The sequence below is a fragment of the Melitaea cinxia genome, chromosome 15 (assembly GCF_905220565.1).
Source record: "Melitaea cinxia chromosome 15, ilMelCinx1.1, whole genome shotgun sequence".
Classification (NCBI taxonomy): Eukaryota; Metazoa; Arthropoda; class Insecta; order Lepidoptera; family Nymphalidae; genus Melitaea; species Melitaea cinxia.
Window position 1 is genome coordinate 13,983,553 of NC_059408.1, and position 72,089 is coordinate 14,055,641.

At 35.9% G+C, this 72,089-nt stretch overlaps 5 protein-coding genes across 5 annotated transcripts in view; 2 read left to right on the forward strand and 3 right to left on the reverse strand.

Moving 5' to 3' along the window:
• LOC123660277 (glutathione S-transferase 2-like) overlaps nucleotides 1–911 on the reverse strand; it is a 5,762-nt gene extending 4,851 nt beyond the window's left edge. Inside the window, exon 1 of the mRNA XM_045595371.1 lies at nucleotides 776–911. The gene's annotated coding sequence lies outside the window, so the exon portion shown is untranslated. The remainder of the gene's footprint in view (nucleotides 1–775) is intronic.
• Nucleotides 912–21,056: 20,145 nt separating this feature from the next.
• Nucleotides 21,057–22,389, reverse strand: LOC123660412 (glutathione S-transferase 2-like). The gene is made up of 2 exons (XM_045595500.1): nucleotides 22,233–22,389; nucleotides 21,057–21,392 (listed from the first exon to the last, which is right to left on the reverse strand). Exons 1-2 carry the CDS (start codon nucleotides 22,290–22,292, stop codon nucleotides 21,204–21,206), a joined length of 249 nt encoding a protein of 82 aa, XP_045451456.1. The 5' UTR covers nucleotides 22,293–22,389; the 3' UTR covers nucleotides 21,057–21,203.
• Nucleotides 22,390–38,118: 15,729 nt separating this feature from the next.
• LOC123660411 (glutathione S-transferase 2-like) lies at nucleotides 38,119–47,717 on the reverse strand. Its single transcript, XM_045595499.1, has 5 exons — nucleotides 47,610–47,717; nucleotides 44,880–45,016; nucleotides 43,595–43,762; nucleotides 43,160–43,302; nucleotides 38,119–38,454 (listed from the first exon to the last, which is right to left on the reverse strand). Exons 2-5 carry the CDS (start codon nucleotides 45,010–45,012, stop codon nucleotides 38,284–38,286), a joined length of 615 nt encoding a protein of 204 aa, XP_045451455.1. The 5' UTR covers nucleotides 45,013–45,016; nucleotides 47,610–47,717; the 3' UTR covers nucleotides 38,119–38,283.
• A 7,862-nt stretch (nucleotides 47,718–55,579) lies between these two features.
• On the forward strand, nucleotides 55,580–60,162 carry LOC123660081 (non-structural maintenance of chromosomes element 3 homolog). Its single transcript, XM_045595189.1, has 5 exons — nucleotides 55,580–56,057; nucleotides 56,841–57,012; nucleotides 57,876–57,991; nucleotides 58,531–58,608; nucleotides 59,995–60,162. The coding sequence occupies exons 1-5, from the start codon at nucleotides 55,884–55,886 to the stop codon at nucleotides 60,094–60,096; spliced, it is 642 nt and encodes a 213-aa protein (XP_045451145.1). The 5' UTR covers nucleotides 55,580–55,883; the 3' UTR covers nucleotides 60,097–60,162.
• Nucleotides 60,163–64,651: 4,489 nt separating this feature from the next.
• The window catches only part of LOC123660082 (mitochondrial 2-oxoglutarate/malate carrier protein), a 19,616-nt gene continuing 12,178 nt past the window's right edge, over nucleotides 64,652–72,089 (forward strand). Inside the window, exons 1-2 of the mRNA XM_045595191.1 lie at nucleotides 64,652–64,857; nucleotides 70,134–70,352. Of these exons, the coding sequence (XP_045451147.1) occupies nucleotides 64,781–64,857; nucleotides 70,134–70,352 (296 nt within the window). The 5' untranslated portion in view covers nucleotides 64,652–64,780. The remainder of the gene's footprint in view (nucleotides 64,858–70,133; nucleotides 70,353–72,089) is intronic.

Below are 72,089 nucleotides of genomic sequence, written 5' to 3' on the forward strand. Positions count from 1 at the left end.
GGTCAGCTAGTACTTTGATAATTAAATATATTATATATAAAAAATCGACATTATCTTCCGACCATACAAAACGTATACGTAAGTGCTGTGTGGCTACGGCACTAAAGAATTTAGCCACCCCCTCTCTTCCCGTGGGTGTCGTAAGAGGCGACTAAGGGATAACAAGGTTCCACGACCACCTTGGAACTTAAGAAGCCGACCGATGGCGGGATAACCATCCAACTGCTGGCTTTGAAATACACAGGCCGAAGACGGGCAGCAGCGTCTTCGGTGCGACAAAGCCAGTACTGCGGTCACCAACCCGCCTGCCCAGCGTGGTGACTATGGGCAAAACACATGAGTTCACGTTATTTTTGGCGTAAACTTGTGGAGGCCTATGTCCAGCAGTGGACTGTATAGGCTGATATGATGAAATTTGATGTATTTGTTTTATTCGTAAGAATGAATGGCTTATGAATAAATAAACGGCTTAAATATTATGACTAAAGACATTTTGGCACTTGGTTTAGTCGCTTTCGTATTAATATTGCCGAAGATATTATATTCTTTACTACCGTAGCCACACAGTAGACTTTAAATTTGCGTCGATGTATTCCCTTATTAATTAGTTTTTTTGTTGACTGTTCAAAGAATTCGGTGAGCGGCGGCGACTCGCCGGCATGCAAATACGTCTTGTTTTTAATGGTTTTTCGTCTAGTATTGAATATATACGATAAAGGTTCAAAAAATTAATGATAATTTAGTAAAATTTCGACAAAATATTGTATCTACTTACTTATTATACAAAATATGGCGTAACTTATGTACAAGATGCTATAAATAGACGCAAACGCGAGCCACCGCAGTGACAGCCGATCACAGACTGAGAACTCTGAGAAGTGAGACGTCTCACGTCAGACGGAAAACGGCGCCAGACACCAACTGGAGACGTCAGAGAAGCAACTCGCTTTTAAAGTTTGAAATCTGATGATCGGTGATGATTATTATTCTTTTAAAACTTACCTACAAAGCCCTTATCACGATGACAATACATTTATATAGATACTAGCTGTGCCCGCGACTTTGTCCGCGTGGAATTAAAAAAAAGTTATTGTTCAGTTCGCAGAGTTAAATAAATTTCTAAAATAAATAATTGTATTTGCTCGCAAACGAAAAAAAACGACTTCAATTACATCGACAAGTAATACAACGTAGGTCGACGAAAAAATAGTCGACTAAATACACATTATTAGATATAACTCGAAAAGCAGTTGTTAGATCTCAAATAAATTTAAATGGGACCAAATTACACACACCACCTTTCGATTAAAAAAAAATGTCGAAATCGATCCACCCAGTCAAAAGTTCTGAAGTAAATACATAAAAAAAATACAGTCGAATTGAGAACCTCCTCCTTTTTTGGAAGTCGGTTAAAAATGGAATATTTTTCTATTCACAGTTCCATCGCTGTCACGCCGCCATATTTCACTATGTCCTAGTTTGACGCAGGACGCGCTGTAATTGGTCGAAGCGTTACCACACGAATTAGTTTAGAATTCAAATTTTTATCGACACTGTTCCATAGTGCCCCGTTTTCCATTGTTCCCCAACTCAGTAGTTGATCCGATGAAGCAAATTAATATAATCGGTGCGGTCGATGCCAGCCTTAATTAAAAAGAAATATTTACACGCGTTAAATATTTTTTTGCTTAGGTAGCAAATAGTACTAAAACAGTACTGAGTAAGTAGCAATATTTCAAATTAAATATTTCACGACACGACATGGGTCTCAGAAAAACAGCTTTTATGAGAGTGGGAGTTAGAGATGATATTGATGCTGCCAGATGATTTTGAGAATGAGAAAGAAAATCGTAATTTCGCTCTTAACCTTAGATAAAAAAAAAAAAAAAAATAATTTTTTTATTGGTAATTGTATATTATTAAAATCATCGACGCCTTCCAAAATGCGACGATGTTCTAAGGTATCGCTCGTCTTGCACTTCACTAGTTTTCTCGCTATTCGCTTCTGACGTCATCAGCGTGTCGTCTATACTTGACAACGGCGTGTAGAGAACGGATTAATGACTACGCGCTAGAGATGCGCCAGATTTGAGATATCAGATTTATTATTTCGATTTGATTGATTTTAGTTAATTTGATTTTTTATTCATTTGCTATTTATGTGTTAGCTGATGATAGTTTTATGTTTTTTACCTTTTTTTTTATTCAAATAACAAATTATTTATAGAAAATATAACACGTTTAAGTTGAATTTTGAATAGCTAATTGCAAAAATGACTTGTAATTATGATTTTTTTAAAGTGCAATAAAGAATATATAAATCATCTATACCATTTTGACTAGCCCGTTGGCGCAGTTTGTAGTGACTACAGGTCAGCAGGTGCTTTCTGCTCCGGAGGTTATGGGTTTGATTCCCACACCGAGTCTGGGTATAATATATATTTATTTATATGTGTATTATTTATATGTATGCTTATAAAAAAAATATAGCTATACCAGTCAGCTGTTACCTATAACACAAGCATTAAGTTGCTTACTTTAGGAACAGATGACCGTGTGTGTATGTTGTAAATATTTATTTATTTATTATTTATTTATACCTCTTGCGTCACATCCCTAGCGGTCAACTATAGACGACTTCGGCGTTCTGGACATATCATTTATGTGGAATAAGAATGCATGTTTTTATTTCAATGTTTGTCAGTACGTGTAGCTCTAAAAGACTTGTTTTTTATACTCAAATGTTGCGGGGATATTCTATTTTCATAAATGTTGAATTAAAATACTAGAAATATTTTTTTAATAATTTTATTTAATATTTTTGTGGTCCGGGTTTTTTGTCACCTATAGACGTAGATATAACTCGAAAAGCAGTTGTTAGATCTCAAATAAATTTAAATAGGACCAAATGACACATTCCATGTAAATGGGAAGGGGCCAGCGTGTCTGAACAGGTTGCATCCCATACCAGCACCCGGCCCATCTTCCATGGAATCAAACTCATACCGTCCGGTCTCTTGCCATCGTCTCTTGCAATACCAGTCGGCTCAAGTAGACTTGGCACGTTGATGGTGGCAAGGGACCGGCGTATGATATCGTTAAGTGCGGCATGTCTCGAGAAGCGGCCTGCACTTTTTAGGCATGACAGACCGTGATGTCCTAGCTTGTCGACATCACTGCCACAGGGACATTTATGAGGAGCACAGACCGGAACCCCAAGCCGTAGACAGGTTGCGATTCGGAGCGTGTCAGGTTCAAAAAATGTTCCTGTATTTGACGATGGGTACGCGTGAAGCCCGTAGCCGGCCTCCTGCGTACCCACGGCCAAAAGTCTAGCTCGTGCCGAATCTATACTACAGGTTAAAAGATTTCATTTCATTCAATTTGCAGTTTATGTTGTCCCAACTCCTCTGTGAATTTGGAGACATTGGAAAATTTTGACTTGGGCATGCAATTAAGAAAGCGTTTCTAGCTTCTTCCAAACCAGCAATCTCAAAGTTTAAAGAGGATGCCGTTAAAATTTTACTTATGAGATTTGCTGAACTATGACAGAAGATAGGAAGACTGGTAAAGCAACACTGGAAATTTTGCGAATCCCTAAACTACCATAACGGATAGGTTGCTTGGGTCCAAGATTGCTCGTTCAGTTGCATATTAAGAATCGATTCTAAGCTAACTTTGATTAAGTCGTCTACTTGTGTTAAGAGATCTGGGTGATTCCAAAAGGAGCAGCAACGGAGCGCATACGTAAATTTTGGGACGAAAAGACAGTATTTTAAGATGCATAGTGTATAATGTGGACTAATTTCAAGGAGACGGTCAACAGAAGTTTGAAATTTAGTGATTGAATTATTAATATATTCTGAAATAGATTCATTGAAAATTGGAGAACCTAAAAGGTAAAGGGAATTACTGTTAACTATTTTAATATTTGGAGCCAAAATATTAAATTTTTGTTTTACGTCATTTAAATTTAAGTCGCAGTTATTTATAAAAAGTTTGCATTTCCTAAAATTAAGTTCCAATCAATGGCTTCAAATTTATTTTTGATTAAAAAAAGGTCCGAAAACACAGTATCCACATCACCTCCTAGGGTTCCGTCGTCCAAATACCAGACGTCGAATTTAGAATTTAGATTTTTAATTGTCGGATTTATAGCCAAACTAAAAATTGCAGGCCCAAGTGGATCACCCTGTTGACAACCTACTTCCGAGGACAGTTCATTAGAACGATATAATAATTTTGTTGGGTCAGCGTAAATGAGAAGAAGATAATTGTATATTTCCGGTATATGCTGTTTTATTTCTGTCAGCAGGGGGTAATCCCTATTTATCGAATTGAAAGCATTTTTGACGTCAATTTTGAGCAACAGGTCAGGCTGGCCGTAAGTTAGGAAAGTGTGGGCATGGACGGCTGCCTCACAGCCTCCTTTTACTCCGAATCCTAACTGTACGGGTTCAAATTCCGAATTTAATTTTGGTAAAATATGTCGAACAGCAATTTTGGAGGCCAGACGTCGAAGTGTTGATCCGTACCAAATACCGATACCGTAAAATAAAATATATCAAACAAAATAATAATAATAATAATGATAATTCAAACTATTAAGGGAATTAAAAAAACGTATGTCTTTATTTATTTTTGTCGACAGTATAAAATTACATAAATAATTTAAAAAAAGTTTACTAGTAATATTTTAGTTTTACAAACGTCATATTATACAGTCGTGTGACTATTATTACGTCACTTCCGTTATATATTTTTCTTACGGTTTTAATATCACATTTATTTAGTTCGCTCGCCCAGCTAAATGTCAAGACTAGGGACACGATATCGAATCCGATACTTTACTCATATCGCTACCTTTTGATTCGATACTAGTATTCAGAAATTCGATACTTCCTTTCGATACTTAGTACTAATATCAGTACTTAGCATCAAGTATCGATTCCATAAAAAGAAAAAATAAACGAGCAACTAACTCGTAAATACCAATTTAACGCCTCTGCTTAATAGGTTTTCTGAACTGAACGTAATTTAATAAAACATAAAAATAAATAAACGCACTTCACTACTGCCAATATGACGGCAAACGATGAAACGGAATGGACATGGACCTTTTGGCTGCGCTGTTTACATTCTGTGGTAGACATTTTGTTTTTCGATTGTCATTTGTCAATATATCAGTCATCATCAACATCATCATACTTTCTACTGGATTTGACGATTTTGATAATTCTTCTTTTGTTGGAAAGGGGATATCCCTAGTTTAGTACCATGATAAGGAAACCAGGATATGATGATGGAATCCCTGAGAAATCGAGGGAAACTCTCGAAAATCCGCAATAACTTTTTACTGGATGTACCGATTTAGATAATTTTTAATTTAATCAAAACCTGACGTTTATCATGTGGTCACATTTAAATTTTATCGAGATCTGATAACTACTTTTTGAGTAATCATTGATAACGCGTAGTTATTTGACTAATTGTTCGTCGATCTACGTTGTATTACTTGTCGATGTAATTGAAGTCGATTTTTTTTCGTTTGTCCGCAAACACAATTATTATGTTTATCTCTTCTCCATAATGTGTTTAGTAGAAATAAAACCTTCTAATAAAACGTTCCATAGCTTAATTGGCTAGAGCGCCGACACGGTCAGTCGGAGACGCGGGTTCGAATCCCGCTGGAGCGGTCAATTTTTGATATGATATTCAAAAATGTTTTGAAATAAAACCTTTTTTTGTATCTAAGTTGTTTATTTTTATTTTCATTGTGGTCCATTAATGAATCACAACAGGTCTCATTCATGGTCTGCGCGCCTCTGTTGTGGATGTGAATTAATTTAAAGTAATAGGGAAACTCAAAATTTATTCGATACTTACTCATATCGATACTTGAGTTTCGATGCTATTACTAATTTGATACTTTTATTTCGATACCGATACTACATCGATATCGATACTTATCGTTGCGATATCGTGTCCCTAGTCAAGACTGCCGTAAAGAACTTCGTTCTAAAAACACAATAAAGTAACTTAAAATAAATACTGAAAAAAATAAAATGTCATAGTCAAAATATGACGGCTGCTTGTTTATTTAACGAAAGGTCTTGCAATTAGACGCAGTGTAACAGACCGATGGCGGCCTTAGCAACCGCATCTGAGCCTGCTTGTCACTTTTATATTTATATTTTATTTTCTTAAAAAGTGTTTGCCATATTGGAAAACGTTATAATTATTGGCTTCTATTATATAGTCTTCTAAATTCTATTTTTTTTGTAAGAGTCTTATTTGGTAGACAAACCCTATTTATTTCAATTCGCTTTTCGTTCTTTTTACATTTGGTTTGATTTCTTCTATAAATATTGTGTTTGTTTTTAATTATTAAAATTGATTTTCGATTATGTCAAGAAATAATGTTTGGTTTTCTAATTCAATCAAACATTCCGAATCACTCTTTTGTACACAGACAAATATATAATCTGAAAGTTAGGCCTTTTTATAACACTTTATCAACGTTTTTCAAATAATTTCCAACGTAATTTTCAATTAAACCGTATAAAACTCAGGTATAAAATATATAAAAGCAAATTTATGCAACATTGACAGTTTGACGTCTTGAATTAAAATCCAATATGTTTATTATTATATATTATCTATTAGTACTTTATTCGAATATTCTAATTCGCACACCAATTATTTGTTTACTTCCTAACTTCAGTTTCTATTTCGTGCCCTATACCCAAAGGTTGTCTGGAAGACATCCCCGAGTAGAAAAAAGGTCAGGCTCAACCAGATCATGTATCTGGACCGGATCAGGATAGAATAAGGCATGCCTGATCCGGCAAGCTCTATCAGAACCAGGTCCGGTCCAGACAAGGACAGCCTGATATAAAATATAATCAAGTATGGTAAGGCATAGTGGATCAGGACCAGGTCCGGTCCAGACAAGGATAGCCTGATGTAAAATATAATCAAGTATGGTAAGGCATACTGGATCAGGACCAGGTCCGGTCCAGACAAGGCTAGCCTGATGTAAAATCTTAGCAAGTATGGTAAGGCATACTGGATCAGGACCTGGTCCGGTCCAGATCAGGATGGCCTGAAAGAAATGACGCAAACTGAGCCTGAATCACGCTATTAATGTTTTTAAGCGCACTTAGTATATATACAGTTATCAGGACAATCTAGCAGGGAGTCCATTTCTACACAGTGGAGCAGTCGTAAGTAATAGGAAATAGTAGTTAGTAGTTAATCATTAGAAGTTAATAAATAAAATTTAATTAATAATAATAATTAATTAATAACATAAAAATAAATAAAAATAATTAATATTTAAAGTAAAAACATAAATAAATAATACATTGGAAAAAATAAACGGAAATAAATATTATAATAATTATGTTAATACATATTTATATCAATTCGCTTTTTTTTTTAAACAATTTTTTCAAAAATATACATTCGTGTTTTTTAAAAGGACCGAACCGAACCCGCTAATCAGGATGAGATGAGATTTCCTGATCAGTTCCAGACCAGGAAATCTCATCTCATCCTGATCAGGTCCAGACCAATCATCTGCGTTACATGCCTTATCTAGTCCTGATCAGGCATGCCTGGTCCGGTCCTTCTAAGGAAGACGAAAAAATTTCTACTCGGGTCGCTCTTTCGGCGATAAGACCGCCTTTGTATATCTTTCATTTTATGTTTTTTTAGTGGTTTTAATGGTGTACAATAAAGAGTATTATTATTTTTATTATTATTATTACTCCTTATTATATCAGCTATCTGCTAGTGACAGTCCCGCCAAAATCAGTCTAGCCGTTTAAGAGATTAGCCGCAACAAACAGACAGACAGTCAAAAATTGTAAAAAAAATAGTATGGTATATGTGCAGTTTAGTATACATCTATATGCATTTAGTAAAAAGTGGTTATTTTAATATAACCAACAGACACTCCAATTTTATTTATTTGTATAGATGTGAAATTCGTAACTTATACATAAAATATCTAAGCAACGTGGAAAGGAATAAAATAACTTCGTCTAAACGCTTCAGCAGCTTAGGTATATTTCAATGAAAGACCAAAATTATGGTGTAAAATATGTATCATCATCATCATCACAGCAGCCTTTCGCAGTCCACTGTCCACTACTGGACATAGGCCTCCACAAGTTGACGCCAAAAATGGCGGGAACTCATGTGTTTTGCCCATAGTCACCACGCTGGGGAGGTGGGTTGGTGACCGCAGGGCTGGCTTTGTCGCACCGTGTCGTTCTGTAAAATGTTTATGGATAAGATTATTGAAGTAAAACTTTTATATGCACGCTTGACTTAGGGAAAAAGATGATGAATACGTGACGAGGGCGTTACGAAAAGTGTAATCGGGCGAGGTGCACGGAAGTTGAGAGAGAGAGAAGTTAGTGGAGATAGAAAGAGACAGTCCGCGTAAAGAGGCTTCTAATTAATGTGCATAGGCTATCGAGAAAAAAGAAAAACACACATTATAAATAAAATGTAATATCCCGAATTTTTTCGCATTCTTTGGTAATTAGAACTTATAAAAAAGGTCGCTCTTAATAAACGGATATTTTAAAACTGTAATTGGAGACGAAAATATGTATTAGTTAATAGTCCAGTATGATATTCATCATTAATTGATTTTAAAATGTTTCATACTTAAATTGCTACCCACTGTTTTGGCTCATAAATTACATTACTACGTAAATAATTTGGTTCATCAATGACATTATTACTCGTATGTAACTATTTTGTTGCAAGTCTAACGAAAACTGCAGAACCTATAAGGCTGTCTTTGATGTTTTTTTCAATGAAATCACGCGTTTAACGAAAAATAAATACACGTGATATCTTATTCCTTTCTCGAAATATTTCGTGATTTTTTTTTTTTTCGAACCCCTCTCAATCCTTTTTAGCCGAACCCCAAGAGTAGTCTTAGTGGCTGTTGAGTGTGAGACGTTTACAACGTGGATTTAAAAAAAAAACAGCGAGAGTTAATAACACATCTCTTGATTATTTTATAATTAATTAAATAATATTGGTTGGTAACGAGTCAGATAAAAATGTAGTTACTCAATATGACAAAGCAAATATTAACTTATTAAAAATTTAATTTACATTGATCGATAACGGCCTCGCCTACTGATGTTAAACGATATGACAGCGATTAGCTCATGGCCATGAGATATATTATTGGACAACATTTATTCTTTTAAAACTTACTTACGAATGCCTTATCACAATGACAAGACATTTATATAAATACTAACTGTACCCGCGACTTTATCCGCGTGGGATTAAAAAAAAGTTATTGTTCAGTTCGCAGAGTTATAAAATACATAAAATTCTAAAATAAAAGTAGCCTAAGTTACTCCTTATTACATCTGCCAGTGAAAGTCCCGTCAAAATCGGTCTAGCCATTTCAGAGATTAGCCGGAACAGACAGACAGACAGACAGACAAAAATTATAAAAAATGTTATTTTAATATATCTAGTAAAAAGCGTTTATTTTAATGTTACAAACAGACACTCCAATTTTATTTATTTGTATAAAGATGTATCGGAGAAATTTATACGCGCATAGCTTCGCGACGATTATTCAGAATGAATAAATCTTTTTATTTTGGACATTATTGTAAAAGATAAGGTTCGTATAAAATAAAATCTGAAAAAAATATATTCGAAAACTATTATTCGAAAACTATTCGATTATATTTAAAACTCTCGAAAATCCGCAATAACTTTTACTAGGTGTACCGATTTTGATAAATTTTAATTTTATCGAAAGCTGATGTTTATCAGGCATTTAAATTTATCGAGATCTGATAACTACTTTTTGAGTAATCTTTGATAACGCGTAGTAACTTAACTATTTTTTCGTCGATCTACGCTGTATTACTCGTCGATGTAATTGAAGTCGTTTTTTTTTCGTTTGCGAACAAACACAATTATTTTGGACATTATTGTAAATGAAAAGGTTCGTATAAAATAAAATCTAAAAAAAATATATTCACGAAAAAGTTATGGTGGTAAGAAGGCCGCTGAATCAGCTGGTATAAAATAAGTATAAGCAAAATCTAATATAAAAAAATCATTGTTTGTATTTCTTGTAAGTTAAATATTTTATTTTAATAGAATTGTAATATAGAAGCGATTGAAATCACACTTTTTATCACAGTAAAATTAATAAAATTAATCTATTTTATTACATTTTTGATACTTTTTACGAACGATAGTTTAACGTGACAACGTCATAACAAAACATCTCCTCGGACACATAGGCCAGTTGAGTGCGCACAAGCCGACTAGAAAAAAGGTAAGGCTCAACCAGATCATGTATCTGGACCGGATCAGGCATGCAGGATTGAGGCATGCCAGTTCCGGCAAGCTCTATCAGGACCAGGTCTGGTCCAGACAAGGATAGCCTGATGTAAAATATAATCAAGTGTGGTAATGCATACTGAATCAGAAACCTGGTCCGGTCCAGATCAGGATAGCCTGATATAATATATATTCAAATTTGGTAAGGCATACTGGATCACAACCCGGTCCGGTCCAGATCAGGATACCCTGATGTAAAATATATTCAAGTATGGTAAGGCATACTGGATCAGGACCTGGTCCGGTCCAGATCAGGATAGCCTGATGTAAAATATAATCAAGTATGGTAAGGCATACTGAATCAGAACCCGGTCCGGTCCAGATCAGGAGAGCCTGATGTAAAATATATTCAAGTATGGTAAGGCATACTGGATCAGGACCCGGTCCGGTCCAGATCAGGATACCCTGATGTAAAATATATTCAAGTATGGTAAGGCATACTGGATCAGGACCCGGTCCGGTCCAGATCAGAATAGCCTGATGTAAAATATAATCAAGTATGGTAAGGCATACTTGATCAGGACCCGGTCCGGTCCGGATCAGGATAGCCTGAAAGAAATTACGCGAACTGAGCCTGAATCGCGCTATTAATGTTTTAAGCGCACTTAGTATATATATATACATACATACAATTATCAGAACAGTCTAGCAGGGAGTCCATTTCTACACAGTGGAGCAGTCGTAAGTAATAGGAAATAGTTAATTATTAGAAGTTAATAAATAAAATTTAATTAATAATAATAATTAATTAATAACAAAATAAATAAAAATAATTAATATTTAAAGTAAAAACAGGAGGATCAGGTCCAGACATATTTTCTGCGTTACATACCTTATCCGGTCCAGATCAGGCATGCCCGGTCCGGTCCTTCTAAGGAACACGAATAAATTTCTACTCGGAATAAGAGAGATAAAGCTAGCGCGTAATCTGCGCATGCCTGCAGTTTCGGACTTACTCTTTCATCTTCTAATGGGAAACTATTACATGTCCGCAAATAATTAATAGAAAAATCGTACTAAAAAATAAATGTTGTTTAAAAAAACCTAAAAACAAACCACGCTTTTATAGCTAATCAAACTAAAAAGTAGAAAATATTTTTTAATTACAAAGATTTTATATTACAGTACTAGAAGATCGAACAAGCGTGCGGTGCTTGATATATTATTTGTAACAATTATTCTATTTGCAACTATCTATGTGCGGAGAGTTTTAAAAACATGGTTAAATGTTATTAAATTTAGTAAAATGCACCCCACGTTTTCCCCAAATATAGATCTATCTATAGATCTATCTAGATCCAGATAACCCAGTTAAAACAGATAAAAATTGTATGAAAATTTTGGAAAGCCTGTTTCAAACACGCAACAGTTTACAATAACTTCCCATACAATCATCGTTTTTATTTGCATCTGGAACTTTCAGCAGGGGAAAAAAGACTTTAAGAAAATTCTTTAGTTTAGTAGTAGTTACATTTTCTTGTTTGTATGTAGTATGTTTATACATTTTGCTAATTTACTCAGTCTTGTCAAATAAAGTGTCAGGTCACTGGTTACAAGCAATGCCGTCAAAAAATTTTGGGACACTTTTAGACAGTGAAAGTTTTAGAATTGCTCTCGGTCTCCGGTTGGGAGCTCCACTGTGCTTTGAACACAGATGTCCGTGCGGAAAAGAGGTCGATTCTTTCGGACTACACGGCCTTTCCTGTAACAAGAGTTCAGGTAGGTTTTCTCGCCACGGTTCCCTAAACGATACCATAAAAAGAGCTCTTGCCACCATGCCCTGGGAAAGGGGACGGGCGCTTTTGTGGGACGCAACCTGCGTTGACACACGTGCTCCGTCTCATGTCAGGGAAACAGCCTTAAAAGCGGGAGCCGCAGCGGAAAAAGCTGAAACGACTAAACGGCACAAATATTCGTCACTAATTCCAAATTACATCTTTGTGCCGTTTGCAGTCGAAACACTTGGACCTTGGAGTAGCAGTGCTAAAAATTTTTTAAATGAGATAACACCTCGCCTTGTTGCCTCCACTGGTGACAAGAGGGCTGGTGCATTTTTTGCCCAGAGAATCGGCATAGCGATTCAACGGGGAAATGCTGCCAGCATTCTTGCCACAATTCCACGCGGACATAATTTATACCAAAACTATCTGTAAATATTTATTTCTTAAGTTGTGAATTGTAAATATGTATAATATTTTGATACATGATAAGGAAACCAGGATCTCATGACGGGATCCCAGAGAAATCGAGGGAAACTCTCGAAAATCCGCAATAACTTTTTACTGGGTGTACCGATTTTGATAATTTTTCAATTTAATCAAAAGCTGATGTTTATCATGTAGTCACATATAAATTTTATCGAGATCTGATGACTACTTTTTGAGTAATCTTTGATAACACGTAGTTACTTGACTACTTTTTCGTCGATCTACGTTGTATTACTCGTCGATGTAATTGAAGTCGGTTTTTTTTCGTTTGTGAGCAAACACAATTATAATACTAGCTTCTGCCCGCGACTTTGTCCGCGTGCAACAGGAACAATTCAGTCAAAGATGATTTTTGCGAAACTGTTTCAACAGGGCACGCAGCGGAAGCTCTCAAAAGGAAGAAGAAAACCCCGATTTTGAAACATTCTTCATTAGTGCTCCGCTCCCATTAGTCTTAGCGTGATGATATATCTAGCTTTAGCCTTCCTCGAAAAATGGGTTATCTAACACTGAAAGAATTTTTCAAATCGGACAAGTAATTTCTGAGATTAGCGCGTTCAAACAAGCAAACTAAATCTTCAGCTTTATAATATTAGTATAGATTAGGTTATTAGATAATTAGTTGAAATGAAATGTTTATATATATTTAAAACATTTTTAACAACTTTAGGGTTGAAATTGTTGAAATGCCCGTGGGATGCTTACAAGCAAATGACATGATAGTAATAAGATTAATAACATCGTTATATGTCGAATGCAAGTACAATCTATCTATTTTTACTTGCGTGTCACAAAAATGATAGTATAATCCAGAGTGGACGGTTACTCAGAGCAACTACTACAGTTTTATTACTAAAGGAATAATTATAAGATATCCTTTGAGTGTCCTCGAGGATAAGGAATTTAAGAAAAGATCTCTTCCAATCTCTCTTCTCCGATTCTCGTATACCTTCTTAAAATATGAATTTATATTTTTATCATATATAAAATTCTGGTGTCACAGTGTTTGTTGCCAGTCGTTTCGAAGGAGTACCTCCGAAACAGCTGGACCGATACTTATGAAATTTTGTGTGGATATCGGGTAAGTGTGAGAATTGGCCCTAAGTTATAATGGGGGGGGGGGTTAAGGGGCCTAACAATATATATGGCAAAACAACAGCTAGTAACGTATATATATATATATATTTTTTTTTTTTATGTCACTAGGTCGGCAAACAAGCGTACGGCTCACCTGATGGTAAGCGATTACCGTAGCTTATAGACGCCTGCAACACCAGAAGCATCGCAAGCGCGTTGCCGACCCAATCCCCAATCCCCCCAGGAGCTCTGGTCACCTTACTCACCAACAGGAACACAATACTGCTTGAAAACAGTATTATTTTGCTGTGATCTTCTGTAAGGTCGAGGTACTACCCCAGTCGGGCTGCTCCATATTTTGAGCAGGAAATTCCTGCTGTGCCCTACCTCAGTTAATTAATTAATATATTCATCATCTCGAATACTGTTCGTAATCCACGTTTTGGTCGATCTCAAATTCTTCTTCTATGTTTTAGCACCATTGATTTCGAACTTCTTGCCGAGGTAACGGGCGATTGCCACACTCTGAGCGTACTTTTTGCCATCGATGTCGAACACTGGCATCTGGCCGAAGGGCATTGCTGCAAAACACAAACATTGACTAGACTTTCAGTGTCTTGAATATTGTCGATCTGATCTACCGGCATGAACTTTAATGAGCTATTAGACTTTTCTCTGTGACCAGGCTTTAAGAAATAAACAAATTTTTGTTACCTTTTGTTTAATTTATTTGGCTTAATTTGTTAAATTGTAATAATATCTTTGTTTTATAATATATCAGATATAATAGGTCAGTATAGAGATAATAGGTCAGATTTTAGAATTTTACATGGCTTACATATATATAATTTAATATACATAATTTAATATTTTGCATAATTTTATATTATGAAGTTTGTTGTTTAATTTTTTGCCTTGTATGTTTGATTTTTGCCCCTTTTGTACACATACAAACGAAGCTTTAAGCCCGTTTTTGTACAAAAAAAAATTTGTTGAAAGAACACGCTACACAGTTTTGAATACTACCAACTCAGTATTTTTATTTTTCTGTGGCAGTTAGATGAAATTTCAAACAAATCGCTAAATCCTTTCGCCGGCGTTGATCAAACCAGACCAATTAAGTCGTATCAATTCAGCCTTCATTGCCAATTGGTATCGCGATGTTCGTACACCGAATTATTCTATTACGTACGCTATTTGCAAGCAATTGTTGTGTAGTTCATACACAATATATAGTTTATCAGAATAAAGGGTCACGTTTGATCTATTTCATCTTGTGAATATAACATTCAATTAAATGAGTTGTTTTTGATCACGATTCACCCTGTAACATCCCACTGCTGGACGTAGGGTCCATATAAGAGAAGGATTGGAGCTTAATCCACCACGCTGCTCAACTGCGAGTGGTGTGAGATTGAATTTTTTTATTAAAATGAGAAAAATATTAATATATTTTGAATTAGACACTCTATTGAGAATTAGATTTTGACTAGCCCGTTGGCGCAGTTTGTAATGACCCTGCTTTCTGCTCCGGGGGTTGCGGATTCGTTTCCCACCCCGAGTCTGGGTGTAATATTTATTTTTATATGTATTTTTTATATGTTTATCGAAAAAAAAAGGGTAGCTATACGAGTCGGCTGTTACCTATAACACAAGCATTAAGGTGCTTTAGGAACTTTAGGAACAGATGACCGTGTGTGTATATTGTTATTATTATGTATTATTATTTAATATTATTGATTATTACAAGTCATGTTACATAAATGATTTATAATGTTATATAAATGTAGGTAACGATAAGATAATTAAAACACGTAGGTAAGTGTCGGACGCACGTAACATCAAAATTTACATCATTATTCATAACGAAAATAAAACAGCTAAACTTAAGGTCAATTACGATAGTATCGTGTGCTTATCCTTCAAACTACTCTGATTAGTGATTACAGTCATGTCGAGTCCTATGAACCCATGACTGCTTAAGAAAGCTAGGTGACGTGGTTCGACGCTGATAGTGTTATTATATTCTATTGTTTCATATCCCTATTAGTCATTTTTCCATTTTTTTCTGGGATAGCTAGCTAAAGCCAGGTTATATAAATATATTTTTTATTTTATTTTATTTGGGAAACAAACAATTATCATAACACTCTTCAATAAAAAACAATACAAGAACACACAAATCAATCAAGTTTCCACAGAAAATTATAACAAACACTTGACAATTCATGATAAAAACAAAAACTAAAAATAAAGTAAACACAGTAATTAAACAGTAACAACACACATTTTTGGTATTATCATTTTTACTTAAAAGACTTTTAGAATCAACAAGACTGGACAATTTTCTAAAGAAATAATTGGTACCTTAAGCTTCTGCGCACATTAAATGGGGTGATACTCGCCAGTACTTTATTGCTCGAATGGTCGGAATTGGCAATTCTAAATCGCAAATGTTTTAAAAAATTTAATTGGATTTTTCGATTTTATTTATATATATAAACCGATTTTATTTATATATATATAACCCGACTTACAACAAATATGTTGTAAGTCGGGTTCCAAACTGTAGATCCATATTCCAAAAGGGCCTTACGTAAGCATTAAAAATAAAGGTAAAGCAAATTTTAAACTCTTTAGTAGATCTTAGGATAAATCCAAGCATCTTATAAGCTTTAGATGTTACATAATCAATATGATAAGCATTACTTAACTTTTGATCTAAGAAGACACCTAAATCTCTTATCTCAGAAACTCTTGCTAAAACGGTGTTCTGTAATTTGTAGTCAAATTGTATAGCTCCCCTCTTCCTCGTAAATGCTACTGCGCTGCATTTTTTAAATTAATTTTAAGAGGTTATATTTAACTCTCAAAGCTATCAAGATCATCCTGAAGTGAAACGCAGTCGTGAGGTATTTTAAAAATTTTCATATCACCCGCATATAATATACTGCAATTACGAATGTATTTTGTCACGTCACTGATAAAGATATTAAATAATAATGGTCCGAGATGAGAGCCCCGGGGTACTCCAGAGGTAACGTGCACAAATGACGAACAAAAACCCTTAACAGCAACAGCCTGAGTACAGTCCCTTAAATAAAATTCAAGCCAACGAAGCAAATCACCGTGTATACCTATTGCATTAAGTTTTTTGACTAACAGGTTATGAGAGATCTTATCAAAGGCCTTTGAAAAGTCCGTATGAACGACATCAACCTGACCAACCCTATCCATTCTTGTTGTAAGTTCATGAGTCAATTCACAAAGTTTTGTTTCGGTCGATCTACCATCGTTAAATCCATGTTGCTGGTCAATGATCAAGGGCCTTACCACGGGATATAATTGATCATAAATATTTTTTTCAAATAATTTTGCAATAGTATTTAGTTTGGATATAGGTCTATAATTATGTATCTTGTGCCTATCTTCCGTCTTGTAAATTGGTACTACGAACGATTGTTTCCATATTTTAGGAACTTTTCCAGTACGAAGAGATAAGTTAAATAAAATAAATAGAGGGACATCCAAATTACTGTAGCAAGACTTAAGCAAAATGGTAGGAATACTATCAGGACCGCCCCCTTTACATATATCCAAACCTTTCAAGTAGTTTCTGACTTATTTAGTAGAAAGATCGACCGAACCTATAGAAACAGCCTGAGAGTTATAACAGCGACCTTACAGCAATGATTCACTGTCACTATATTATTGTGAATTAGATTCAAAGGCTGACTGAAAATATGAATTAAAAAGCTGACAAATTTCGCAACCGTTAGAAGATTGAATTTCATTAAAATCATTATATCCGGAATGTCAGTAGAGGCTTTCTTGTATTTAATAATTTTTTTTTGGTATCGCAGGGAAACCCATTTACGAGTGATATCCAGGACGCCCGAGTAGGCAGTCCTAGACCGTATGTAGGCTTCAACACTTGGGTGTGCAATACCGACCAAACCCCTGCGGGAGGGAGCCTTCAGCCGCTTTAATTGGAGGGTCCTGGATCTGCAGGCAACAGGACCCCTCCAGCGACAGGCTGGCCTCGGCGAAAAGGCCAGACTTCTTCTCCATGGGGACTGTCCGGCTCACCTCTGAACAAACCCGACGACGCCATGTCTAGTAGGACCGGGTTCCTATCCCGGCCCGACACGAGCATAGGGGCGTTACTGGAGGCGCATTAAATAGCGCCTCCTACGCATCCCCGTTCATCATCTGCGGACGGCCTCGTAGGTGGCCTCCTCTATCATCCGCTCGTCATTCTCCTTCTCGGACATTACTGCCTCGGAGATGGAGACCATTGAGCGGCTCCATACAATGGCGGGTATTACAGTTAACAACGTTAATCACCAAATCAAGAAATCTATCATTAATATTACGAACATTATTAAATTGACTAAATCCAGTAAATTGAAGAAAACTATATAGGTACTAGACTGAGGCATCGTTAGTATTTACTTTTAAAATTTGATTACTAGACGAGTCAGAGTGGCTCCATCTAGCAGCACTAATATTAAAATCACCTAGAATTAAAAAGTGATTGCAAGGTTTATTTAAATAATAATTTGAAATAGATTCAAAAAAGTCGACCAAAACGTCAGACTGGTATAGACAATGTGGAAAATAGCAACAAAATAAATGCAACACAGCTGAATTTGGTCGCACATTAATCTGTAATAAATAATAATCTTTCGATTGTTTTGGTGGAAAGGTATTCAATCAGAGCGTCAGAACTTATGCGGATTAAACTCTAGGGCAATTTTTGTGAAAATAATAAACTTAATCGGTTTGACTGCTTTCCAATCTTCTTCTTCTACTCGATGATCTTGGAACTCCAATCCCTCGTAGGCAAGAAAAAGACGAATTTTCTCGCTCAACGCTTTCGAGTTAAAATAATGCACCGCAATATTTGGCATTTTACTGAAATATGGCAAGATTAAACTAATTATCGTAATGGTTAGTTAATTATTTAGACATAGGGGACTACAAGCTATAAAACAAATGTTTCAAACTATAAACAAAGCTATAAATTTGGCTCGATATAATTGTGTTCGCTCGTTAACGATAAAAACCGACTTCCAAGTAAACATCAACAAGTAACGTGGGTAGTCGAAAATAATAAAAAAAATAAATACGCATTATTAGGGACTCACAGTTATGCAATGATAAATATTTATGTCGAGTAGGTAGGTACCCTATTGCTGCTAATAGGGTACCTACTTAAATATTAAACTCTGTCCTAGATAAAAACACACAAACAAAATGGCATCACTGATGTCTACTACCAAATATAGCTAACCGTTAATTACAACAATCAAGTTATGTAACTAAACATTTTTTGTCTTTATTCTTTATTATTTAGATTCCTACAATAAAAAAATACAACTGCTATTCCCTGCTAACCTTACCCTTTAATTTAAAGTTAAACGACCCAAATCAACACTTTATTCTTACTCGATCACTAGTAAAACGAACCAAAAATTAAAGGTTCGTCTTTGCCGAATTTCCCCGATTTAATATATAACCAACAGAAGATAATACGTTTTTATCAAAATATTACTTTCAGAAGATAATAAGTTTTATCAAAATGTTACTACCTGGCTGTTTGTCCTTTTTTCGCGCGGATTTAATAAATATGATAAGCATTTGTAGCGTTTTTTATGAGAAAAAACAACATATACAAATCGATAACGTCCTTCGGTCACCCAAAGTTTCCGTTTAGTCGTTTAGCGGATTGCTGATAATGTTATCTGATGTCATATTTTTTTCTACGTAAAAATTTTCTTTTGGACGCACAATAAAGAGTAGGTATTTATATTGCATTGTACAAACAAATTTAAGTATTAAAAATAGATGTATGTATGACGAATATACTAATAGAATGAGTGAAACTGTTAACCTTGACTTATCGTATATTGTGAGCATTATGACAACTCGACGCCATCAAATTACATGGGATTAAATATATGATAGGTTTGTGTGCTTAGGTATCATGTGTTTGCTCATCTAGGTATGTGTGTCGCGCTCCGAATAGCGCTTATCTCCATCCCGACGACGAGATGTTCTAAGCCTATGTGGGCGCTCCCTAAGAGTTACCTTCTTTCGTCCGATCACAATGGTATTTTGAGATTCAGCGCCTAGTGTCTACGTATTGTCGGCTTGCACCGCCCCTCGTGCTCGCCTTGCACAGTCCCTCGCAGAACACCAAATAATAGGCATGTGTATCAATGCATGTGTGATCCCCATTCATAAGAAATATCTGTATAGGTCTTATAAATTTTTGTCATTGTCGGGGCGTTTGCGCTTTCGTTGTGTATGTTTTTGAATAAAGATTTTCATAACATTTTGAATATCATATCAAAAATTGACCGCTCCAGCGGGGTTCGAACCCGCGTCTCCGACGTACCGTGTCGGCGCTCTAGCCAATTAAGCTATGGAACGATACACCCGCTCGAGCGAAATTTTCGATATGATACTTTTTAATTTCGGTTTAAGCGAACCGTGGCGCCGTCTATAGTGAGCTCTTTACAGAAACCCGTAACTATTCAAAGTTTCATATTACAATGAAAATCTTTGACAGGAGACGACACCGTGCTATTTTTGGCGTGGCCACCGTGGCGCCACGGTTCGCTTAAACCGAAATTAAAAAGTATCATATCGAAAATTTCGCTCGAGCGGGTGTATCGTTCCATAGCTTAATTGGCTAGAGCGCCGACACGGTACGTCGGAGACGCGGGTTCGAACCCCGCTGGAGCGGTCAATTTTTGATATGATATTCAAAATGTTTAGAATTCCTAATGTGGGTAACACAAAAATAAAAAAATAAAAAAAATCTTAGATATTAAAAATAGCACGGTGTCGTCTCCTGTCAAAGATTTTCATTGTAATATGAAACTTTGAATAGTTACGGGTTTCTGTAAAGAGCTCACTATAGACGGCGCCACGGTTCGCTTAAACCGAAATTAAAAAGTATCATATCGAAAATTTCGCTCGAGCGGGTGTATCGTTCCATAGCTTAATTGGCTAGAGCGCCGACACGGTACGTCGGAGACGCGGGTTCGAACCCCGCTGGAGCGGTCAATTTTTGATATGATATTCAAAATGTTTAGAATTCCTAATGTGGGTAACACAAAAATAAAAAAAAATCTTAGATATTAAAGATTTTCATCCTACTGAGGACCTTTAAGTCTAAAAACTTATGATGAATATGTTAATGTTTCTTAAATCTTCAAAAAAGTCGTTCTTTTATTTAATATTATTGCTTCTTATTGGTGTGTTGCTAGGACAACGTTGCCGCATCATTATCACATTTATAATAACGTAATAAATTAAAATGAAACAACAATCGTTTTTATTTTAGGCTTTATTTTTTAAAACATTTAATTAACAAACGTCACAAATTTACTTTTACTTACGAATATATAAACATCTAATATATTTCATATTGTGCAACAATTTTCAACAAACTGTGACAATCTTTGAAACAAATCAAAAACCACTCGCAGATCAAAGTGATGACTAATGACTGTTATGGTGTTTACATTTCTGTTCTGCAGCATTATCGCTGTAAGTTTTTACTTGAGGGATGGAGTAAACATTGTCGATCACTTGCTGGAAGCTCGGGTACTTTTTGTCCAGATCAGGAATACGGAGCATAAACTTTAGGTAACTGTTCATACTGGCGAACATGAAATCGACCCAAGTGAGCTGTGTAAAAATATTTCGAATTAAAATAAGCAACTTATTCGAAATACTCATTGTACCTATAGTATAAATACTAAGAAGCTATCATTACAACTGTAGGCAGAGGTACTTATCTATAATATAAAAATGAGTCGCTGAATGTGTTGCTAAGCGCAAAACTCGAGAACGGTTGGACCGATTTCGCTAATTCTTTTTTTAAAATATTCCTTGAAGTACGAGGATGGTTCTTACGGAGAGAAAAATTCTAAAAAAAAAAAAATTATTTCCTGAAAAAGTCTAAAAACAACACTTTTCTATACTCCCATACAAAAGATTTGTGATAATACTTAAAAGTCAATTTGAACTTTAATACCATACGATAAAGTTTGTGTTAGGCGATACGAAGTTCGCCGGGTCCGCTAGTTAATTATAAAAACTAATTAGAAAAGCCGATTACTCAAGTTGACACGATTCTATTTTTAGTTTACATTTAAAAACATGTATAATTTTTTTTACACAAATGACGAATCCGTTCCATGTTTTTGTTCTGTTTACTGTCGCTTAGCAACTGAGTGAATATTAGTCGTTATAAAATCGATTGATAAAACTCACTGAATCCTCGTAATGTAACACAAACATTTCGATCTAACGTTAATGGGGACAAAGTAAAATAAAATAACCTTTAAAAATATTTTATGAATTAAATATACAAGTAAAGTATGTCTTTAACATGATTATGTCGATAAAAAAATCATAAATTAAATGTTAATTATAAAAACAACTTGATGCAAGTTTTTTGAAGTATCATATTTTAGAAGTATTGTTTTTCGACTGTGTCATGCATATACGTATTCAACTACGCACCTTTCCTGCAGCGATATGTCCATTGTTCTTCTTGATAATCTCATCCAGTTTGTCCAACATTACTGGATACACGTTCTTTGAGTAATCTTCGTGTTTCTTTTCCTTTACCTCTGCGTCGGCCTCGTACTGTACCGATGCCGCTTCTGTTTACAATAAATAATGTTTTATATGGGGGAAATTAAAAATGTCACCATCCGTCGGCTTTTTTAACCGATTTCCAAAAAAGGAGGAGGTTCTCAATTCGACTGAATTTTTTTATGTATGTTACATCAGAACTTTTGACCGTGTGGACCGATTTCGACAATTTTTTTTTAATCGAAAGGGAATCGAATTTAAATGGGACCAATTGACACACACCAACCGCGAACACCGTGTGTCAATTGGTCCCATTTAAATTTATTTGAGATCTAACTTTACTTGACGCTTTTTTCGTCGACCTACGTTGTATTATACCGCATAACTTTCTACTGGATGTACCGATTTTGATAATTCTTTTTTTATTGGATCTGATGATGGGATCTCAGAGAAATCGAGGGAAACTCTTGAAAATCCGTAATAACTTTTTACCTGGTGTACCGATTTTAATAATTTTTAATTTAATCGAAAGCTGATGTTTCTCATGTGGTCACATATAAATTTTATTGAGATCTGATAACTACTTTTTGATATCTTAAAAGGCCGACCGGTGGCGGGATAACCATCCAACTGCTGGCTTTAAAATACACAGGCCGAAGACGGGCAGCAGCATCTTCGGTGCGACAAAGCCAGCCCTGCGGTCACCAACCCGCCTGCCCAGCGTGGTGACTATGGGCAAAACACATGAGTTCACGTTATTTTTGGCGTAAACTTGTGGAGGCCTATGTCCAGCAGTGGACTGTATAGGCTGTAATGATGAACTACTTTTTGAGTAATCTTTGATAACGCGTAGTTACTTGACTATTTTTTCGTCGATCTACGTTGTATTACTCGTCGATGTAATTGAAGTCGGTTTTTTTTTAGTTTGCGAGCAAACACAATTATTTTTTATTAAGTTTCAAGGTAGTAGTGGAACTGTGCTATCCCTTAGTCGCCTCTTACGACACCCATGGGAAGAGAGGGGGTGGCTTTATTCTTTAATGTGTAACAAAATTTTTTTGTATTTTTACCTACATAATATGTTGATAGTTTCTCATATATGTGACTGTGTGTTTTCAATGAGAAAATAAATATTCTTTAAACCTTACTATTTTTATTACAAGTCTTATGAAAGTTCCAGAACCTATAAGGCTGTCTTTGATGTTTTTTCACTGAAATCACGCGTTTAACGAAAAATAAATACACGTGATATCTTATTACAGTCTTTCTCGTGATATTTCGTGATTTTTTTTTTCGAACCCCTCTCAATCCTTTTGAGCCTTAATGTTTCTGAACCCCAAGAGTAGTTGGCTGTTGAGTGTCAGACGTTTACAATATGGATTAAAAAAAACAGGGGGAGTTGATAACACATCTCTTGATTATTTTGTAATTAATTAAATAATATTGGTAACGAGTCAGATAAAAATGTAGTTACTCAATATGACAAAGCAAATATTAACTTATTGTAATTTTTTTTTTTTTTTATTTATACAAAATATTATACATATTTACAATTCATAACTTAAGAACTAAATATTTCCAGATAGTTTTGGTATAAATCATGTCCGCGTGGAATTGTGCCAAGAATGCTGGCAGCATTTCCCCGTTGAATCGCTATGCCGATTCTCTGGGCAAAAAATGCACCAGCCCTCTTGTCACCAGTGGAGGCAATAAGGCGAGGTGTTATCTCATTTAAAATTTTTTTAGCACTGCTACTCCAAGGTCCAAGTGTTTCGACTGCAAACGGCACAAAGATGTAATTTGGAATTAGTGACGAATATTTGTGCCGTTTAGTCGTTTCAGCTTTTTCCGCTGCGGCTCCCGCTTTTAAGGCTGTTTCCCTGACATGAGACGGAGCAAGTGTGTCAACGCAGGTTGCGTCCCACAAAAGCGCCCGTCCCCTTTCCCAGGGAACCAACGTCAATCCATCAGGTCTCTTGCCATCATTGCGACTAATTCCAGTTGGCTCGATAAGAGCAGGAACGTCGATGGTGGCAAGAGCTCTTTTTATGGTATCGTTTAGGGAACCGTGGCGGGAAAACCTACCTGAACTCTTGTTACAGGAAAGGCCGTGTAGTCCGAAAGAATCGACCTCTTTTCCGCACGGACATCTGTGTTCAAAGCACAGTGGAGCTCCCAACCGGAGACCGAGAGCAATTCTAAAACTTTCATTGTCTAAAAGTGTCCCAAGATTTTTTGACGCCATTGCGTGTGACCAGTGACCTGACTCTTTATTTGACACAGCTAGAAGCCTGGCACGGTTTTTGTCACTTGTAAGATTTTGCGTCAAACTTATATGAGTATTGTGAACTATTGGTATATCCCAAAGTTTTTGTTTTGTAACGTCCTTCGGGATATCGCCATTAGGACACATTAACTTCCAGTTTTCTATTGCATCTGTAACATCTGTAATTTGGACTGAATTAGATTTTAAGATGTCAGAACATAAACCCTTGATACTATGCACAGAAGCAAGAAACGCAGGAAGAGCGACACTAGAAATTTTTCTCACGCCGATGCCACCATCTCTAATTGGTAAAGTAGCTTGGGTCCATGAATTTTCATCAAAAGATAAATTTAGAATTTTTTCTAATGAATTTTTTAAAGTGGCATCAAGTTTTTCGGTCATTCCAGGAAATTTCCAAATTGGGCTTGCGCGTAAAATATACATTAATTTTGGGACAAATAGACAATATTTTAATATAGTGTAGGCAATATGAGAATTTAGAGTGCCCAATTTGTCAGTGTTTTCAACAAATATTTTAATTTTATTATCCAAAATTGGCTGTATGCCTTCATCAAAAAGCGGTGCACCTAGAAGACAAAGTGTACTTCTTTGAAGTATTTTTAAATTAGGAGCAATTATATTAAATAATTCCGTTGCCAAATTAATTTTGGAAAGTGATAGAATATCTGTGAAGAAAATTTCACATTTTGAAAAATTTAATTTGAGACCAATTTTATCAAACTCGTTTTTAATTTTAATTAAGTCTTCAACGACATCGTCCACTTTACCTCCTATGGTTCCATCATCTAGGTACCATATGTTCAATTTTGATTTTAAATTTGAGATACATTTGTGGATACCTAGACTAAAAAGAGCCGGACCTAGTGGGTCTCCTTGCTGAACGCCGACATTAGAAAAAATTGTATTTTCGCCAAAAAGTAGTTTAGATGGTGAACTGTAACATTGCCAAACATAAGGATAAATTTCAGGAAGATGTAATGAAACTTCGTTAAGCAAGGTTGCTCTGTCTAAGGAATTAAAAGCATTCTTTACATCAACTTTCAGCAGAACTTCAGCCTCATTACTTTTTAAAAAAGTACGAGCTGCGTGAACTGCTGCTTCACAGCCTCCTTTGCTTCCAAAGCCCAATTGTATTGGTTGAAATTTTGTTTTTAGGCTGGAGACTATGTATCTACATGCCAATTTAGACGCCAGACGGCGAAATGTGGTCCCAATAGCAATCGGACGGATACTACCGTCTTTTTTGTTAAAGGCACATAGTCTTGCACCGTAAATATGAGACAAAAAAGATGAAGATACCTTGCCAGATAACATGAAATTACAAATATTGGTTATGTCATTCAAGAGAGCCCTGCCAGCGTCACCGGCTGAGACACTCACAAGATCTTTAAGATGTTGTGGTGTGATACCGTCTATGCCGCTAGCAGAGCCACTTGTGAACGACATAATTGCAACATAGGTGTCTTCATCTTTAACCTGTAAAACATTATTGAAAATAGGTGGACTTGGGAGCAAGGACGCCGGATTCGGTAAGGGATGCTTTTTACGTAAGGCTTCTAGTGTTTTATTATCAAAAGGTGCGAGGGTATCACTAGAGAAAAGAATGCGAGCTGCATTCTTAAGATCTCCATCCATTGCTTTATTTTCAATAATTTTACTAGAATCAGAATATAAATTGTAAATTTAATTTTGCATTGATCGATAACAGCCTCACCTGATGTTAAACGATATGACAGCGATTAGCTCATGGCCATGAGATACATCCTTATCACACAACATTTATTCTTTTAAAACTTACAAATCCCTTATCACAATAACAATACATTTATATAAATACTAGCTGTGCCCGCGACTTTGTCCGCGTGGAATTAGAAAGAAAGAAAGAAAGACATTTATTTGAGACACATACACTGCTTACAGACATACAACAAACACAATGAGACCACAAATACATTAAAAAAGTAAAAAAAAAAGTCAAAATTAACTAAAAATGTAACTAAAAGTTAAATAATTGATTTAAAATAAGAAAAGTAAAATTTTATCAAATAAAAAAAAAATTAAAATAAAAAATAAAGCGAAAAGAGTAATAATAAAAAAAAGCAACAAATACAGCCTCTAAAAAAGATAAAGATGTTTGAACATGAATGTGAAGAAAAGAGTAAAAAATTTAAAAAAAATACAATAAAATTAAAATAGCCGTAAATTTGACACAAAATACATCTACCAAAGTTATTTACACCTGCACAGCAGTGTACCGTCACAAAAAGGATGGCCACTCAGCACTTGTGAAAATACGGGGACCATAGTAAGATCCCTAAATTTCACACGCTGATTTTCAGTAGCCACCTCGGGTACCATGAGAACGACAGCGGCAGCAACCAATAAATAGTATCTAATAATTCAGTAAACCAAACAATACCAAATATTATAAAGTACACATATAATAAATATACATCTATACATAGATACACATATAGATACATCATGTACACCCACACACACATCACACATCACACACTAAACATCCCTTCCAGTCGTTCTTTTATTTTATTAAAAATAAGTAGGTACCGGTGGTACAGTCGTTTATCATTAATCGGCTCTTACAAGTTCTGTACCTGTTCCTTAATTAGGTATTTTTTTGTATATTATTTTAAAATTGACAATCGATGCCAACTCCCTTAGTGGCGGTGGGATATCATTCCAGATTTCGGCCGCAGAGTACCTATTTAAAGCATCCCCGGTAAGCGGCGGAGTGATGTCGGGGTATCAGCATCAAATAGGAGGTCGCTCTAGTATTATACCTCTTATTACAATCCTTTGCCCAGTTTAGTTTCGAAAAAAGATATTTAGGAACTTTACTTTTAACTATACCAAACAGCAACTTAGCGAAATGCAGTTGCCTTCAACATTCCATTCTCAATAGACCCTTTTCATTGAGATATGGTGTTACATGTGTGCGCGGGGGAATGTCAAAACAAAACCGAGCACATGCATTCTGGACACGTTGTACCATGTTTTACATGCGTTTTAATAATCTAGGGCCTGTCACAATGTCAGCATAATTCAACTTTGACAAAACTAGCGCCTCGCATAGCCTTACACGGATTTCAGCCGATACAAAAGGTCTGATGTGATATAAAACCTTCAATCTGTAAAAGCAGTTTCGTACAGTTTTAAGGATTTGCTCTTCGAATCTAAGATGTTGATCCAAATTTATTAAACAAAAAGTAATAAAATAAATAAAATTCTAAATAAAAGTATCCTAAGTTACTCCTTATTTCACCTGCCAGTGAAAGTCCCGTCAAAATCGGTCCAGTCGTTTCAGAGATTAGCCGGAACAAACAAACAGACAGACAAACATACAGACAAACAGACAGACAGACAGGCAAAAATTATAAAAAAATGTCATTTTAATATATTTAGTAAAAAAAGGTTATTTTAATGTTACAAACAGTCACTCCAATTTTATTTATTTGTATAAAGATGTATCGGGGAAATTAATACGCGCATAGCTTCTCGACGATTATTCAAAATTGAATAAATCTTTTTATTTTGGACATTATTGTAAAGGATAAGGTTCGTATAAAATAAAATCTAAAAAATATATATTCACGAAAAAATTATGGTGGTAAGAAGGCCGCTGAATCAGCTGGTATAAAATAAGTATAAGCAAAATCTAATATAAAAAAGACTACTAAAATATGGCATACCTAATAGCTTTTGAACCTTTGGCTCTCCTATAAAACTAAAATTAATAATTAATTCCGCCACCTAGTGTATTTATTAAAAAAAAAAATCATTGTTTGTATTTCTTGTAAGTTAAATATTTTATTTTAATAGAATTGTAGTAAAGAAGTGATTGAAATCACACTTTTTATTTTATTACATTTTTTACTCTTTTTACGGACAATGGTTTAACGTGACAACGTCATAACAAACCGTCATCCTCGGACACATAGGCCAGTCGAGTGGAGAGATAGATGCGGCGCAAGCGCACAATCCCGAGTAGAAGTTTTTTCGTCTTCCTTAGAAGGACCGAACCAGGCATGCCTGATCAGGATGTTGACCTAGATAAGGCATGTAACGCAGATGATTGGTCTGAACCTGATCAGGATGAGATGAGATTTCCTGATCGGGTCCAGATCAGGAAATCTCATCTCATCCTGATCAGCCGGTCCTTTTAAAAAACACGAATGTATATTCTTGAAAACAAATGTTTAACAAAAAAAAAAGCGAATTGATATTATAAATATGTTATTTAACATAATTGTTATGATATTTATTTCCGTTTATTTTTTCCAATGTATTATTTATTTATGTTTTTACTTTAAATATTAATTATTTTTATTTATTTTTATGTTATTAATTAATTATTATTATTAATTAAATTTTATTTATTAACTTCTAATAATTAACTACTAATTAACTGTTTCCTATTACTTACGACTGCTTCGCTGTGTAGAAATGGACTCCCTGCTAGACTGTTCTGATAACTATATATACATATACTAAGTGCGCTTAAAAACATTAATAGTGCGATTCAGGCTCAGTTCGCGTAATTTATCCTGATCTGGACCGGACCGGATCCTGATCCAGTATGCCTTACCATACTTGATTATATTTTACATCAGACTATCCTGATCTGGACCGGACCGGGTCCTGATCCAGTAAGCCTTACCATACTTGATTATATTTTACATCAGGCTATCCTTGTCTGGACCAGACCTGGTCCTGATCCAGTATGCCTTACCATACTTGATTATATTTTACATCAGGCTATCCTTGTCTGGACCAGACCTGGTCCTGATAGAGCTTGCCGAATCTGGCATGCCTCATTCTATCCTGATCTGTAGGCTTACTCTTGACTTCAATCCCAATCTCACAAAAACACAAAATCAATACAGTTCCAGTTCCAATCTGTAATATTTTGGTACTCTTGACCAAATCGAGCTTTCAATTGAATTGAAATTGGAATCGAATTGACGATCGGTTTCCGGTGTAGCCATCATAATAAAAAATAATAAGTAAATAAAATTTAACTCATAAAATTTTAACACGTGGTTCAATAAGTCCCGAGACTAAGTACTAAAAAAAGGTCTTTTTTATAAAATTAATTGTTATTCATCAACATAGTCTCCTCCAAGAGCGATACAGTCCCTCCTACGCTTTTCTAACTTTTCTATCCCATGTGTGTAGAACGATTTATCTTTAGCTTCAAAATAAGCCTCCGTTGCTGCGATAACTTCACTATTTGAGTCAAATTTCTTAAAGCGTTCCGTTTCCTGAAGCGTTTTTTTGAGGTCTGCAAACAGCCAGTAATCGCTGGGGGCCAAGTCTGGCGAATAAGGGGGATGAGGAAGCAATTCGAAGCCCAATTCGTTAATTTTGGCCATCGTTCTCACGGACTTGTGACAAGGCGCGTTGTCCTGGTGAAACACCACTTTCTTTTTGTTCATGTGAGGCCGTTTATCCGCAATTTCGTACTTCAATCGCTCCAATAAGCACATGTAATAGTCACTATTTATATTTTGCCCCTTTTCAAGGTAGTCGATGAAAAGTATTCCATGCGCATCCCAAAATATAGACGCCAATAGAACCTTACCGGCCGATTTCTGAGTCTTTGGACGCTTCGGGCGGCTTTCACCAGCCGCTCTCCACTCCGCTGCCTGCCGATTGGATTCCGGAGTGAAATGGTATATCCAGGTTTCATCTATTGTTACATACCGACGTAAAAAATCCTTTTTATTATGATTCATCAGCGCCAAACATCGCTCTGAATCATTGATACGTTGTTCCTTTTGATTAGTTGTAAGCAAACGCGGCACCCACTTAGAAAAAAGCTTTTTCATGGCCAAATTTTTATGTAAAATAGTGAAAACACTACCAGCTGAAATCTTCACTATTTCGGCTATCTCTCGCACTTTTACCTTCCGATCTTCCAATACGATTTTGAGGACTTGGTTAATATTTTGTTGAGTCACTGCTTCATTTGGACGACCTGAGCGTTCCCCATCATTGGTGTCCATGCGACCGCGTTTGAAGTCAGCATACCACCGACAAATGGTTGCTTTAGAGGGAGCTGATCCTGCATAACATTTTATAAGCCATTGCTGTGCTTCAACGGTATTTTTTCCCATTAAAAAACAATGTTTTATCAACACGCGAAACTCGTTTTTTTTCATTGTATCGAAATTACAACCGTAGCGTCACTTAAATGTTTCAAAATCAATAATTTTATTGTTCCATTTTTAAAAATTTGACACATATTCTTGTATTGATAGCCAGTACTTTTTAAAAATCAAAAGAGTTTTTAATATATGCGCCATTTCCAGGTTAGTCTCGGGACTTATTGAACGATCTAGTATGTTTTTTAAATTATAATGTATCTCCAATAATTAATTATTATCTATTATATTGTAATTCGTTAAATTAAACCTAAAACTGATTTTTTTAAGCATAAAAACGCAAGATATATTATACATTCTGGCATACTGTGTGTTGTTGTTAAAAAAAGCTCACGACTGGCGCAATTTTGAGACTTCTAAATTTCAAATTATCTCGATTACGTATTTTCTTAATTTATATTTATAATTAACTTATCTTCTTTCTTTATTTACTTCTGTAATACATAATTTCTGCAATTTTACCAGTGTTAAGTTTAAATTAGTGAATACAAAAGTGTTAACTTTATTGAAACGAGTAAATTCGATCCCAAACACGATTTCCAAGTCGATAGTCAACGTCAAAATATTGTCAAGAGTGCAAAAAACGCTTAAGATCGAGAAATCCCAATTTCTATTAGTTACATAAAATTCCACTGTAATTGAGTCAAATCATGCGCTAGTGTAGTGTTCAAGAGTACCGATTGACAAGTTCTCGATCCCAGGGATTTTGTCCCTAACTATTCTAACTGTAGACTTCTTCTTTTGGAGTTGGAGAGAATGTAATGAGATATATATAATGTAATGAGAGCATATATGTAATGTAGGTAAACCCCACATCCTTATTAGGACCGCAAGGATTAATAAATAAATAATAATGACGCTGCGTTGGCCAACGGTCACAGTCATAAATTGTACCTGTTGCGCTGGCGGTTGCGGGTTCGATCCCCGCACATGACAAACATTAGTATTGGCCACACAGGTATTTACCGTGGTCTGGGTGTTTGTGCAGTCCTTGTGGGTCTCCCCACCGTGCCTCGGAGAGCACGTTAAGCCGTCGGTCCCGGTTATTATCATGTCCACCTAATAGCGATCGTTACTCATATGAATATACCCGCCAACCCGCATTGGAGCAGCGTGGTGGATTAAGCTCTGATCCTTCTCCTACATGGTGAAAGAGCCTATGCGCAGTAGTGGAATATTACAGGCTGAAGCAGGATTAATAAATTCTTTCGTGGATCCTCTGTAAGTAAGTAAGAAAGTTAAAGCTAGCGCGTGATCTGCGCATGCCTGCAGTTTCGGACTTACTCTTTCGCTCGGTCACTCGGCACAGCACAACGGAGGCAGATACTTTTTCAGGCTAGTTTCATTTTTACCCTGTTGATTCCTTACTTGCTGACTAGCTGTTTCCCGCCCGTTTCGCGGGGCGTTAATCCGTGGCTTCGCTCCAAGCGGAATAGTTATTCTTTTATTGTTTATATTAATAACTAGCTGACTCCGCAAACATTGTTTTGCCATATATGTTATTTAGCCCCTTAATCCCCTCCCTTATAACTTAGGAGGATGAAAAATAGATGTTGTTCGATTCACAGACCTACCCAATATGCACACAAAATTTCATGAGAATCGGTCAAGCCGTTTCGGAGGAGTTTAACTACAAACACCGCGACACGAGAATTTTATAAGATGGAAAACTATCAAGTCCACAAATAATTAATTGCCTAATCAAACAAAACAAATAAAAAATAAATTATAGTCTAAAAAAACTAATAAACCACGCTTTTATCGAACTGAATCGAAATTTAATCGAACTAAAAAGTAGAAAATATTTTTTATTTACAAAGAGTTTATATTACAGTAGTAGAAGATCCAAAAATCAATCTTAATTAATGACTTCAAAATAAAATTATAATAAAATTTAAGTAATTAAGAGAATAATTCAATTCAGAGTAAAAAGCGTGGGGTGCTTGATATATTAAATGTAACAAATATTATACTTGCAACTATCTTTGTGCGGAGAGTTTTAAAAACATGGTAAAAAGTTAGGAAAATATAGTAAAATGCAACCCACGTTTTTTACTCTGAATTGAATCATTATCTTAATAACTAGTAATTAAATAGTAATTAATTATGATTGATTGTTCGATTTAAACTCTTTGTAATGACAAATTATTTTCTACTTTTTATTTCGATTAGCATAAAAGCGTGGTTTTTCAAGTTTCTTTAAACTATAATTTTTTGAGTAATCTTTTTACAACTCGAAATTATTTGACAATTTCTCCCTACGTTGTATTACCTGTCGATATAATTGCAGTCAGTTTTTTTTTCGTTTGCCTGCAAACAAATATGTCTTGCGCTGTTGAACATTAATTGAAATACCAGCGTATATGCTTGTTTCATATTATTTTTACGTCGAATAACGATCGCTATATATTTTGGTTCGTATTATGTAAAAAATATGAATTATACCACCTTATCACGGTTTATCAATAAAACAAAATTATTACTATCAATTTTTTGTTGGCACAATGTTGACACATTCTCCCCGTCCTCGCGATAAGAAATTATCAATACGATATTGTTATAAAAATAAGACTGCTGTAGAGTGTTTTAATCTAGATAAGATTCGTGAACGATTAACATTATATACTTAAGCAAATTCAGTCATACAAGTTGTTTTTATAGCCTTTATCAAATGACGGCAGTTCTCTTTCTTCATTCCTTTTTGCGATTCACATACTTTTTGGTGGTGGAACTCCTTTTTTTATCAGTAACATGACGTCGTCCACAGTTGTCACTTGCTTACACTTGATAAAGATTACCCTGCACATAAGTTAGCCAACTTAACCTCATAAAACATGGACAAACGCAGACCAAATTCTCATAACGAGTTATGAGAGTGTGATCAATAAGAATGTGGTCTGCATTTGTCCATGTTTTTACAATGCTTATGATATTTATTTTAATTAAGAATATATAGGATAGAATTTTAGGATTTAGGACCTCTTCGTCTCAATTAAGAAACCACAACTTTTAGATTAACAATTGCGAATAGAAATTCGGTAGAATTTTTCATTTCTTGTTTCTTTATTTTAACCTATTTGACCTTTTTAACTTCGTACCGCCATAAATTTTTTTCGTGAATATATTGTTTTTTTTTTTTCTTTTATGAAAACAATAATAAAACAAAGAATTACCCAATTTTGGTGCAGTCGTACGAAATTCACGCGTGTACATACATCTCAGTGATTTATTTTTATTTACAACTGAAGAACTACATATTGTTACGAACACACAAAGAAACTAGCGCCATCTAGCGGCAACCATTGAAACCACACAAAGACAGCGATAGCATGAAACTCTCTACTCAATACTAGATGGCGTTAGAGGAACTATTGTGGAACTGTATAAAAGTATAGTCTCGAAAACCGGGTACATGCGCGAACTTTCCAGAATGGTCTGGGCCTCGTGTCGGCCGATATAAATAGCCGCAGGTAGGCGAGCGAGTTCAGTCTTCGCGGCCGGCTTGCCTAAGTGCCCGGCCCCTCTCACCGGTGACGCTGTAAAGGCCGCTAGGGCCAACAGCACTCCACAATTCGAAAAAAAAAAAAAAAAAAAAAAAAAAAAAGAGCGAGTTCAGTTCAGTTTGAGCGATCTTCGAGGCGACTTCAAAGTGAAAACTAACGATCAAGAGTGGTACCAGCGAAACCTACGACATTGGCTACGACTGAGGACATCGTTAGTGCTTAGTGATTGAACCTAGTGCTTTGTGTTGGACCTAGTGCTAGTGAATAAAGTCTTGAAAAGAGTCAGCAGGTTTTTCTCTCCAAATCCTTCGAACCCTAACACGTAACAATATTTACAGATAGTTTTTTTTAATATATATAAATGTATATCCACAGGCTTATAATGCCCGTGCTTTTGTTATTCCAATTATTTGTTTGTTAATATCGATAACTTGGTACTTACACATATAACTTTACATTTAGAGGACTAATTGACTTACTAAACTAAGCTTAGTATCTCTAAATCATACGTGAGTACACCGACCAAAAATTTTAAGTTACGCTAACTAAAATTACTTTTATACAGAGTGGGGATGACAATACAACGAAAATTGATAACACAGGTAATACTAGTTTATAGGAGGGTTATTATGTACAATATAGGTACATTTTTTTATCGGAGGTTAAATTTTTGTTAAACCCCACTGTTACAGAGATATCGTAGTGCAAGTTTTGAGGTTACAATTAACCTACCACCTTTAAGGTTAGAGTAACGCTTGGCTCTGGCGCTGCGGGAAGTGCAGCACTTCCGCCCTTGCGTGCGAAAGCGCGCGAACGAATGCGTAGAGGAGCCTTCGGCGACCAGCTTCCGTTGCGGAACGGAGCATGAGTGAGCGAGGGCTGCCCTCCCTTCGCGCCTCCGGCTTAAAAAAAATACTCTAGGGGTAGGGCAGACCAAGACTACCGGACAGTGGGGTGCTCCGATTCGGTTTTGGGTATTTTTCGAATTTTGTATACCTATATTCTAGCACGTAATTTTAAAAGTGTCGATTTGTCAATCGTTAAAGGTCAGTTCGTATCGTATTTTGATCTTGCAGTAAATATCGTTTTTACTTAAATTTGTTCGAAAATAACGCGTGATAGTCGCAGTGCTCCGTAACATGAGTACACTTACCGCAGCACCGGAATTAAGGTAAAGTCAGAAATAACAAAAATTTAACCTCCGATAAAAAAATCTACCTATATTGTACATAATAGCCCAAACTAGTTACGAACAGGCAAGACAGCACAAAAGCGAAAGAAAAAAAAAGGAGATGAACTAAAATTTTAACAGGTTATTTTTTTCTTGCTACTTGATTAAATATTCTCATGTATGTAATGTAAAAAGTGCACTTTCACAAATCACATCATATCTTACAAAAGCAAAAGCATGAGGCATAAATGGATATTAACATATACAAACTAGTTACAAAATTAACTAATACTCTTATCCAAAATCACCCTTATTATGTTGCAAATACATACAATGTACTTTTTCAACAAAATTTTCATTTTTAGCCCATGTATTGATTACAAAATTGAATTACAAAATTCATGAAAACAAAGGATTATAAAATCACTATTTAGGTATGTATTTAGATAGTTTCAAAATTAATCTCAAATAAATAAGTATCTACTTATCTCGAATCCAATTTTAACATTGAGGTGACAACCTTAACGATAATATTTTGGTGGGCAAAGTTGTAATAACTACCTATTTTAGAAAAATTAATTTGACATTGCCCACTGTTTCGTTGCATTGCTTAACTTGCTTGTATTTATTGTTGTTGTTTGAAGAAAAGAGTTGGAAATAAATGAAAGATGTAAGACTAAATTATTTTATATTGCAAAGCTTACAATGGTTTTAGCAAACACTTCGCACGACGAGAAGAAAAATGGGAAAAGGGACTTAAAATGTCAAAATCACTGCCTTTTATAGTGAACACACTGTCACACCACTGTATTGTCTATTGCACTCACAGTTTATACAATCACTTCACATCGATGACCGACGAATTAAGTACGGACCACACGATGTGAACCGTTGCAAAGTTTCCACGCAATAAAAATGTGAGACGTTCCTTAACACCCACCATCATATTTTTGAATTTAAGAGAAATTTCGGATATTCGATCTTTCCTGTATATTTTCTGTATAATCATTCCACAGAGTAATATTATGTTTATGTATGACAATACACTTTGAATTTTTCGTTTGTGCGTTCTTATTATTAGTGAAAATATTATTATATTAGTGATGAATAAGTTTACTGGTGAAATATGTAACGGAAAATAAAAATCATCAATATCAAGAATATCGCTCTAGCGGGTACATCGTTCCATAGCTTAATTGGCTAGAGCGCCGACTTTTGATTTTGTATTCGCTTTGGTGGCTTCACTCGCATGTTCAGCGCGCTCCATCTGCCTTTTGTTTATTAATCTGTGCATAATATGTACGATTTTATTTTTGTGATACCCACACATTAGGAATTCTAAACATTTTTGAATATCATATCAAAAATTGACCGTTCCAGCAGGGATCGAACCTGCGTCTCCGACTGACCGTGTCGGCGCTCTAGCCAATTAAGCTATGGAACGATGGGCTATGATGTACAATTTAGGTAGATTTTTTTATCGGAGGTTAAATTTTTGTTATTTCTAACTTTACCTTAATTCCGGTGCTGCGGTAAGTGTACTCATGCTCCGTACTGCGACTATCACGCGTTATTTTCGAACAAATTTACGTAAAAACGATCTTTACTGCAAGACGTTACGTGTTAGGGTTCGAAGGATTTGGAGAGAAAAACCTGCTGACTCTTTTCAAGACTTTATTCACTAGCACTAGGTCCAACACAAAGCACTAGGTTCAAACACTAAGCACTAACGATGTCCTAAGTCATAGCCAATGTCGTAGGTTTCGCTGGTACCACTCTTGATCACTAGTTTTCACTCTTGAAGTCGCCTCGAAATTGCTCAAATTGAACTGAACTCGCTCGCCTCCCTGCGGCTATTTATATCGGCCGAGACGAGGCCCAGACCATTCTGGAAAGTTCGCGCATGTACCCGGTTTTCGAGACTATACTTCCTATATAGTTCCACAGTAGTTCCTCTAACGCCATCTAGTATTGAATAGAGAGTTTCATGCGGTTTCTGTCTTTGTGTGGTTTCAATGTTTGCCGTTAGATGGCGCTAGTTTCTTTGTGTGTTCGTAACAATCCGATACGAACTGACCTTTAACGACTGACAAATCGACACTTTTAAACAAAATAACGCGTCAGACATAATATTCTAATAATTTTTGCGTACTAGAATATAGGTTAAACATTGCGTGCTAGAATATAGGTTTAGAAATTCGAAAAATACCCAAAACCGAATCGGAGCACCCCAATGTCCACGTGGTCTTGGTCTGCCCTACCCCTAGAGTGTTTTTTTTAAGCCGCGGAGGTGCGGAGGGAGGGCTGCCCTTCCGCCCTTGCGTGCGAAAGCACGCTCACTTCCGCCTTCGCACGCAAGGGCGGAAGGGCTGCATTTCCCGCAGCGCCGGAGCCAAGCGTTCCTCTAACCTTAAAGGTGGTAGGTTAATTTTAACCTCAAAACTTCAACTACGATATCTCTGTAACAGCGCAGTTTAACAAAAATTTAAACTCCGATAAAAAAATCTACCTATATTGTACATAATAACCGAACGATGTACCCGATAGATCGAAATTTTTACGCTTAAACCAAAAATAAAATCATCATATCAAAACCTGATAAAAAACTGATCTGGAACTGATAAACGTTCAAAAACCGAAAAAGATACGATAAAGTAATAAAATGACAAAAAAAAACTAACGTTAATATTTGAAACTTTATTTATAAAATACACAGCTCTGTAAAGCAGAATTAGTAACAATATAAAAACTAAAAAAAAAACTAATCTAAGTCTAGTATAGTCTAAAAGGGCGAAATATTAAACGTTACAGACAGAGATGTTTCAAATGCTTAAATATCGGTCTTCGGCGCTTTTTCCTTATAGGCTGCTATTTTAGGGATGGAGTAAACATTATCGACGACTTGCTGGAAGCTCGGGTATTTCTTCTCCAGATCGGGAATACGAAGCATCCACTTGAGGTAATCGAATGTACCGGCGAACACGAAATCGGCCCATGTGAGCTGTAGAACAGAAAATGGACAAAAATAAAACAAAATTAAATCTATATCTACACAAATAAATAAAATTGGAGTGTCCGTTTGTAATTACCGCTTACTACTACTTTACTAAATACATATTGGATTTATACACGGCACATATACCAATATAATATTTTTTACAATTTTTGTGTCTGTCTCTTTGTTCCGGCTAATCTCTGAAACGGCTGGACCAATTTTGAAGGGACTTTCACTGGCAGATAGCTGATGCAATAGGAAGTAACTTAGGCTTCTTTTGTATTAGAAATTTATTTTATAACTCTGTGAACTGAACAATAACTTTTTTCTTAAATTAATAAAATTAGATTCAAAGTGAAATAGGTACACATTCTTTTATCAATCACTAGCTAAGCCGATTGACAATGTCCTGTCTTGCCAATTGAGTTAAAACAATCTTTATGTTATTCAAAACTTTCAGCGCAATTTTCTTAAATTTTTAGTCTATAAGAAAGTTCTAAAAATATTTGAAAGTCAAATTGATTCAGCGATTTATTTTTAATTCTTTATATAGACAAGTTTCATCACTTCAGCCTATCGCAGTCCACTGCTGGACATAGGCCTCCACAAGTTCGTGCCAAAAATGGCGTGAAATCATGTGTGTTGTCAATAGACACCCCGCTGGGCAGGCGGGTTGGTGACCGCAGGGCTGGCTTTGTCGCACCGAAGACGCTGCTGCCCGTCTTCGGCCTGTGTATTTCAAAGCCAGCAGTTGGATGGTTATCCCACCGTCGGTACTCGGTCGTCTTTTAAGTTCCAAGGTGGTAGTGGAACTGTGTTATCCCTTAGTCGCCTCTTACGACACCCACGGGAAGAGAGGGGGTAGCTATATTTTTACTGCCCTAACCACGCAGCTTATAGTCAAGTTTAACGTATTGTAATTGTAATAATGAGAAACACCATTATTTTTACACAAAAACGTTTTCAATTCAATTTTTCCTTTTCACAGATAAACATTTGAACAAATACTTATTCATAAAGTCAAAATAATATTACAATTCATTATTTTTAAACATTGCATGCAAATTCATTTGACCTTGTATTTCGTGGAATGAATGTTACGTAATATTTAACCAAAACCGATTAGATGATATTACAGCAGACGATGGATATACCTATTAGCTCGCAGTTATCTTCCGTTACTCACAACCTAATTAATTGTACTGCCTGTCTATATTATGTTTTGTATCTATTAAATAGTGAATTTTTATGTATTTAATTGTTTTTTATTTTTTAATATACCGGACGACTTAACTGATTTTATTCATCCTTTTTTTTAACGTTTATAATACTTTATAGAAGGTATTTATATAATAATAAATCATCTAATATATATATAATAATAATAAATCTAATGAGTTTAACCGACTTCAGAAGAGGAGGTTACTCAATTCGACCTTACATATTTTTTTAAGTGTGTTCGCGCATAAGTTCGTCATTTATGAACCGAATTTGCTGATTATTTTTGTTAGAAGTCCCAAGGGTGGTACCATGATAAGGAAACCAGGATCTGATAATGGCATCCCAGATAAATTTAGGGGAACCTTCAAAAATCGTAGTAACGACTAGTGCGTATGTTAATTTTTTTCGTCTACCTACGAGTACGTTGTATTCCGTAGCGTGCATTTCATATAGGCAGAAAGGCACTGCCTACCCTGGCATGTTACTAAAAATGATATATAAAACATTAACATTACAATTATTTTTGATATATTTTTTTGAAAAAGACATAAATTCATAATGCAATTTAAATCCGCTTCAAAAAAACCCGCCGTCATATATGCGATATCAGCGCTTCGTGCGTATCGACGACGGGCCTTATAAGAAACTTCTGCCTATAATCGCATATTAAATGTTAGCAATGACAGTAAGACATTATATAATCCTACAATTTTATAATGTCGCGCGCGTCATATGGAATACGTACAAAGTATTTTGTTTTTAACATTGGTCGGTTTAACAACGAAATTAGGCACTGCCTAAGAATAACCTGTCAAATTAAATTGTCTTGAATTCGATACCGTTTGTACTAATAATTATGATTTTAGACACGGTCGCGTAATTGCAACATTCCACAGAGTAATATTATGACAATTCACTTTTAATTAGTGAAAATATTAATACGACGAAGCGTTTTTATGTTCGCGGATTGAAGGGTAAGGGGTTGGAATAAAAAAACTAAATTATTTTTCCTTTTCAATATATTCACCTGCAAGAAGGACACATTTTTCAGATATTTCAATTAATTTATTTATACCCTCATAAAAAAATGTTTTGTCTTTGTCCTCAAAATACGCTGAAACTCTCTCCTTAACTTCATCATCGGTGGTAAATTTTTTACCCCGCAGCTCTTTTTTCATTTTTGGAAAGAGGTAATAATCACGCGGGGCCAGGTCTGGGCTGTAGGGTGGGTGGTTCAAAATATCGAAGCCCACTTTAAGCAGGGCAGCTAACGCAACGCGGCTCTTGTGGACGGGCGCATTGTCGTGCAAAAGCAGCACACCTTTCGTCAATTTTCCCCATCTTTTCTGTTTAATGGATTCTTTTAATCGCTCTAATATTGAAGCGTAGTATTCTCCGGTTATAGAAACACCTTTATCTTTATAATCGATCAATAATATTCCTTCTGAGTCCCAAAAGACCGTTGCCATAAGTTTCCCAGCTGACTGTGACACTTTAAACTTCTTGGGGGGTGATGTGCCCTTTTTATGCCACTGCATAGAGTCTTGTTTCGACTCAGGTTCATAATGAACACCCAAGTTTCGTCTCCAGTAACAATTCGACTCAATACACCATCCTTGTCTTCATTGCAGAGGTCCAAAAATGCACGTGAACACTACGCGTTGTTGTTTTTGCGGCGGCGTGAGCATTCTCGGTACCAATCTTGCTGACCTTAGTCATGCCAAGATGATCGTGCAGGATTTTAAAAATGGTTGTATCGGATACGCCAACCATTTCTGCGAGTTGTTTCTTCTTTAGTCGAGCATCATTGAGTACAAGTTTTTCGACTTTTTGGATAAGTTCTGGCGTGGTCACCTCGATGCTCCTGCCCGGCCTCGGGTCGTCTTCAAGGGATTCCCTTCCTTTTTTAAACAACTTTTTAACTGAGGTAGGACACAGCAGGAATTCCCTGCTCAGCCCGACTGGGGAAGTACCTCGACCTTACAAAAGATCACAGCAAAATAATACTGTTTTCAAACAGTATTGTGTTCCTGTTGGTGAGTAAGGTGACCAGAGCTACTGGGGGGGATTGGGGATTGGGTCGGCAACGCGCTTGCGATGTTTCTGGTGTTGCAGGCGTCTATAAGCTACGGTAATCGCTTACCATCAGGTGAGCCGTACGATTGTTTGCCGACCTAGTGATATAAAAAAAAAAAAACTGTGCCACTTGTACACCATGGTTTTTCCTGGACAAGAGTCACCGTAAACCGATGACATCTCATCCATTACGACGCAACTGATTTTCCATGCTTGGTAAGGAACGAACTTTATAACGGCACGATTTTTGGATTTTTTCCATATTTCACTTTCCACTCATGATTATGTTGCTTGGTTGGCGATAGCTCAAAGACTAATAGTCTAATAACTATGAAATCTCGTATTAATACTAATTATGAGTCACTAAACACGTTACGATCCTAATGAGCCCAATCACCCCCCTCCAACCCTCTCATTCCGCGAACTTAAAAACGCACCCTCGTATATTAGTGATGAATAAGTTTACTTGTGAAATATGTAACGGATCGTCGACGTTCGATTTTACAGATAAATTAAAAATTGTTCAGGCGTATCGATTTAACACTTAAATAACAATTACGTTATAATTTTTCATTTATTAATAAAGAAACAAGTACTTTCATAAAGAATACAATTTCGTAACTAATTAATAGTGTTATCAATGATTTCCTATGGTTGACACAAACGAAATTATCAGAGTGCCGGCCTTATGAGGTCACGGTGTCTATCCAGTAACTGATTTGTTTGATGTTTCATTTGTATCACTCACTCATGAGTTACCCAAGTCTAATAGGTATCAGTTGGTTGCTGTACGTGTATTTGTATGCCTGCATTATTAGTATAAACGCAGTTAACGTGTCCAATAATTAACTTGTCTGTTCTTGAAATTATCTAAAAGCGTCTATTCCCAACAAAATTAAAATAAATTAGGAAAAAATTGCGAGAAGGTTAGTGCAGTTTGGCTGTTCAAATTTTTTTTTGACTGCCCACCCTGTCTAAAACCTTTATGCACGTTGGTTGTATTACTTGTCGATGTAATTGAAGTCGGTTTTTTTCATTTGCTAGCAAACATAACACGTGTGACAGTTCGCAGGACTAAACAATGTCCGTTGAGCGAGCTAGTCTACTTATATTAATACACAGCTGAGCTTATAAAATGTGTTGCTCAGCGCAAATTAGAAAATGGTTAATAATAATTCAAATTGGGTAATTTTTCTGATACATTAATAGTTATTATATATATATATATATATATATATATATTAGTTCTTAGAGTATGGTAAAAATTAAAAAAAAAATTAAAACTTTAGAATATTCACATATTCTAAAGTTTTAATTTTTCGGTGATATTTACTTCACGTGTTTGACAGTTTTCAGGACAAAACAATGTCTGTAGGATCAGACCGTATAGTGATATTTATGGAGACACTCTTACCTTTCCTGCAGCGATGTGTCCATTGTTCTTCTTGATAATCTCATCGAGTTTGCTCAACATTCCTGGGTACAGGTTCTTTGAGTAATCTTCGTGTTTCTTTTCCTTTACAACCTCGTCAGCCTCGTGATGTACTACTGACGCGGCTGTTTATTAATGAAAATTGTTTGTATCATTTCTTAAAGATATTTTACATTTCGGGATGTCATAAAAAATTTAAAGATTTGCTTTTGTCCATAACTGCTCTAATCAAACTAGAAGGTAATTTAGAATTATTAGCATTAGAATATTAAAACTATACGATCAAGCATTAATTTCCTAAGAGTATAAACATTTTTTTTTAATTTTTGTTTTTATTCTTTATAACAGCCATACAGCCTTAAAGACTAAGTCGGCTAGAGTATAAACATTTTTCCTCAAAAATATATATTATCTTACTTCCACGAATGTCAAGCAGGAACTCCAAGTTCTGGTCGATCTCGAAGTCCTCTTCGATGTCCTTGCCGTTAAGTCCATACTTGCGTCCGAGGTAACGCGAGATGGCCACACTCTGCGCGTATTTCTTGCCATCGATCTCCAGTACCGGCATTTGGCCAAATGGCATCGCTAAATATTTAGCATCAATTAGATTCCTAATAATTCATAAGTGCTTTTCTGACTATCTTACTTTATGACTACCGCTTGAAATGATGAATTAATATAACTTAATTTAAGTATCAGTATGTAGATGAAACAAAATCATTAAGCATGACAAGATTATGTATAATGCGTAACTTTTATCTGTAGAGCAGTATACTCTGAGCGTATTGCTTGCCAGCGATCTCCAGTACCGGCATTTGGCCGAAAGGTGTCGCTAAATATTATAATTAATAAATATCTATTATAAACACACACGATCTGTTCTTAAGGTAAGCAAATTAATGCTTGTGTTATAGGTAACAACAGACTTATAGTTACTTCTTTTACAATACGAATATATCTATTTAAAAAACTCTCCAATTATCAAATCTCTCTGCATTCTAATGTTTTTTTATGGAACTGAAAAATATCAAAATGTTTTAGGACTTCAGAATTAATAGTGATAAAGGACAGCTCTAATTGTTGTTTTTGTTCGCAATATCAATCTAGTTGGAAAAATAAATGGCATAATTCCACGCGGACATGATTTGTACCAAAACTATATGTAAATATTTAGTTCTTAAGTTGTGACTTGTAAGTATGTATAATGTTTAAAGAAATAAAACAATAATAATAAAATCTAAATGGTAGTCTCCATTTACAGTCAACAGATCCCAATGGCCTATTCTACGTCCTGTTTTTAAAGCATATTCGTAATTTATGTGCAAGATAAACCTTATCCGTAACCGGTGAAACCGGAACTAAGTACATATTCCTCAATTAGAAATAATAGCATTGGTTAAAAATACTATATGTTCCGACTTTATACGTGGGACAAGGGGGAGGCGTTAATATTACAATTGAAACAGTAACCTAATCACTTTTGTTATAATATATAAATCTATAATGATATTATGAAGCTGAAGTTTGTGTGTTTGTTTGTGTAAACGCGCTCATTTTAGGAACAACTAGTTCGAATTGAATTTTTGTTTTGTTTTGGAGAGTCCATTTATCAACGACGACTACTTATATAATATTTTAATTAGTTTTTTTTTTTTTTGTACTAAATACCGCAGGGCACCAGTATAATAAAATAAGTACTCACATGGCTTGAAAGCCGGCCACTCTTCATCGGGGATGCGGCGATCTTCGAACTCCTGGCCACCATATGCGAGCAGTAGACGACCACTTTCGCCCAAAGCCTTCACGGGGAAATAGTAGAAAACTACTTTCGGCATTTTGCTATGAAGGAAAAAATTAAAAAGAAATTAAAAAATAAAAAATGACACATTTTTGTTTCCATTTTTATATTAAAGACTAGCCGACCCGCGCCCACTCCGTTGGGCGTTAATTATTTTTGTAATGCGAATCTATAGCAAAGTTTCCATCTCGCTCGTATTTCTCCGACTTGATATACTATTATTTTTTACTGTTTTTTTTTTTGTTCCATAACAATAAAATATAGCCTATCATCATCATCATCATCATTTCAGCCGGTCACAGTCCACTGCTGGACATAGGCCTCCATAAGTTCACGCCAAAAATGGCGTGAACTCGTGTGTTATGCCCATAGTCACCACGCTGGGCAGGCGGGTTGACTATGGGCAACCGTAATTCATTTGTTTTTCATCTTTGCGTCTCTCAGTTTACAAAATGGAAATCTTTTATTAACGAGTACGAGTTCCACCGTGGCACCACTACTGCAGAAACGGCTCGAAGGGTTAATGATAGCTTCGGTGTCGCAAATAAAACACAACTAAAGTTTTTGGTTCCAACGTTTTCGTTCTGGAAATTTCAACCTGCAGAATAAGCCCCGTGGATGGCCGGAGACCAAAGTTGACAATGAAGAATTAAATCTATTTTGAAAGCGGATCCATCACAAACCACGTCAACCACAATGGTGTTTTTTTTTTTTTAGTAAAGGTATCAATGGACTACCTATTAAATGGCAAAAGTACATACATAGAAATGGTACATACTTTGATAATTAAATATATTATGTATAAAAAATCGACTTTATCTTCCGACCATACAAAACGCCAATTTCATATGTAAGGACCTAATATTATAATATTCTGTTAGGTAAAGCTTTAGATTAGGTAAAACCGAATTTCGGGACCGTGGGGGGATGGGGGGGAGAGGGTGGGGAACGCTACCCCTGGTACTACTGTCACACCTCGGAACCCCATGGTTATGGAGATATCCATGGTTAAAGTTTTGAGGTTAGAAGAAGAATTTCGAAAGTTAGAGGAACGCTTGGCTCCGGCGCTGCAGGAAGTGCAGCCCTTCCGCCCTTGCGTGCGAAAGCGCGCGAACGAATGCGTAGAGGACAGTCGGCAACCAGCCTAAGCCGCTCCTCTACGCATTCGTTCGCGCGCTTTCGCACGGCGGGCGAGGGCTGCCCTCCCTCCGCGCCTTCGCGGCACAAAAAAACACTCTAGGGGTAGGACAGACCAAGACCACGTGGACAGTGGGGTGCTCCGATTCGGTTTTGGGTATTTTTCGAATTTCTAAACCTATATTCTAGCACGCAATGTTACTAATTTTATTAAAATATTATGTCTGACGCGTTATTTTGTTTAAAAGTGTCGATTTGTCACACAATGCAAACAGTACGAGCTCAAAGGTATTATAATAGCTTTAAATTCTTCTTCTAACCTCAAAACTTTAACCATGGATATCTCCATAACCATGGGGTTTTGAGGTGTGACAGTGTTACCTTGTATAGATTCCCCTACACCCTCCACCCTCCACACCCAAAAACCCCATAATTCGGTTTTTCTAATTCGGTTTTACCTAATCTAGATCTTAGCCTTCTGTTAATATCTTACATTGATTTTTTCAAACAGTTTTTGTGGTTTTGTGTGATCTACTAATACCCCAAGTTCTGTATATGTATATTACTACCCTTTTTGTATGCGTGAAAATGGCTAAAAAAATGTTAACCTTAAAGAAGTTTTTTTACTATTTTACGAGTAAGCAGTAGATGTATTCTGTTTTGAATAATAATAAAAATATACACGTAGGTATACTATATAAGCTACTAAAAAGTAGAAAAAAATCTGTTAATAATTATAACATCGACAAGTAATACAACGTAGGTAGACGAAACAATGGTCAAGTTAATACGCGTTATCAAAGATTACTCAAAAAGTTGTGATCAGATCTCGATGAAATTTAAACATGACCGCATGATAAACATCAGCTTTCTATTAAATCAAAAATCAACAAAATCGGTACATCCAGTAAAAAGTTATGCGGTATAATACAAGGTAGGTCGCCGAAAAAATAGTCAAGTAAAAACGCATTATTAGATATTACTCGAAATGTTGTTAGATCTCAAATAAATTTAAGTGGGATAAAATGACACATACCACCTTTCGATTAAAAAAAAATGTCGAAATCGGTCCACCCAGCCAAAAGTTCTGAAGTAACATACATAAAAAATATAGTCGAATTGAGAACCTCCTCCTTTTTCAGAAGTCGGTTAAAAATAGAAAACTCGTTTCAATAAAAACAAGGTCTTCGACAATATTAATACCAAAGCAACTAAACCAAGTCCCAAAATTCTTTTAATCATATTTAAACCGTGTATTTATTCATAAGTCATTCATTCTTACAAATAACACAAACACATTAAATTTGCGTCGATGTATTTCCTTATTAACTTCTTATGTTGACTGTTCAAATAATTCGGTGAGCGGCGCCGACTCGCCGGCATGCAAATACGTCTCGTTTTTAATGGTTTTTCGTCTAGTAATGAATATATACGATATAGGTTAAAAAAATTAATGATAATTTAGTAAAATTTCGACAAAATATTGTATCTACTTACTTAATATACAAAATATGGCGTAACTAATGCACAAGATGCTATGAATAGACGCAAACACTAACCACCGTAGTGACAGCTGAACACAGACTGAGAACTCTGAGAAGTGAGACGTCTCACGTCAGACGGGAAACGGCGTCAGACTAGACATCAACTGGAGACATCAGAGAAGCAACTCGCTTTTAAAGTTTTAAATCTGATGTTAAACGATGATGATTGTTTTTTTAAAACTTACCTACAAATCCCTTATCACAATGACAATACATTTATATAAATACTAGCTGTGCCCGCGACTTAGTCCGCGTGAATTTAAAAAAAAAGTAATTGTTCAGTTCGCAGACTTATAAAATAAATAAAATTCTAAAATAAAAGTAGCCTAAGTTAGTCCTTACTAGCCAGCCGTAGATTAGCCGGAACAAACAGACAGACAGACAGACAAAAATTGTACAAAATGCTATTTTGGTATATCTATCGTATATACATCCATAAACATTTTGTAAAGAGCGGTTATTTTAATATTATAAATAGACATTTCTCGCGACTGCGGCCGCGTGGTATTTAACAAAATAGTTATTGTTCAGTTTGCAGAGTAATAAAATATATAAATTTCTAAATTAAAAGCAGCTTAAGTTTCTTCTTATTACATCTGCCAGTGAAAGTCCCGTCAAAATCGGTTTAGCCGTTTCAGAGATTAGCCGAAACAAACAGACAGACAGACAGACAATAATTGTAAAAATGTTATTTTAATATATTTAGTAAAAAGCGGTTATTTTAATGTTACAGACACTCCAATTTTATTTATTTATATAAAGATGTATCGCAGAAATGTATACGCGCATAGCTTCTCGACGATTATTCGAAATTGAATAAATCTTTTTATTTCGGCCATTATTGTAAGGATAAGGTTCGAATAAAATGAAATCTGAAAATATATACATTCAAATATTAACTTATTGTAAATTTAATTTATATTGATCGATAACAGCCTCGCCTGATGTTAAACGATATGACAGCGATTAGCTCATGGCCAAGAGATACCTCCTTATTGCACAACATTTATTCTTTTAAAATTTACAAATCCCTTATCACAATGACAATACATTTATATAAATACTAGCTGTGCCCACGACTATGTCCGCGTGGAATTAAAAAAAAAAGTTATTGTTAACTTCGCAGCAGTGGCGTAGCGTAGTGGCAGGGGAGACCCGCCCCGGGGACTTTTTAGAGGGCGACAAAATTTAAATTTAATTTCAACCATATTTTGTTGCATTATATTTATAGCAACTACAAAATCGAACTGATTGAAAGGAGCACGGAATTTTTAATTACTTATTTTGTGACGGAGTCGGGGAATCCTTTTTCTTTGAATGATATTTTGTAGCGACTGGCAACGTCTTTACTAGTGAAAATTACACGTTTATGTCTAATAATCAGCGAGAATGACTTCTATTATATACAGGATGTAAGGGACAGCTATCCTTTAATTAAAACCATTAATTCGAACTATTATTCTAAGTATCAGACAACAAGAATTTTTATCGCAAAGCCATAGAGAAATAAATCTGAAGGCTTTTTATACCTCTCCGATGAGTGAAAAATCGCTCTTATTCATCTAGAATCGTATTTTGTGGTTAATAATTATTTCTATTGCACTTATTCTAGCCACACAAATATCGTTGTTGACTTTGGAACCACGTAAAAAAGCGACAAGCCAAAAATAAACCTACCAAAAAATTCAAATATTTGGAAATTTTTTGACAAGAAATTCCACTTCTTCTAAACTCAGGATAGTGTTAAGAGAATACTAGCGAAGTTACAAGATAGCTGTCCCTTACACCATGTATACATATTGTTGAATATTGTTTATTTCACGTACGGAGAGGTCCCTTTAAGGCACGTGGATGTACGCGATTCTTTGAAATAGTTTGACAATTCGAAGACATTTTTATTGATGGATCGTCAGTTGTCCATTTTCACATCGTCTCGTATCTTAATTATGTTACGCTTTCCAAATTGTGATTTTTGTGCAAATAAGTACGTGTAGTGGTTGTAAAATAATTCAACAACTTTGTGAAAATTTGAATTCTTCAACTGTGTGAGTATTAAATATTATATTTATGTAATTGTATGTTGGAATCAGGAATGTTTGATGTGTTGTTCAAATTTTAATTCAAAATACAAGGTTTCGTACAAATAGTCTATTCAAAAAGTTCAAAAACGTGTTTAATAGAAATAAAACACCTAAAAATATATGTGATAGCTCATTCTATTCGGAATGCCATCTAGAAAAATGTTTTTTGATGAGACAACGTCTAATAAATCGATGAACGCCGGCGGCATGCACGAAAAAGGATGGCTCATTATAGCAGCCGTTTCAGAGATTAGCCGGAACAAACAGACAGACAGACAGACAGACAAAAATTGTACAAAGTGTTATTTTGGTATATGGGTAATTATGTAAAATCCCGGCGAGAAATTTATGGGGTTGGGGGGAAAGGGGGGGGAGGTAGTGTGGGTTTTTCACCCCCCCGGACCAACTATTTTCGTGTAAGCCCCGTTGTTACAGAGATATCGTGGTTTAAGTTTTGAGGTTCAATTTTTAAATCGGAAAAAATTAGCCTACCACCTTTAAGGTTAGAGTAACGCTTGGCTCCGACGCTGCAGAAGTGCAGCCCTTCCGCCCTTGCGTGCGAAAGCACGCTCACTCATACTCCGTTCCGCAGCGGAGGTGGTTCCTCAGCCGCTCCTCTACGCATTCGTTCGCACGCTTTCCGGCTTAAAAAAAAACACTCTAGGGGTAGGGCAGATTAAGACCACCTGGACAGTGTGGTGCTCCGATTCGGTTTTGGGTATTTTTCGAATTTCTATACCTATATTCTAGCACGCAACGTTACTAATTTTATTAGAATATTATGTTTCATCATCATCATCATTACAGCCTATACAGTCCACTGCTGAATAACGTGAACTCATGTGTTTTGCCCATAGTCACCACGCTGGGCAAGCGGGTTGGTGACCGCAGTACTGGCTTTGTCGCACCGAAGACGCTGCTGCCCGTATTCGGCCTGTGTATTTCAAAGCCAGCAGTTGGGTGGTTATCCCGCCATCGGTCGGCTTCTGAAGTTCCAAGGTGGTTGTGGAACCTTGTTATCCCTTAGTCGCCTCTTTCGACACCCACGGGAAGAGAGGGGGTGGCTATATTCTTTAGTACCGTAGCCACACAATAATATTATGTTTGACTTGACCAAAATTATAAAAAATGTTATTTTTTAATATATTTAGTAAAAAGCGGTTATTGTAATGTTACAAGCAGTCACTCCAATTTTATTTATTTGTATAAAGATGTATCGGAGAAATTTATACGTGCATAGAATCTCGACGTTTATTCGAAATTGAATAAATCTTTTCATTTTGGCCATTATTGTATGGATAAGGTTCGTATAAAATAAAATCTGAAAAAAAAAAAATATATATTCACGAAAAAGTTATGGTGGTAAGAAGGCCGCTGAATCAGCTGGTATTAAATAAGTATAAGCAAAATCGAATATAAAAAAGACTATTCCTAATATACTTAATAGCTTTTTAACTTTTGGCTTTCCTATAAAACTAAAATTAATAATTAATTCCGCCACCTAGTTAATTTATTCAAAAAAAAAAAAAAAAAAAACATTGTTTGTATTTCTTGTAAGTTAAATATTTTAGTGTGAACTCATGTGTGTTGCCCATAGTCACCACGCTGGTCAGGGTTGGTGACCGCAGGGTTGGCTTTGTCAAACCGAAGACGCTGCTGCCAGTCTTCGGCGGGTGTATTTCAAAGCCACCAGTGGGATGGTTCCAAGGTGATAGTGAAACTGTGTTCTCCCTTAGTCGCCTCTTACGATACCCGCGGAGTGGTTATATTCTTTGATGCCGTAACCATACAGCATCATCACAGCATTTATCACAGTAAAATTAATAAAATTTATCTATTTTATTACATTTTTTACACTTTAATTTTATTTTTCTTTTTATTGGCCAATACATATACCAAATACATCATACTTTGCAATTTAAGTATCACGAAAACCTTGCGTGTTTATCTGGGTACAGAGAGTCACTCGGTTAATTGAGTTTGATTTTGTAAAAAATATTTTTAAAACGTGATTTGATTTTCGTGTTACTCTTATAAATTTCTTGCAGTTTTCTGGGCAGTTCGTTAACATATTCAGGTATTAAATAGTCGCCAGTTCTCTTTCCGTACTTATTGTTAGTTTTTGGTAAGTAAGTGATATTTAGGTTTAAAGAATTTATTTCTCATAAAAACATAACGTTCACTTATAATGACATACAATCAATATACTATAGTTTGTAAAAAATTTTACCTCTGGAGCGCCTTATCGAATGCGTGTTCTTTTAATTTTGATTTAAAAATATTCATGCTATCCGAATCTCGAAGATGATTTGGTAAATTATTATAAAGCTGTACTCACTCAAACAATATTGTTTACTTACCATACTTTGTACGTACCCTAGTCAGCATTAATTTATCCTTGTTTCTTAAATTATGTTTAGTTATTTTTTTTTTTAATTTTGATGTTGGAATGTACTGAATTGCTGATAATGTTCTTGATGTAGGTGTAATAGATGTATATCCTGTGATATTTAATAATTTTGTGTCCCGATATAATTTATTGGTTGATGTGAAATAGGGATAGCGAAATAGTACCTACTTTGATAAATTTATTTTGAATTCTTTGTAACGGCATTAAATTTGTTCTAGCGGCACATCCCCACACTTCTGTTAAATATTCAATGTTAGATTTAACTAAGGTGTTATAAATTGTCATTCGCACTTTATTTGGAATGCAGTTTGATACCTTTCTCAATGCACCCAGTATAGGTAGTAGTTTGGTTCTAACATGTTATATGTGTCCCTTCCAAGTCGACCTATCATCTATGATATCCATAATAAGCCCAGGATATTTTTATTTTGCTGAGCATTGTATGATCTTAGTTTTAATTGTAAGGGTGTGAAATGAGGTAGGTATGTGTTTATTTTTCGCACAAAAAATCATATAGGAAGTTTTATTTATATTTATTGTAACCAAATTGTACTGTAACCACTCACTCAGTCTGTCAAGATCATTTTGAACTTTATTTACTTATTAAGTCCCGAATAAAACTACCGTAATATTTAAGGTTTGAATCAAGTTGACGTAAGCATATAGGTCTTAGTTTGTTATAACAAGGTTCTATTATTAAATAATCCAATATCGGCCTCACAATCAAATATATTTTTAATATTTGATTGTGAGGCCGAGGAGTGACCAGGACAGGTCGGATTAGAATAAGGGGATGTAATGAGGAGGGATAAACGTTATATTATAATAATAACTAATTACTAACAAGTGAATTGTAAGTCATAATTAAATAAAATTATTATTATTATGTGACCGGACGCCACTCCACCTGCTCCATGTACAATAGATACACGTATTATAATAAATACTTATATATATAATATAATAGATTTACTTATACTTACATATATAAATATAAGCGGGTGGAGGAATAAGCCTCGGCAGGGAGATCAAACGGCCGGGGGTTAGGGCTGTAGGCTGAGAAACCGGCGGACAATCCTAGCCGAGTCAAGTAAGACCGCCTTCTGCATCCTGGCTGCGAGCGAACCGTCCCGGATCTCCAGTTGCCTCAGATGGTGAGCGAGGCTAACCGGGATCAAACCGTTGGCAGATATTACGATAGGGATTATTTCAGCGGACCCCACACCCCACATGTCAACAATCTCGTGCGCCAGATCCAGATATTTACGTTTTTTCTCAGTCTCGGCTTTCACGAGGTTCTCGTCATGCGGGACGGTGATGTCCACCAAAAATACCCTCGACCGTGCCCTGTCCATCACCACGATATCAGGCTTGTTCGCCAGTATCGTCCTGTCTGTGGCGATAGGCAGGTCCCAGTAGAGCCGGACTCCGTCGCGCTCGAGTACTGGCACCGGTGAGTATTGGTAATACGGCATCCTCTGTTCCAGGAGACCGTACATAAGCGCAAGCTCTTGGTGGAGAATCTTGGCCACTTGGTTGTGTCTGTGCAAGTACTCAGTACTACAACAAAAAATTATTATTATTATTATTATTTTTATATTGGTAAAAGAATGTTGGGGATGAATGTCGAAGGGCGAAGAGCGATCGGTAGACAAAAAAGGGGATATGGATTGTGTGAGTGAGGATATGAAAAAGAAAGGGGTAAGCGCTGAAGTGACGATTATTAGAGGGGAATGGAAGAGGAAATGATGTTGTGCCGACCTAAGGGCAGGAAGATGATTTGATTGTGAGTGTGAAAAGTTTATGTTTTTAAATATAAAAAATTCTGGTTAAACACAGAATTAAAAAGATTTTATATGCAACTAAAAATGCATAAAATAAAATAGTTTGTCTTTTATTGCACTCTTGCACGAAGCGCAAAGAGATCCCCACTTCAACGCAAAACATTTGATATACGTGTCGCATGACTGTTAAAAATATTAAACATATAAGTGTTTATACGCATCATTTATTAATAAATCTATTATATTTCCTAAAAACTGCTGTTTTTTAAAATAAAATAAATAATTTTTTTAAGCTCTACATTAAAAAAAAATTAAAAATAATTTATAGTCTGTTGATCGGATTCATTAGTATTTTGCACGGTCTTATATACGGGTCTTGCAAAGGAATTAGTACGATAGTGTCATAAGTCCCCCACAACCCACTACTGTTGTTGCAAGACCTTCTAGTAGACCGTTAGACCCAGGGCTTGTTACCGTTACCAATTACCATTATAAAGTACCGGTAAATAGCGTTAATTTTAACAGATACCTTTTTTACCGTTAAAACTTTTAACGGTAATTCGGTAACGAAAACATTTTTTAACGTTAAATTTTACCGTTAAATAGGATTTTAACGATACTGATAACGTTACCGCTAATATCACGAACTAACGAAATTTTTATCGATACCTCTATGACGTTGCCGCTCAGAGCAGAAAATTTTCGACTCGACGCGCTGAACTCCCCGCGCCGCTCAATGCGGATTGATAAGAGCGGCAACAGCGTGTGGCATTAGATTTGATTATTATTGTGCGATCAAACAAAAATAAATAAAAGTAGGCACGACCATCAATGAAAAAATACCTGTATAATTTTTTCATCAATAGATTATAATTATTGTACTGGAATTCAGTTGCTAATAAAAACAACTTATTCAGAGATATTAAAATATAATAAATAAAATTGTGTTTACTCGCTAACGAAAGAAAAAACCAACTTCAACTACATTGACGAGTAAAATAACGTTTATAGATGAAAAAGTTGTCATGTAAATGCGCATTATTAGATATAACTCGAAAAGTACTTGATCAAATCTAATTGGGACTATGTAACAAGCACCACCTTTAGGTTAAAAAAAGAATTATCGAAATCGGTCTACCCAATAAAACTAAATTATGAAGTAACACACATTACAAAAAATTCAATCGAATTGAGAATATCTTATTTTTTTCAAATTTGTTAAAAATAATAATACACAACGAACAGCTTATTTTATATTCCGTCATTGTTTTGATCATTGTTTTAAAAATAGATCACATATGTGCACACTAAACAAACATTATATGGCGTATTCTGTAATAATTCAAAAACCAATAAAGAAAATTACAAATCTAATCTGTATCTTTCATACATTATACGAGCGTAATAATTTCATTACCTATAACGTTAACAGTAGCAATTAACAGTAACGGTATAGATAAGTAACGTTAAAAATAACGTTAAATGGGTTTTTACCGGTAAAAAATATAACGGTAAAATGTGTGAAAAATAACGTTATCTAAAGTATCGTTACTCCAAAAATAACGTTATGCCGACCTTGACAAATTAACGATACCGAATTTTTAACGGTATTCCAAGCCCTAAGTTAGACCCTGCTTTTTTGTTTCTCTGACACCTGTCTCTGTGTTTTGTTTTGTTATTATAAATTAGTTGTTGATGATATGTGTCAAACTGACATAACTAAAAGCCAATATGCAAAGGACTAACTAGTTGTTGATGTAAAATAATATTTTGTCAGTCTATAATTAAAAAAGATACTTACATATTTGTACTTACGTAAATATTTTTTTTAAACACTGTATATTTGATTCAATGTATTGTAAGGATGAAATAAATTTATTGTAATAAATCATCCAGAGCAGTTCGAGAGCAAGTTTACGTTTTCAAGTTAGGTTTAACTTTAGTTTTCAACCATGTCTCATTCACCTGTTAATGAATGCGTTAAGTATATTATATGTCGAGACGCACGTAAGGTACCAATAGACCGAAGCGATATAAGGTTACATTTAAAGCATTACTTCTATGAAAAACTTACACCAAACGATCTAAGAAACATAATATCAAAAGCTGACGAAATTTTAAATAAGGTGAGTGATATTGTAGCTTATTGTTTTATTAGAATTAAAGCTATGATATGACTAGTACGACTAACACAACTAACAATCTTACACCTGATGGTAATGGATTACTGTAGCCTATAGACCAGTGATTCTTAACCGGTGTTCTGCAGAACACTAGTTGTCCCTGATAGCACCTGAAGTGGTCCACGAAAGCAGAACGCAGAGTGAGCGAGTGAGTCTCTATAGTCATTAAATAACTAAGTAGATACTCCTTTTTCCATTTTACCCTCAATTAGTTGTCCATGGTGAAACAGATATTTTATCAAATGGTTCACAAACACCTCACTAAAAGGTTAAGAACCAGTTGCTATAGATGCTTGTAACACCAGACGCATCGCAACCGCATTGCCTAACCTCACCAAGAGATCTCACCACCTTACTTACCACACACACACTGCTCGAGAGCAGTGTTATTTATCTGTAGCAGTATTATTTATTTTCTATAAAGTTAAAATATTTCCCCAGTGCTCTAGATTTTGAGCAAGATATTTCTTGCTGTGTGCTACCTGAGAAACTATTTCAAGAGACAACTTTTATCGAATAATCATCATATAACTTATAAAAGCAATAGATAATCCAACAGAAACTAATTTTATTCCTTGTAAATCAAGTCTTATATAATGTAAATTCTTCAGATATAGTTTTTAATTCATCTTTATTTTTATTTAAAAACGAGAATGTTTAGAACAATGAACATGAACTTCGACTATGAAAATATTATAACACTACTGACAATAAACATTGTTTCAGGTATATGGCTACAAATTAGTACCAGTAGGTCCGAATAATGATAAATACATAGTTACACTTAAAAAAGACGAAAAGAATGCTATTTTATCAACATACATTAACCCACAACACAGGAAACTCTTGATTGCAACCCTAACTCACATATTTATGACAGCCCAACCAGTACCAAGTGGTAAGTTCATGTTTCAAAATAGTCACTAAGCAATACACACAGTGACGTAGCGAACTTAACTTCTGCACGGGGCACAATACCTTTTTAGCGGCTCCCTCCCCCATTGGAAAACTATATAATATGTCCAGCAATTTTTAGTTTTGCAGACCATAGGTGCCCCTTTGTGAGTAGCACCCTGGCATGACCTTCCCTTGCCCCTCCTCGCTACACAACTAAATACACAATAATTGTAATGGTCATTAGCTTATATAAATATTCTTTTGATATTTAATATTTGTAATAATTCTTTGAATGCTTGTTCATATTTATTGGTGTATTTTTATATGTACTCTGTTATAAAGTTCAAGTCAACCTTTTGCTCAGTATATTTTGTATAGTTGTACTTTAAAATAAATGGATTGTACATTGCTTGTACAATTTTGTTCAAGTCATAAATCTTATTAGTATATTCTGTGCAAAATAAACTTTTGGCCCTCAGATCACAGAGCATTTGCATATACTGTTATTAAAAAAAAAAACATTAAATAAAAAATAAAATAACGACTCACACTTAATGGCCCCCACTAGGATTTCTACCTGTGTCGGTGGTCCAAAAACACAATACATAAGCACAAATGCCCAGTACAAAGCAAATAACTGTATGGCTAATACAAATGTATGCCATGTGTGGGGAACCTGCAACAGCTTTAAGCCAGTGCTGTGACCGTTCCGACAATGTGTTGTCAAGACATTTAAAACCTAATCTTATTATTTTAATTTTTGTGTATACTTGAATGTATATTACCTATATCACACTTATCTCAATATCTAGGTGTTGATTGATTGTGTAAATGATTAAGTGTAATGTGATTTTTATTTATCAGATGACATGTGGTGGTTTTTGACTACTGCACAGTTGATGACCAGAGAAAATGAAAATGAAGTCAAGAAGCTTCTGATGAGAACTTTTACTCAAGAATTGTATATAAATTATAATAAGGTAATCAATACTATAATATAATATTATATAAAAAAAAGGTTCTCTAGAGTGCCTACTAAGCCTTTCTTAATAAAGTGACGTCAGCAATATGACGTCACGAATTGTATAATGTGACGTCGGAAAGTGTCTTGCGCCGACATATACATATCCAATAAAGATTTTTTATTAATTTTTATTACATAGAGTTTAGTCACAACTGACCATTATTCAGGTGTAGTGTGTAAAGTCGCCTTATACATCGGCTGTTGCGGGGTCGATACCGACCCCAAGTGGGGCTCAGAGCAAATATTTGTTACCATTCCGGGGAAATTTCTACTTACCTGCTGTGGTGCAGTGTATTAGCTCTAACCCTTTCCTTATATGGAGAAAGAGGCCTTTGCCCAGTATTTAAACTTTACAAGCTTATTTAGATCAGTTCATAATAATGTATTTTAAGAAACTGCTTTATTTATATAATTCGAAATCGAAATTAATTTTCTCAGTCCTTCACTCAAATTATGTTATGTCTTTATAATGATTATGTTTTTATCATTTGGCAGAATGATGACAAATTTGAGTGGGGGCAGCGAGCTAAGAAGGAGATACCAAAAATCTTTTTACTAGAAAAAATGGCTCAGGTATATTAACTATGTTGTATTTAATACATTTTTATCCTCCTTCAAAAAAGGAGTACGTTACTCAATTCGACCGTATATATATATTTTTTTATTTATGTATGTTCGGGGATAATTTCGTCTTTTATGAACCGATTTTCATAATTCTTTTTTTGTTGGAAAAGAGATATCCCAAGGGTGGTACCATGATAAAAAAACCAGGACCTGATGATGGAATCCCAGAGGAATCGACAGGAATCCCTGAAAATCGTAGTGACGACCAGTGCGTTTGTTAAATATGGCGCGTGATGTGCCTTGTAAAACCTTCCATGCAGCTCCGTCACCATCCATACGGTTTCCTGTTCAAAGCTGTTCAGTACGACCGGTTTCTGCCATTCTTAGAGCAGGTCTTAGCGCTTAATATGCCTCGAACACTACACTTCCGTGAGATGTACAGTCTCATGGCCAACGATTTTAGGAGATGCACGCGGTGGCGAATCATAATCGTGCGAACTCTTCTGTCCAGCGTGTCGAATTTGGTCTGCTTCATCTGAGTACGCCAAAGGTGTACAAGAGAGTGGCTTAACTCAGCCGTTATAATCTCGGACCACAAGGTCGCTCAACTAATAGCTTTGAAGAACTTTTGTTAGCTGACCAAAAAAGATTTCGCAAACCGCCTCTTTCACATCTATGGATTGTGACATACTCAGATGCCGGTAAGATTGAGCTTCGGAAAGAGTCTTAAGGGATGTTAACTCTAGACGAAGCTGTGCCGATTGCCAGGCTACATGCACGACAGGACTCTTATCCACTTCAAGCTGCATTATGATGAAACCGCTGAACGCAGTGGTGGTTTTCAGCAGTTCCTGCAGCCGTGCGGTATTAGTGCCAGCAACTTGAGGTTGTCCATGTAGAGAAGGTGGGAGACTTAAGTACCTCCTCTCCTATATAGGGATAGAGGATTACGCCCAGCAATGGGATATTACAGGCTGAAGCGTAGCTTCGAAACATTCTCTACCTTACTTGACCATATGTTGCGTCAGAAGGTACGGGGTCAACCACACTCGGTATTTGAGAAGCAGGGCACGATATCGGGTTAACCAGCTTTCTGTAGAACCTTTTCAGATTACCTCAAGAAGACTCAGACTTCAACTCTCTCAGATATCCTGCGAATGCGCATCTCCCATGCAGCGATTCTCTGCTTCAGGCCGTCGGCGCGCGATATGTAGTTACAAATGTCTAAGAAATTTCAAAATTGGTTCAGTTGAATGAGAGATTAGCCCCTATCAACCCTGCACAAATAGTTTACAAATTTTACCTTTTTATAAGTCAATCGAATTTTTTGTTTACTTTTTTTTTGCAAACATAAATGATTATTTTGTATAACTAAGAAAATTAAAAATATTTCAGGCTTTTGATAAGGAGCCTTCACACTGGACAGAACAATACAGAAAGGCGATGGAAGAAGCGAATAGTGACGAAACCCTCATAGATGGCATGGAGATAGAATAAAATTTACACTTGTTACTACTGTTATAAACCAGTTTTTATTAATATTAAATCTCCATAATAATTGCATTTTTTAGATGATTGATTGAAATAATATATATATATATATATATATATATATATATATATATATATATACATCCTGCTAATAATTAGGCGTCCCACATGGGCCGAAATGCATCTAAACTGGCGTCCACCTCCTTTAGACGTCCGCATATCGGACGCCACTTTTTTAATCGATGTCCCATTAGTCCTTTTGGCTCTAGCTACCTGTACAACAAAAATCGCCGGAAGGCAAAAAATCGTTGAGACATTTGCATTTGTATAACTAAAACTTCCGCGAAATTCCGCACCAACGGTGCAGCGCTAGTCTAGCGCGTATATCGACAGAGCGTATACTCTGCTAAAACTCTTCCGATACAACCGATTATTTGACGTCCTATTGCGACGTTGCCAAACTGACTGTATTTGAAGGTTTTGAAATATTCAATTAAGTCAAAACAAATCATTTAAAAACAGTTTGCCGAAGTTGCTACGCACGTGTCGCTGCTTATTTGACGCTCGGTTGCAATATACTGCTTAAGTAGTAAAATAAAATAAAAGTACACTTAAAAGGAAAAAGTGAGGCTTTAACGAATTTACGAATTGAATTTACATATTAAACGGAAAAGTGACACTATTTTGTCATAAAAATAAAAATATTTCTATAAGTTAATATACATTATCTATACTTTTTTGCATGCACATGGAAGCCAGGCTGGGTAGTAAGTCTTTGAATTTGAAAAAATAAAGGTTCTGTTACATTTAATACATTTTTGCAATGATTTTTTATTTGGTTACTGAGCGCCCCTACTGAAGATTTGTGTTTTTTGTTTAGTGACGGTTTGGTCATGGACGTCGAATATGTAGTGGTTCGAATAGTAGGTATACAGGTTTACGACGTCCGTATATAAGGTAAGGGCTACGCAATACGTAACACATATACGGACGTTAGTTTGACGCATACTGTTATTAAGGATACGAAGTTTTTTTTGCAGCTGTTCTGGCTTTTGACCCAATCCAGGCTACACGCAATGCCGTCAAAAAACTTTGGGACACTTTTAGACAATGAAAGTTTTAGAATTGCTCTCGGTCTCCGGTTGGGAGCTCCACTGTGCTTTGAACACAGATCTCCGTGCGGAAAAGAGGTCGATTCTTTCGGACTACACGGCCTTTCCTATAACAAGAGTTCAGGTAGGTTTTCCCGCCACGGTTCCCTAAACGATACCATAAAAAAGCTCTTGCCACCATCGACGTTCCTGCTCTTATCGAGCCTACTGGAATTAGTCGCAATGATGGCAAGAGATCTGATGGATTGACGTTGGTTCCCTGGGAAAGGGGACGGGCGCTTTTGTGGGACGCAACCTGCGTTGACACACTTGCTCCTTCTCATGTCAGGGAAACAGCCTTAAAAGCGGGAGCCACAGCGGAAAAAGCTGAAACGACTAAACGGCACAAGAATTCGTCATTAATTTCAAATTACATCTTTGTGCCATTTGCAGTCGAAACACTTGGACCTTGGAGTAGCAGTGCTAAATTATTTTTTAAATGAGATAACTCCTCGCCTTATTGCCTCCACTGGTGACAAGAGGGCTGGTGCATTTTTTTTTGCCCAAAGAATCGGCATAGCGATTCAACGAGAAAATGCTGTCAGCATTCTTGACACGATTCCACGCGGACATGATTTATAACAAAACTATCTGTAAATATTTAGTTCTTAAGTTGTGAATTGTAAATATGTATAATGTTTAATAAACTATTGTTATCCACTTAAAAAAAAATTAGAAACCTACTTAAAAGATATACTTTATATTTTATAAGTAAATATTGTTTGACGACGTTTAAATTTGCCAGACGACGACTTAGGTAAATCATTCTAGTGAAATAGAGTTAAGTAGTTAGACTATTTAGTCTGTATAAAAAATATTTTAGCCATGAGACATTTTTATATTGAAAATGATAATAATATGTTGTTTGTAAAAGCAGGTGGCACAACTATTTGTGGCTATAAAACTTAATTAACCTACCTATAAGATTCGTCAGCGAAGAAGAAAAAATAATATCCTCGTATTCTTGGATACCCAGTTACCCATGTTCTAAAATTACTTGAAATCCGTTTAGCTGTTTTGGCGTGATGAAGACACAACGACACATACAAACATATAAAAAAAATGTTCGATTCAGTAACCTGTATTCATAGACCGTATCACTTTTTTTAAATATCTTCAATGTACAGAAAGTATCCGTGCCAGGATAAGGGAACATTATTTATTATTATTCTTTGAGTCAAAGAATACTTATAGCAAATGGATACAACGATAAATAATTATTTATTATATTATTATTCTGATGATGTGCTACGTCGTCAATAATTAAAATGTTAAAAGCCTAAATAAAATATATGTTGCAGCTTATTAAGAGAGCTATTATAAGATGAAAAATTGGAGGTGTTCCTATGACCGTTACATGTTAAAATTTCAACGAGCGTAATAGAATTATTTCTTAAGTTAACGATAGATGATCACACCTACTAGAAAACTGGCAACGTCGCATTTCAGCTTACTTCTCACTCATTTCATCATTACTTATATAGGACGCTAAATAATCGGTGCATTAAGTGAGGCTATATGGATATATGGAGGAAGCAATAACATAAGTATCATGAAAGGGGTTCATAAATGGTTGGGCACAACTGTAAGCAGAATATTCTCAAAAAAGAAATTTAAAGAAATTGATATAACCCACGGAATTTAAAATGAAAAAAATAAGCAACATTCGCAGAAAAAACATATAAAATGTAAGCATAACTGAGGGACGTCGTAATAACGCAGTTCGTGCTTGACGCCAAAAATGTATCGGGATGTATATATATATATATATATATATATATTACTAGTTATACCCGTGTGAATATTTCTCACTAAAGACGTATAATTATTTATCACTACCTGCCTATACCTACATTACCTGCGTGAGTTGATTCAAAATTGAACAAAAAATTTAACGTCCGTCAATCGTGTTGACGTTGTTTCGAAATAAAAGAATATTTGCGTTTATTAAACTGACGGCCTGATAAACATCCAACTGCTGGTTTTCAAATACACAGGCCGAAGACAGAAGGCGGGCAGTAGCGCCTTCGGTACGACAAAGCCAGTCCTGCGGTCACCAACCGCCTGCCTAACGTGGTGACTATGGGCAAAACACATGAGTTCACGCCATTTTTGGCGCGAACTTGGGGAGGCCTATGTCCAGCAGTGAACTGTGATAGGCTAAAGTGAAATATTTATTTCCGGTCTGGTTTTCCGTCCTTGTAGGTCTTTCCACCGTGCTTTAGAGAGCACGTTAAGCTGTCGGTCCCAGCTGTTATCATATACACCTGATAACGATTGTTACTCATAGTAAGGAATATATCCGCCAACCCGCAGTATTGTTTGGTGAATTAAGCTCTGATTTTTACTTATGTGTAGCAAAGGCCACCTGTGGGATATTACAGGCTGAATCGTGATCGTGCACTAAGTTTATACCAATATTTAATTATTTATTTATTTAAAGTACAAATAAAATTATTAGCATTCAACGAATTATAAAAGCGACAGTCGAAGGTTGTAAAAAAAGCAAAGATGTGAGAAACAAGAGTGACTTAAAATTAAAGAAGCATCGTTCAGTCGGGGCATCGGGTTGTTTTGCATTCTTCGTGTTGGGTCGTTTTCACACGGTGCCCAGGTGCGATGCCCACGTGAGAAAGTTTTGCAACAAGCTCCGGCTAACGATTCGAGTCGTGGGAATGTTTCGTAGCAAACTCCAGCAAATCCTGGCAAGCATTTCGTAACGAACGGTGTGACAAAAATTATTGTTGATTTATCCGCACACCGGCATAAATATATATGAATAATTAAAAATCATAGGCAGAGAGAAAAATTATTTACTTTTTATTCTGTAAAACAGTGTCAAACGCGACTTTTTCACGTGTTGAACAACCTATCCCACCCCATCCTGCAAAATAATGATATTTGTTTAAAAAAAATACTAATCGATAGATTTTCAATAGCTCAATTCAACAACGTTGTCCTTAAAGATTGCTCACCTTAAATTATTTAATCAAAAATCAGTAAAGTCGTTTGAAAAACTTCATTTATCAATACTTTCAAACTCCTATCTTTCCTATCCTCCTTTCCTCTCTTTCTTATCCTATCTTTTGATGTATATAATATTTTAAATTGCTCAAAGTGTTAAAAAGCTGCTGAAACAGTAGTTGAATTAAGCTATTGAAAAATCTATCGATTAGTATTTTTTAAATTACAAATATCATTATTTTGCAGGATGGGGTGGGGTAGGTTTAAGAACAGTGTTCGATAATTTTGATGGAAAGCATTTCGACGAAGACTTCATTACAATGTGTAATTGGATGGAGCGCAACCATTACTTTTGCCATTGTATGAATGTGGACCACAAAATTTTCTATTTAATCTGTAAAATGCAAGTGTTAAATTATTCTGTCAATGTCAAGTGTCAGTTGTCAAAAACTGTAAATATCAGAATCAGATGTTAGAAATAAGTCCACAGAGAGGTGATTAAAGTCTGATCAATACGTACAGTATTTTGTTTTAAGAGTAGTTCAACTTCGTACAAGTTAACTGTGAACAAAAAGATGGCCACGCAGGTTGCTGTACCAAAGGAGCGTTACATACCGAATGGATTGAAATTCGCGTTTGGAGGTCTTGCCGGGTACATATCCCATATTTTATTTATGTAACCTTGTCCTTTTGACTATCAATGTCATTTTAGTTTTTAAAATAATATCGTAAAATGTGTACCAAATTTTTCACGTTATACTTGTTGAAAGGCTTATTATAAATTAATAAAATGTTTTGTATTAGTAAATGTTAATTATTAATAATTATAGAAATATATTTTACGTTCTTTTTTTCCGCTGTCACCTGTTTTAGTTCTAACAAATGAATTATTATTCTTGGGCTCAATGGCTTTCAGTTGTGCCAGGGAGCACTGTCGATTTCGCCAATATCACGTGGGATATAAAAGATACTAAGGAGAATGATCAGTGTGGTTGAGATTGTAAGCTACGTTGATTATTGCAGACAAAAAAATAGGCTTTTGTTGCTAAACTACAATCCGAAACAACAGAAAATAACATTAAAAGTACATCTAATATTTTAATTATATTATATATTATACACACTAGGAAAAGAAAAACAAGACGTTCACGTAGTCTACCTACAACTTAATTTTGTTAATTTCTATATATTTACACAAAAATGCAAAAAAGTTACTAAACATAAAGATTAAGAAACATTCACTTACAAGTGAAACTATGATTACAGTACAATTGACAGTGATCTGATTAAAAAAGTTTTTGGATACCCGCATGAGTTGAGAACCCGCATAATTCACCACAGACTATTCATCTAATATCTCAATACAGCATTCTCTTAATTAACAGTAACATAAATAAATTACTGTTGTGGTAGGTTATAGATTAAAAAAATAAAGAATTTACACAATGAGTGCAAACGGTAAGAACAGGAGTCCTACATCAATCAATAAATTCTCGAAATGCAACAAAGCAGGAAATCCACCTGATAAGAAATTGTCCATAACTTGCGTTTCTTGTAAAAGTTTTTTGTGTGGTAATTGTCATAATATTTGAACTCAAGACAGTGGCTTGATTCGTTACGTTTTTATGTGCGGATTGTAAGACAACAATGACTCAACTACCAAAGATATTAACAACCTCTCAGAGGAGATTCAGCAGCTGTGTCTCAAGAACTAACCATGCAGAAAAATAGAGTTCACAATATAATTGCACAAGATATACTCAAGTCAACCTTCATTATTTGCTTTATCCTTTTCTTGTTCTTGCTCTGTGGCTACGGTAGTAAGAATATAGCCACCCCCTCTTTTCCCGTGGGTGTCGTAAGAGGCGACTAAGGGATAACACAGCTTCACTACCATCTTGGAACTTAAAAAGCTGACCAATGGCAGGATATCCATCCAACCGCTGGCTTTGAAATACACAGGCCGAAGACGGGCAACAGCGTCTTCGGTGCGACAAAGCTAGGCCTTTGTGGAGGCCTATGTCCAGCAGTAGACTGCGATAGGCTGAAGTGACAATAAAGTATAACTTTCCAATCCAGGATCTATCTAACCTGATCTCACACCGCTACAACAAGAATATCTAAAATATCTACAGGAAGAGATTGATAAGCGTATGTCTAGTGGAGAAAAAGATTTGACAACAAATACATCCAGTCCATCCAGGGTCAGTCCAAGGTTATGAAAACCAAAACTTTATCCAGCTCCTAAAAAAACTGTTAAACCAAACTATTCCGAATACACACAATTTCAACTATTGTTTCAACAACAACCGCTCTGGCGTGGTGGTGCGAGTAGTCACCTAAAACACTGACGGTTTGCGGGTTCGATTCCCGGGTTCTGGTCCTTGTGGGTCTTCCCACGGTGCCTCAGAGAGCTAGTTAAGCTATCGTTCCCGGTTGTTATCATAAATACCTGATAGCGATCGTTACTCATAGTAGAGACCATATCTGCCAACCCTCAGAGGAGCTGCGTAGATTAAGTTCCAATCCTTCTCCTAAATGGAGAAAGAGGCCTATGCCCAGCAGTGAAATGTTAGAAGCTCAATGCGACTAATGCTTCTCTCAAAATTTTGTACAAAAATATTTTAATCACTAACTTCCAAACTAGACCTTTTTATCAACCATGTAAAACCTCCAAAACCTGCTATAGTCTTATCTGAGACTTGGGTTAAACCAAATATTTTGAACTCTATAATTGATTTAGCTACTTTTGACTTATTTAGAGATGATAGAATAGACAGACATAGTAGTGGAGTAGTGATTTACGTTGCAAATAATTTAATTACTTAACTGCAAAACTAAGTCCTCAAACATGCTGCATCCGAATGTTTGTGCATGTGCGTGTTTGCATGTGGGATCGCACAAATTGTCTCTATGAGGCCTTTACAGGGGATACAGTTCAGGAATATAAGAAGATATCGCGTTGTATGAACAAATCGAACTCTCAGCGGAGGCAACCAACTTTAATACTGGGTGACTTGAACTACAGTGGTGTAAAGTGGCATCTAGAAAACTGGATGCCTATTGCCCGATGAAGACAATTTCGTACAATTGTTTAAAAAACACAATCTTAGAACAGCTGGTGGACAGACCCTCAAGATTTCGATTCAATATTCTAGTTAACAAAGAACAAACCATTCTTTTTGGATCTAGATATAACTAATGATGAAAACTTGATATAGCAGATAGAGAACCAAGCTTCAACAAGAAAGAACGATCATAGTTCCTTACTGGTACTGGTGACTATACAATTGACAATATATAATAAAAAGAGCATTGGTAAATTATTCAGACGCTGCTATAACAAAGCGGATTACACGAGAATAATCCATCACTTGTCTAATATCTCTAATCATGTCAAACAGAGCAAAGGTGTGCAAAAACAGTTTGAATCGTTCCACTGGCACCTATCCGAAGCAATCTAAATTTACCTCCCTCTAGTAGAAGTTAGTAAAACCGCTTTAAACAAACTGTGGATAAACCAAGATATTGTTAATATTGTGAAACAAAAAGGCCCTACAATGTGCTGAAATCAACTCTCAAAAATGTTCTATTCCTATGTCAAACAACAGATGTCTTCCAAAGTTGGGGTTCCAGCACTAATAAACAATCAGGATCACAAAGCCACTGATGCAAAAAAAAAACGGATATTTTTGCAGATCAGTTTGCTAGAGTATTCAGAAAGGAGCTTTCTGGAAACTTGCTAGTACTAGGTGTGAGACAGCGAGTTAATACCTCTATAGACAATTTACACTTTATTGAAGAAATAGTAAAGAAATATATAATGGACCTAAGAAAAGACTCCTCTTCTAGACTGGATCAAATAGCCGTTTCCATATAAAGAAAGGCGATCTCTCAGAAACTCTGACATGTATAATGTGAACGTCTTACAATAGTGGTTCCTTACCCGTGGAATGGAAAACTGCTATTGTTATCCCAGTATATAAGAAAGGTAACAAGTTAGAAGCTTCTATTTACAGACCCATAAGCTTAACTTTTATTTTATGCAAACTCATGGAGAAGACCATTGTCAAGCATATCAGGGATTTCTTGGAGGAACATCATATCATAGGTCACCAGCAACATGGCTTCTGCCCCCGTCGCTCAACAGTTACAAACTTATTACAGTGTCTGCCAGCATGGATATGTAGATTCAATAATAAAGAACCAATCGATGTTATATTATCTACCTGGACTACGAAACAGCCTTCGACAGTCCCACAAACAGGCTCTTACATAAGTTCGAATTCGCGGTAAGCTTTTATTGGATTGGTGATTTCAACGTTCCGTTTAAGAGTCAGGAACAGTCTGTCGGAGGAGAGAGAGAGATACTTAGTGGCGTTCTGTAGGGATCAGTTTTAGGACCGGTAGGGTTTCTTTACATAATTTACATATTTGATTTACCACTCTGTCTTGACTGCAGATCTTTTCTTTCTTTCTTTCTTTCTTTTATGTAAATAGGTCGGCAAATAAGCGTACGGCTCACCTGATGGTAAGTGATTACCGTAGCTTATAGACACCTGCAACATGAGAAGCATCGCAAGCGCGTTGCCGACCCAATCCCCAATCCCCCAGGAGCTCTGGTCACCTTACTCACCAATAGGAACACAATACTGCTTGAAAACAGTATTATTTTGCTGTGATCTTCTGTAAGGTCGAGGTACTACCCCAGTCGGGCCGCTCCATATTTTGAGCAAGAAATTCCTGCTGTGCCCTACGGACCCTCAGTGGCTTTATGCAGATGCAGTATGTTTACGGACGACACTAAAAAAATTGTTGCACAGAATACTACCCCCTACAAAGCGATCTGGACAAATTTGTAGACTGGTCTAAGGAGTGGCTACTCCGCTTAAATGGTTCGAAATATACCGCTTTCCACATAGCAAAGAATAATCAGTGCAGAGTCAATTGCAACCTTTGAAGGCACAAAAACATTTAGGTGTCATCATCCCTGATGATCGTAAATGAGCTTCCCTTGTGCCACGAATCTCTAAATTTATAAACGGCTGTAGTGGTTTGGTTGACCTTCACGCTGACTCCATAAATTCCTATCGTAAAAATATGCTAAAATATGTGTGCAGTCTTTGACAACGTTTTTGTAATTTCAATATTGTCTGGTACCATCAAAGGACAACTTTTTTTTTTCTAGTTTTAGTTATTTAAGTTTGCTGATTGTGCAATTTTTATGTAATGTCGTTATTGTTATACATGTGGTGTTTACCTGTAAGTAGTTATTACTTGTAATATTTGTAATTATTTATAAGTTATATTAATGTTAATAACTGTAGGTAAACCTGTTAAATAAAAAAATAATGCTTTACGTTGTAACTCAACTCAACTGTATTGGTAAAATTCGTTTACCTATCAACCAATTTATTGCATCATATTTTAAAACAATAATCTATTGCGCAAGTACTAAAGTACTACAAAAGTACGGCTTAGTACTAAAGTACCACAAAAATTACAAAGTTTAAAATTTATATGTAAAAAAGGATCCTACCACGAACTTTAGTGATAAAAGGCCCTAGACTATGTAAATATACCACTAATTTTATAGGACTATGTGGTTATTGTATTATACAAATATTTGCTAAGCTGTATCTAAAAAATCAGATGGATTTAGATTAGGATAGTTGGCAACTTAATGCCTGAATTGTAAGTAAACGACTGATAAACATGATAATTAAACATGATAAACATGTTTGTAATGTTCCTACTGTTAAAAATTATTGATTTTTGAATTGTATGTCGATTTGCTGGCATAACGTATTTATTACTTATTTAGAAATGTAGATTTCTTCATGTTCATTATCAGTATCTATAATCATCTTACGACGAAATTAATGTCTTAATTTCATTACCATATATAATACTGTCTTTTGGTTCCAGAATGGCAGCCACATGTGTAGTACAACCACTAGACTTGATTAAAACTCGAATGCAGTTGAGTGGAGGCGGTCGGACTTCGTTTGCTGTAGCCGGAGAGATTATAGCAAGGGAGGGTTTCTTTTCATTATACGCTGGCCTGTCTGCAGGGCTCTTGAGACAGGCTACGTATACGACAACACGTCTCGGGATATATAACTGGTTGTTCGATTCTTATAGAGAGTAAGTAGCTTTATCCTTTTACTGCTATTTTCTAAACAAAGTTCTAGCCTTCGTCGATGAATGAGCTATCTAATACTGTAAGAGATTTTCAATACGAACCAATAGTAGCGGTGAATAGAACAGCTTCAGAAGTGGCAAATATGATAGGACTTCTTGTCATCATCATCGTCATCATTTCAGCCTATTGCAGTCCACTGCTGGACATAGGCCTTCACAAGTTCGCGCCAAATATGGCGCGAACTCATGTGTTTTGCCCATACTCACCACGCTGGGCAGGCAGGTTGGTGACCGCAGGGCTGGCTTTGTCGCACCTAAGACGCTGCTGCCCGTCTTCGGCCTGTGTATTTCAAAACCAGTAGTTAGATGGTTATCCCGCCATCGGTCGGCTTTATAAGTTCCAAGGTGGTAGTGGAACTATGCTATCCCTTAGTCGCCTCTTACGACACTCACGGGAATTCTTTGATGCCGTAGCCACACAGCTACACTACTACACAGGACTTCTTGTGTGGCCCATAAACAAATTAGCCTTTAAATTTACGGCGGTATTCTTTGAGCGGATAAGGGGTCAAACTAATTAATCATCTTTGGTAGTCTGGGAGCATCTCGAGGGCCTTTTACATGCGAGGCTTGTAGCGAGAGCCCTAAGCGCCCACTGCAACAATATAGGTATGGGATATATCAGCAAAGTATAGTGTTGTCGGCAGGCCCGCCGCCAGCCGTGTCGTCGCCTGCGTGCAATACCGATTAAGCCGCCCAACGACAATCTATCGAAATCTTCTATCAACTTTCTTGTATCCAAACTGTCTAAAATTTCATGTTCAATTAAAACTTTATCTAAATAACTTAGTCTTTGCTGAAGCATTGTTGATCTTAAATAATTTTTGATAATTTTTAATTTTGAAAAGGATCTTTCACCAGATGCAACTGAAACTGGCAGTGTAAGTAATATTCTTAGCGCTATTGCTGTGTTCGGAAATGTTGAAATTAAGTCATTGGTAAAAAAATATTGTAATAAGGTTTGTGGATCATTAGACTGGTTTTCTGTAAAATACAACTTTAATTTAATGATTTCATGAAATAAACCAATACCGTCAATGTCTGATTCACTACTTGAAGTATCTTTAAGTTTCAGATTTAAATCTTTACAATGTTTCATTAACTCATCATTGGAATAATTAAATAAGTTATTGCTATAAAAACCAAATACGTCATCATCATCACTTCAGCCTATGCAGTCCACTGCTGGATATAGGCCTCCCCAAGTTCGCGCCAGACATCCCGGTTTTCCACGATCCTCATCCAGCCTACACCGGCAATCTTACGTAGATCGTCGGTCCAATAGGCCGGAGGACGTCCTACACTGCATTTGCCAAGATGCGGTCTCCACTCCAGGACCCGTCTACTCCAACGGCCATCGGTCCTGCGACACAAAATGACCAGCCCACTGCCACTTCAACTTGCTAATTCTGTGGGCTATGTTGGTTACTTTCGTTCTCTCGTGGATAAACTCATTTCTAATCCTATCTTTGAGAGAAACCCCAAGCATAGCCCGTTCCATTGCATGTTGCGCGACTTTAAATTTGTGGACCAATCCCTTCGTCAGTGTCCACGTCTCGGCTCCTTATGTTATCATAGGCAGGACGCATTGCTCGAAGACTTTTGTCTTCAAGCATTGCGGAATCTTCGAGGTGAAGACTCGACGAAGCCTGCCAAATGCCGCCCAGCCCAACCGAATCC

Bases quoted from the DNA above. Each gene is read 5' to 3' on its own strand.
- LOC123660412 (XM_045595500.1), bottom strand. From the start codon at position 22,292: ATGTTGGACAAACTGGATGAGATTATCAAGAAGAACAATGGACATATC. The intron at 21,393-22,232 runs GTGCGTAGTTGA...ATTTTTACACAG, and splicing joins GACATATCGCTGCAGGAAAG to CTCACTTGGGTCGATTTCAT.
- LOC123660411 (XM_045595499.1), bottom strand. From the start codon at position 45,012: ATGCCGAAAGTAGTTTTCTACTATTTCCCCGTGAAGGCTTTGGGCGAA. The intron at 43,763-44,879 runs GTGAGTACTTAT...CTAAATATTTAG, and splicing joins GTGGCCGGCTTTCAAGCCAT to CGATGCCATTTGGCCAAATG. The intron at 38,455-43,159 runs GTAAGAGTGTCT...TCTGTTCTACAG, and splicing joins GACACATCGCTGCAGGAAAG to CTCACATGGGCCGATTTCGT.
- LOC123660081 (XM_045595189.1), top strand. From the start codon at position 55,884: ATGTCTCATTCACCTGTTAATGAATGCGTTAAGTATATTATATGTCGA. The intron at 57,013-57,875 runs GTAAGTTCATGT...TTTATTTATCAG, and splicing joins AGCCCAACCAGTACCAAGTG to ATGACATGTGGTGGTTTTTG. The intron at 57,992-58,530 runs GTAATCAATACT...ATCATTTGGCAG, and splicing joins TGTATATAAATTATAATAAG to AATGATGACAAATTTGAGTG.